This window comes from Tetrao urogallus (genome assembly GCF_951394365.1).
Source record: "Tetrao urogallus genome assembly, chromosome: 1".
NCBI lineage: Eukaryota > Metazoa > Chordata > Aves > Galliformes > Phasianidae > Tetrao > Tetrao urogallus.
Window position 1 is genome coordinate 190,092,237 of NC_136813.1, and position 72,089 is coordinate 190,164,325.

General features: G+C 41.1%; 1 protein-coding gene across 1 annotated transcript; it reads left to right on the plus strand.

Annotated features, from left to right (window-relative positions):
• Nucleotides 1–15,522: 15,522 nt before the first annotated feature.
• Nucleotides 15,523–44,032, plus strand: PRKCQ (protein kinase C theta; the record flags this gene model as incomplete). Its single annotated transcript, XM_079545456.1, has 17 exons — nt 15,523–15,640; nt 18,936–19,135; nt 20,713–20,773; nt 22,137–22,299; nt 22,793–22,824; nt 22,915–23,000; nt 23,985–24,114; nt 24,452–24,561; nt 25,886–26,009; nt 28,253–28,431; nt 30,446–30,619; nt 32,389–32,480; nt 34,436–34,498; nt 36,651–36,789; nt 41,270–41,458; nt 42,608–42,736; nt 43,877–44,032. 17 exons carry the CDS (start codon nt 15,523–15,525, stop codon nt 44,030–44,032), a joined length of 2,145 nt encoding a protein of 714 aa, XP_079401582.1.
• Between the last annotated feature and the right edge of the window lie 28,057 nt (nt 44,033–72,089).

The following is a 72,089-nucleotide window of genomic DNA, read 5'->3' on the forward strand; positions in this document are numbered from 1 at the left end:
GCATTTGTAAAACTAGTCAGTACCTCGATTCTGTGATCACAAGCACATACAGCTGAGAGTGGATGAACAGTTCCTTTGCAGAGCTATTCATGTGCCATCTCCAGTTCTCAGATGGAAATGAATCACATACATGATGACAACAGAAGGCAGTCATTGGGTCTGTATCTGTTCTGCCATGTTATTCTCCATAATTCAAGCCTATGCTTGAATCCAAACCAGAGGGACGCCTAGTAGTAGGCATGACTGAAAGGAAGACATTGGCAATTACATAGCGATTTTTGTATTATTGCTTGTTTGTATTCATTATGTTCATTGGATTTATCAGGCCTGGAGGAGGTTTTTAATTTGTTATCACCTACCAGATTATATCCAGCAATAGAGATAATTAATTAACTTTGATGATGTGTGGGGAATGAACCCAGGTTGCTTTTCAAATTAAGCACCGCTGTTTTAGCAGTGGATAATTTCTCCAGTTTGTAAAGTAACACCTTACAGCAACACCACTGCTTTGGAACAGCTTGCTGGGGTAGAATTGTGTCTTCCCATTTTGAGATATTTTTATTTCCAGCTATCTGTAAAACTGCTTTCCTCCGTCTACTCTTTTGGGGAAGAAATGCTAAATGGAAGAAGTATACAGTGATAAAGGATGTATTCAGGGCCAGATGAAAGGGAAATTGTGTAGATTTCACATAGCTGTGCCTGTCTCTCTCACCCCATCAGCGAGGTGCTGTGTGGTGAAGACGTAGGGTTCACTTATCTCCAAAATGAACGTGTTGATATTCATCTGAGCTGTAAAGAGCTCTGAGATTTGCAGGTGATAAACTCCATGTAACATTTTCACAGTTTTTGTGAATGGTCTTTTCCATATCACATTTGAACTATTTGGGGATGCTTTTCAACCACTGTATCTTTTGATTTGCATGGCTTTAATTAATAAGAAGTGTATTTCCATTTCCTTATCACTGTGAAGCACAAATGCCCTGCTTATCTTCAAAAGATACAACAATACAGTAAGAGCATATGCATAGGAAATAACTAAAAGACCTAAAAACATGCAAATACAAAAAAAAATACAATTGGTAAATGACTGAGAATGGGGGAAATTCTGCCCCATTCTGCCCAAGGCCCAGGGACTCTTCTATCAGGAGATGTCTCTACTTCTCCAGGAGCAGAGAACTTTTTTTGGAGAAATTGTGCATTTCCTTGCATAATTTTTGTGATTTATATTTCATTAGTACTGTCTGCTTGGATACCTGAGCTTAAAAAAAGCTCTGCATCTTATTTGCATTGATAATGAGCTAGAAAACAAGAAAACACAAATGTGTCAGATTTTTTTTTTTGTAGAAAATATATATTTTACAAAAATTATTGCTACACTGAAATCATCTCCCAGAGTAAATAAGGCAGTTACAATGGTGAAAAATTCAGATAGTTTTCATCCACGGTTGTGAGACAACAAACTGCTAAAGGAAAGAATTTGATACAGCATCAAAGAGAGGCACCTACAGAGATGATTGGAACATCCTACACTGGGTATTTAAAGGCATTCATTTGAATGCAATGAGGCAATAACAAGATTTCTGTACTTAGCAGATCGTAACTATCAACAAACATGACAGGAGAAAGGCTCTCTCCATAATTACTATTGCTCTGACCAGGAGCTGAGGATGCGATAGTGTACAGATGAATAAAAAAAAGTTATCCTGGTAAGTTTACAATGTGTATAGGAAAGAGTTATAGCAGAAGTAACAAAAACGTTACTGATTTGGAAGTAGAAATAGAGATAATTTGATGTAAGGAAAAAGGAAGTCTTCCAAGTTCGTATTTATGGATAGGCCAGGGTTCTTCATGGCATAGTGACAGCTCCCAAGTAAGATGTTAGCAGACTGGAGTCTAGATTGGAAGTTTCAGTGTTGCAATTTCAGTTATTTAGGGGTGACTGTGCTTTAGCTTTTGGGACCAGAGGGACGTGTGTGCCCATGCGCTGCTGGTTCCAACAGTATTAGCTTCATTTCATACACTCAAACTGTTCAGCTTGTATTTAGTAGGACCTTAATGACCTACAGTGGCCAGCCTTATAGTATATATGTCAGGGCAGAAAGAAGATAAACCCTTACTCTCAGGAGAGAATGTGGCCAGAAAGGGATAATGAAACTGATGCATTTACTCTTGTGTAGCAAGACTGGGACCTCAGCTAGGAAAGTGAGAGAAATGGATTTCACTGGTTACCAGCTCCTCACTGATCTTCTGGGCCAGACTTTGTAGGCTAACATTTTTGTTAAACTTTCTTAACAATAAATGACAGCGAGGAAATATGAAATATACTGGATAAAATCTAGAAACACTTCCCAAAATAGGGAGAAAAATCAGATTTTTCCAACACCAAAAGTGACTCCTCATAACACTGAACCACAAATTCACTCTGCATTTGACTCACTGAAGCACACTTATTCAAGATCACTTCAACATGAAAAGTCTGGAATGAGGCATCAGTCTCTGAAATTATATTATGTGGCTTTCATTCACCTTATGCCAAGGAAAGAAGTGAACTTAAGTTTCTCACCATCAATAAAAACTCCAAATTTGCAGTCTCTGTTTATTACAGCTCTTTTTATAGGCTTTTACCTATACTTCAGAAGAAGTATATGCCTTCCTGCTAGTAATTTGAGAATCTGTAGACAGACAAGTTAGGAAGAAAATCTTACAGAACAGTGTCTATATTGGCTGAGATAACTGACTGCAATGACAGGTGGAACTTCAGATTTATAGTCAGGTCCTAATGTTTTATTCCCACTTGACTGCCTCAGGGTAGCTGCTCATTGAACAGGCTACACGATAGGTTTCCTGTCCAGCACGCTGGCCAGTTTGAATCTCTTTCTGAACTGTTTGAGTACCATGTGCTATCTTTTTCCCCACTGAACATTTCTGGATGTCATATTCTTCCGAACGGTCGATGTGATACTGCTGTGCTGTAGTGACAGTGTCTAGCACAGGCTCTATCCCAGGAAGATTCGTCTTACCTATTGAGCACATGAAGTCAGAGAAAGTAGCTCCCTCTGAATAAGGAAATCATCACAAGGGTAGGCATTGACTCCCCTGGAAGAAGAATGAAAGGAAAATGGGGCAGGGGACATGATTCAATTCCTTACTGAATCCTCCACACTGTCAGGGGGAATTTTTTTACTGAGTGGTCAGGTGTTGGAACAAGTTGCCCAGAGATGTTGTGGATGTCCCATCCCTGGAGGTGTTTAAGGCCAGTTTGGAGGGGGCCCTAGGCATTCTGATCTAGTACTTGATCTAACCACTGGCAACCCTGCCTGTGGCAGGGTCACTGGAATTTGATGATCCTTGAGGTCCCTTCCAACCCAAGCCATTCTATGATTCTGTGAACACACAGACACAGCTCTATCTATAGAGATAGGGCCTTGCATGGAAATCTCAATTTCTTTCCTTGCATGAGGCATGTGAAAGAATCACAGAATTGTAGAGGCTGGAAGGGACCTCCAGAGATCATCAAGTCCAGCCCTCCTGCAAAGCAGGCCCCCTACAGCAGGCTGCACACGTAGGTATCTAGGCAGGTGTTGACTATCTCCAGAGAAGAAAAATCCAGAGCCTCCCTGGGCAGTCTGTTCCAATGCCTCACTGCTCTTTCTGAAAATTTTTCCTAATATCCAAGCTGAGATCGAATAGAAGACTGTAGCAAACATAACCGAAACTGTAGCTCTAAATCAAACACAAGCACTATTCTGCCATCACATCTAGATAATTCACTCCAGAGAAGATACCCACACAGGGCAGGAAGTGCAAGCAGGAGGTCCCCCTTATGTCACTGTACCAGATGTTTTCTGGAATAAAATAATAAACAGCCCATCCCAGTAAGCATAAGGAATGTTTCACTATTATAAAACACACTTGATCTGAGAAGATGTACTTAAGGCATTCGTTTCAGGAGCACAGGAATCAAGAGCAATATATTCTCAAAGCAAATTGTCTGTAGAACTTTTGTTACGTAGTTGTTTTGTGGAGTTATTCTGGTGTTCTGTGGGAGAAGAATCTCTTGAAGAAATGTACCCATAGCATTAAACTAGTAATAATGTTCTTCTTTAGTTTGGTAGATGTATGCATTGTCCGTGTTTATGTAGTAATTGAACACTTCAGTCCAAATTCTGTCCTCAGGAGCAACCAGGAAATAGCAGTAATCTCACTGTGATATTCATGTGTCTTTTGACAGTGAAATTTAGCTAGTAACCTAAATAAACTGATCAGGTATGTGACTTGAATTCTGTTACTTTAATGAAGAATAATATATATTTTATATATAATGAAGAAGAATATATGAGAAATGCTATTAGCAGGACTAGTTGCAAACACAAGTGTAAGTGACTTTATGAAGTTGGCAGACATTGCAGTTTTGCTCTGGCACAAGCATACTAATAATACATGCATAACTTCAATCTTGCTTCAAAAGTAAACTTATATTTGGATAATTTTTCACTTGGATTGAAGCCTTTAATTTTGAGGAGGCCTTTGATGTAACAATTTGAATTTTCTGTGGAGCTTCTTTGTGCTGGTGAGCTTGTAGTACACATCAGGACTGCGGTGAGGGAAGAATCCATCTGAGAGAAAAGAGCTGGCATTTTGAACTTGGTGCACTGAGAAAATAAGGAGCAGCTGAGGCTTAGAGAGATTTGTTCTAGCTTGTGAATGGGATTTAGGCAAGGTTGTACCCTGCTTATCCATGGAAACAAGAGAGAAAAATGCCAATGTGGGAGTCACGGTTATTTGTCTTGAATCGCTGTGCACATATTAAGAACTGAATTTAGCTAGATTTCCCCCTCCCACCATAGCTTTCTGCAACAGAGCTGTGACACTTGTTTTTTATGTTTTGATGTATAATACTGGTGAAATAGTAGAGAACATGCATCCTCTGGCTTCTGCTTTCAGCTCCCCCGTCTCCTCCTCCCCTTCATACAAGGGGAGTGTATTCGTTAGGGCAACTGTAGCCCATAAAACCCATAGGAAGTTAAATAAAGATATCAATGATTTTTTTTTTTTTTTCACAGCCATTTACAAAAACATCAAGTAGATCTGGCCCTAAAATGGATCCCAACTTCTGACTGCTTGTTAAGGGCAAAGAGAAGAGGGAAGGGTAGCTCTAGTGCATCAGAGTCAGTGGATGTACCCGTATTTATGTAGCCTATGTGACCATAAATTTCTACCTGAGGAATCACAGAACCATCGAATCATTAAGGTTGGAAAATGCCGTTAATATCATCCAGTGGTCTACCTACCACCAACACTGCGCACTAAAGCACATTGCTAGGTACCACATCTCCGTGTTTCTTGAACACCTCCAGGGACAGATTCCACCACCTCCCTGGGCAGCCTGCTCCTTTGTTTGACCATTCATTTAAAGAAAAAGTTTTTCCTAATATCCACCCTGAGACCAGGACCATGATACTGATGTGAGCCTAAGAGATTATTCCTCTTAGGAAATATCTACATTTCTTTTAAAAATTTCAGTGATACTGAAAATGCAGTTCCTGCCTGCACAACCTCTCTGAAAGATCTGGTTCTGCAGCTGTATGTATATTAAACAACAGCTATGCTTTCACCTCAGAAAAAGTGTTCATTTTACCTTTGGGACTGTGGGAAGGAAAGGGTGGTACCTGATTACTGCCTTTACCGCATCTTTTGTCATCTCTGGAGCAAAACATCTCCATGATTTTTCTGGAACTTTTCTGATCAGAGTAAAAGGGATCTCTTTTGAGTAAAGCAAACAATCACTGTTGTACCTTTGCAATTACTGCACTGGCTAATTTGCTGTACAGAGGTGACATCACTTCTGAGCTAAACTCTTCTGAATTTTGAGAATGTACCAGGACTACCTCTGATTCTGCCCTTGGATATCCAAGTGCATAACTGAAATTTTTTCTGTCTGGTGAGATGTTGATGGTTTGATGGTTTGATTGGATGATCTTAGTGGTCTTTTTCAACGTTAAAGATTCTATGATTCTGTGTGTACTATCTTCTTTGCACTCTGCATGGCTCAACTTGTTTAGGAAACCTCTGCTGAGGTATGAATACTTCATGGTTCCTACTGATCATAAGCTGCAGTGGTACCAAGATAAATAGTGTAGGATAGCTAATGTAAGACTGAATATTTGTTGGCTCTATGTGAGTTGCTGCACTACCTTCTGAGCTCACAAAACAATGTAATCCAATGTTAATTTGTGCTAACTACTAAGAAAAACATGAAGAGTCTGAAGGAGAAGGGAGGTGGTTTCTCTCTTCACATAGCATGAAGCCAAATCCATGAAATTTTGCTTTAGCAGCCAGGACATGTTTTATGGGAAAAGAAAGGAAGAAAGAGAAATAAAAAGAACACAAACCCTCTGATTTCAGCACTTTGGTCTAAAATGAATTTTGGCTGACCTTTGTATTGCATTCTTCCACCCACTGCATATTCCCAGTCAGAACACTGCATTCCCCCCGGTCAGGGAAATAAGTAAAGAAAGTTACACAGAAAGAAACTGATGGATCAGTGATAAACAATGTGGGAAGATACAGAGAGAGATGGAAGGTCTCTTAGAAACAACCATGAGGTTCTGATGATGACGAAAGGACATCAGATTGTACATGGGAAGAGAGCTTCCAGCCTAACTGGATTCAGAACTGCCTTGTAATATAGAAACAGTTTAAACTGGGCTCTGTTACTGTAAACTGGGCTCTGAAGAAGAGTGGATGTGACTCTGGGCAGCCTGGTCTATTGGTTGGCAGCCCTGCCCACAGCAGGAGGGTTGAAACTAGATGATCTTTAAGGTCCTTTCCAACACAGGACATTCTATGAATAATATGTCAAAGCTTCTATAAAAAGATATCTGGAGTCATTTAGAGTGGGAAAGGCACAGAGGTTGGTCCTGTGGTTGTCTTGACAAAAGAGGGCATAAATGTGACATCTACAGAAAAGAGTAATGAGATGGATGGAAACAAAGGACTCGGCATGATTTCAGTGAAACAATTGCTGCAGAGATTGATGGAGCAGAAAAGGAAGGCAGAAGCCGGGGAGCTGCCATGTAGGAGGTATTTCTGCTTTTAAGGTATTTAGCAGAGTAAACTTGAAAATGCAAGGATGTGGAGAAGGCTGAATGGTTTGAAATACCCCTTCTGGTGCTAATTGGGAAGTGTGAGCTGTGTCGAGTGCTCAGGGGGGTAATGCTCAGGTTGTTAGTGTGCCTGAATTTCCTAAATAAGTCTCCTAAATCCTTTGTGCCACACACTTGTAAGGTGTGGTTGTTTGACATAGATTCCATTTGCAGTCTGAGGTTCCTATGTGTCAAATTTGGCCATATTTTTGAGGAATATGTGGTAACACCAGGCACAGAGGTTGCTTCATTCCCACAGATGGCCAGAAAGATAAAAATGATGTAGATAAAGTCTGCCAGGAGGCAGAGGGATGAGCAAAACGCTCTTTTCCAGCCCAATATTTCCATGCGTCTAGGTCCAAATGCATTTATAAGGTTTCCAGATTAAATAAAAATATTAAATGCCTCAACTGCTGAACAGGGTTAAGCCTAGGCATGAAACCACGCCTGCAGAAGGAACAATATTAATATGTCCCATGATGGCCCTTCCCCTTCCTCTAAACTTTTTTAAGTTTTATTTTTATTTTAATGGAAAGAAAGAGAAAAAGAGCTGTAGGCTGACAGGAAGTTCATTTCAGAGCATTAGCGGCCGTGCTGGAGCAAGATGGTGAAGTATTTGAGGCAAACTCTAATTGTGTCATTTAAAAACACAAAGAGGTCTGTTAACTGGTGTCTCAAAACTGGTGTTTCTTACAGGAACTGCTGGGCAAACAAATGAGAGAGTGAAGAAAAGGAGATCTTGTGGCTACATCTCAGCTCAAGAAATCTTTATTTCCTTCGTTACACTAACTAGCTCTTTGAAAGTGCATGGTTTGAAAAATTAGGCACTGTTGTTTCAAGTTTGGCCTGTATGTCTTAGAAGATAGTCAAAGCCTGAAAGATAATATGAATTTAGAACTAATTAAATAAATACAATGGGAATAATTATTTTTTGAGTGTTTCTTTGGAGTCTGTGTGACTCAAACATTGCAGAAATTGAGTGATGCTGGAAATGTAATTAATCAGAAGCTCCCTAGGAAAATAAGAAAGCAACACCAACAGCTTGCTTTTAATAACCTGCACCCGAAAGAAAAAATAATTCACAAAAAAACGAAAATATGTACCAAAGAGTAAAATGAATAGGTGTGTCTCTTTCCTGTGGGACAGGTGAGGGGAAAAGTTTGCTATGTTTCAAGAGCATATATGATAAATATTCACGAAAGCTGGAGTTACTCGGTTATGACCTAGCTCCGAAGACAGGAGGATATTCCCAACAGGGATTTGGCTTTTTCTTTTTGGCAAGTCTGCTCTGCTTCTCTTTCCTGTTAACAGAAATAACAAGTGTTTTAGCTTTTAAAATCTTGCCTCTCCAGAAAGAAAAAATCACACTGTCTCCTGGAGAGCAAAAGGTGTTTCTGAAAGAGACTGTCCTTTTGATGGAAGAATTTGAGTTCTTTTTAAAAAATAAAAATTAAAAAAATTAAAAGGCGATGTGGAGTGTCCCTCTCAACCCTCTTTCCAGTTTTAGTGTCACTTTCAGAGCAGTGAAAGCCAAGCAGGAAGTGTGGGGTCCCCACCCTGCTATATTTCATTGCTCTTTCAAGCTATCGTAGCTGCTAGGCATGAATACACTGCTCCTAGATTAAGCCCTAAGGTCTGGGTTCTTTTCACTGGCACCTGAACATCAGCAGTAGGACTTCTCTACTTCTCTGATTCTGAGCTTCTTTGGGGTAGATGTAGTGATTCTTGCTAGTGCGGAAATAATGATACCAGGATAGAGTCAGCCTAACTTATTTTAGATGTCTTTTCAGGGATAGCACAAAGTATGTATAGTGCCTGATTTAGTAGTTAGCAACCCTGCCCATGGCAGAAGAGTTGGAACTAGATGATCTTTGAGGTCCCTTCCAACCCAAGACATTCTACCATTTTATGATGTCCCACAAGTACTTACACCTCTTTAATGGTGTGCTCTTTAAATGTGTGAAGCTGGAGTGATGAACACTGCAATTGTCTGCATATATTCATGTGGATGTAACAGAGAAGCCCAAGTTTCCCAGCCTATTTATCCCTACAAACATGCAATTGCTGCATGACTTCCCACTATGGCATTCCTACTTCATGCATTTCCCTGCATACTGCAGATCCACGGGATTAGTCAGGCCAGGAAACGGATCCAGCTGCAAACTCATTTATCAAGTACAGAAAAAGAGAAGGGCCACTTTTAGATTAACCTGGTCCCTGGTCCCATACCCTACACAGATAGCTGACACAGTGGTAGTGGAAGTTTGAGAGCCTGCACTCCGAGATGGGTTGGAAAGCTGTACACAGCCTGCATTTAGGTGCGTTTACAACAGTTGTTAAGTGGCAATGTGAGGATAACAAAGCACAAACTTCCTGTTTTTAAGGTCCATCTAGATAAGCTTGTTCTGCTTCAGGTATTGTAGATCCCATACTAGAATCTGTGGATGACTATTGGCATTACTAACATCCTCCTGTTTTGTGTGATTTCCCCAGAGGGATGAAAACCAACCTTTAAACAATTATAAATCTGTTCAGCCATATTAACTCCACCTTAGCTAAATCACTTCTAAATCTGAAAATAGACCCGAGGCTCCTGTCTTGACTTGTGCACAACAAATGCAACAGGAGGAAACCACATGAGCTCAGCAGTGTCCAAACAGCCATTTCTGAATGCTATATATAGAGTAGTCACTGATACACTCAGCTTGCTCTAAATACAGCATCACAAGATGGCCCACAGACATTTAAAGGGAAATCCCCTATTCCCATGCCTACCATGGGCCCCAGAAAAATCTAGAAGCCTCATTTCTATATGGCAAATGTTTAATGTGGCTTTGCTATGTCTGCAAACCATGGGGAAGGGTTATTCTGGAGAGTACCACCTCTATGCTGAAGTCAAGTAGTTCCTTGAAGTTTTGGGAGGCTTGTTTGTTGCCAGGAGTTTGCTAGTGTATCAACTCCATTGGAGACTGATTGCTTTGCCTTCCCTTACCTTCTCCCTCCACTACCTTTGTGACCCTGGCTGCAAATGGGGTGGCTGACTTTGAAAAGAGGGGAAATTCAACAGCTGCACAAATTCCCCTCCCTTTCCTCCTGCTCCCCTAGCCTCCCACCATTGTAAAACAAAAGCATGAGAAGCTCTGAATGCCGCCCAGAGAGTTTATTAACTTCTTTCTTTGCAAACAGGCTGCTTTTATCTTCATTGAAACAATGGGTGGTACAGGCACCCAAAAGAAAGGTCACTTGAAGGAGTTTGTTACCTTCTCAGGAGGAGTGATGGTGTACTGGCACAGGCTGCCCAGGGAGGTGGTGGAGTCACACCCTGGAGGTGTTGAAGAAAAGAGTAGATGTGGCACTAAGGGACATGGTTAGTGGGCATGGTGGGGATGGGTTGATGGTTGGACTAGATACTTTACTGCTCTTTTCCAACCCTAATGATTCTACGCTTCTATATGCCTGTTCTTAGTTGTACATATGGGCTGTAGGACATCAGGAGGCAGGGGAGAGAAGCAGAAACCCTATCCATCTTTGTTAGCATCCAGTATTGTATCACTAATAAGGACAGTTCCTGAAAGTTGCAAGAAGGCTGTGAGGTATGTTGAGTTATGCTCATGTTCAGGTCTCCACCATCCATACAAACAGATGTTTGCAGGGTAAGGATCTGTCTTTTTGGTTGGAAGATGCCTGTCAGGAGCTGGGGGAAAGTTCATACCCTTCTTCTGTCATTCCTGATTTCTTCCTGTCTTGGGGAAAATGATCCTCAAATAATGAATTGATTTTGTATGCACAGCAGTGCCTCAAAAAGAGACAAAGTTAGGAGACTGACTTCTCAAATCTGGAGATATTAACTTTTCACTTCCAGTTGGTCCTCATTCAGTAATTTGCCATCTTTTTTCTGCATCATGTTTGCATCCATTTTCATTCAGTGAAACGCAGAAGCATCAATTCAACAGGCAGTTGTCTTCAGTGCAGTTCTGCTGACTTCAAGCAGCAGCTCAGTTCTTCCTCTCTCCTTAACCACAACTGATTAAGGATACTAAGGACTTTATTACTTCCTAATATCATCCAGGAAAGATTTCCATATGTTGCGCTATTCACCAGGGTGCCAATGAAGGAGGGTATATGCTGAAAACTGAGTAAGCTGCATTCGTTTTTTTATAGGAGGAGAGGTTGCAGGTGGCCCTTTATTAAAGGATTCATTTCACCCTCAATACCTTACTGTAGTACCTTTTCCACTGGGAAGTTAAGCAGACGCTATCTATACCTATTGCAGCTGCTTCTTAGTGTTAAATTAAACTGTTGCTATTACAGTGAGCTGCTTCTGGAGCTGAGTGTGTTGTTCCTTAATTGTTTATGGCTGTGAATTTGAGCCAAGTAGCAGTTCCGTAGTGGCAAATGTTGGAGAGATGATCTGGAAAACAGATGTTTGGGCCAAAGCCAAGGTGGTTTCAGGAAAGACAGAGAGAAGCAGGAAGCTGATTATTTGTCTGATTTATTAGACAGAGTGAAGAAATTACTCCAGGGCAGAGCACTCACATAAGGCTGGTACAACACTAAATTTTGGATTTAGACAGGTTTTAGCCAGCTTTTGCAAGGCTTATACAAGCAGCTGTTGGTTTCCTACAGCTAGCACCGAGTGAGCCAAACCTACATGCTTTGCAGCTGGGAGGAAATGCTTGCCTGTTTCATGGTGGCTATCGAACATCTCATGTGGTAGCCTAGTTTGTGTGAAATCCTAACAAAAGTTTTGCAGATCTGATACAGTGCAGTGAAATTTCTGAAAGTTGTAACAGCTTGGGAAACATGATCAAAAATACATCTCTGCAATGGAAGTGTTACATGTGAACTGATTGTACACAGTCAGCCCCTTTGCTCTCAAAGATGAGAAGGAGATTCAGCATATACAACAGAGGGATGTAAAATGAGTCCAGTTCACCATGGGGTGCTGGTTTCTCTCTGTTCTTTTGTGAAGAGTCCAGATAACTGTTTGCATGGAGACACCGCTGCCATGGGCACCTAGGATTAAGTGAGATCTGTCCCACATATGGTTTCACAGAATTGCAGATTGTTTGAGACTGGAACAGAGCTCTGGAGGTCATCGTGTCCAACTGCAGTGCTCAGGCAGGGCCTCCTGGACACTGTAGCCCAGGACTATGTCCAAGCAATTTTTTAGTATCTCTAAGGTTGGAGGAGAAACCAGAATCTCTTCGGGAAACCTGCTCAAGAGGTGCTTAAGTGCAAAGCCAAAATGAAATATAGCACTAGGAAGCTGGGTTTCCAGCTTAGTTTTTCTTGGTTTTAAATATCACTATTTAGGGACCAGATCCACAGATTTGAACATGTACTATGTAGCACATCTAAACTTCAATTTTTGTAGCAATGCTATTAGTAGAACAGTGTGTCTTCACAATTTTAACTACATAATAATGATAATATTCCTGTTATCGAGATTTTTTTCCTACCTAATTTGATCAAATTTCTGTGCTTCTGTCAATAAATGCAGAAATGTGTAAGTGTAGAGTCTTGCTCCTGGGAAGGAATAACTGCAAGTATCAGTACAGGTTGGGACACAACCTGCAGGAGAGGAACTCTGCGGAGAAGGACCTGGGAGTCCTGGTGGACGACAGGTCGGCCATGAGCCAGCAGTGTGCCCTGGTGGCCAAGGCCAATGGGATCCTGGGGTGCATTAGCAGGACTGTGGCCAGCAGATCAATGGAGGTGATCCTCTCCCTCTGCTATGCCCTGGTCGGGCGCACCTGGAGTACTGCATCCAGTTCTGGGCTCCCCAGTACAAGAAGGACAGGGATCTCCTGAAGAGAGTCCAGTGCAGGGCCACAAAGATTATAAAGGGCCTGGAGCATCTCCCCTATGAGGAAAGGCTGTGTGACCTGGGTCTGTTCAGTCTTGAGAAAAAAAGACTGAGAGAGGATCTTATTGATGTTCATAAGATCTCAAGTGTGGGAGACTAAGGGACATGGACAACCTCTTTTCAGTGTGGACAGTGGGTAAGGGCAAGGGAAAACGGCCATAAAGTGGAGTATAGGAAGTTCTGGACCAATATGCGAAGGAAATTCGTCACAGTAAGGGTGATGGAGCACTGGAACTGGCTGCCCAGGGAGGTTATGGATTCTCCTCCTCTGGAGATATTCAAGACCCACCTGGAACCTACCTGTGCAGCCTCCTGTAGGGGCCTGCTTTGCAGGGGGATTGGACTTGATGATCATTGGAGGTCCCTTCCAGCCCCTACAGCTCTGTGATTCTGTGAAATTTCAGCCTTTATGCCATGGACTACTCATAGTGTCACTACTGTCACTACTGTGCAGTGTCACAATTGTCCCTCCTGTCAACAGTTTACGTTATGATGTGGAATACCTATAACCAAAAATCATAAAACCATGACATCTCCTTACAGAGCTACTTGTACTTGAATATCTAAATGCAAGTGTCTTCCAGAGAAAGTTCATGAGGCACTTGGATAAAATGTGTCTGCAAAACTCTTCAAAGAGATCACATGGGAAGGAGAGTCTTCATATGTGGTCAGTGCATGGATTGTCCTTATGTCAGGTAAAAAAAATTAGGGAACCACCAACAAAGCCTCCTCTTCTCAAATTGCTATCAGACAATGACTGCAGTTTGCTGCACAGGCACCTGTTTGAAAAAGTCTCAGAAAGTGTGGCAACCAGAATGCTCAACACTTGTGATTATTCAGGACAGGATGGTTGATGGTTCAGTCCCAGTGCTAACTATAGCTGTTTGTCTTCATTTCATAAAACAGGAAGAAGGAGAAAATCTCACCATATCCATGAGGCAAGTGGAACAAAAACCTTCTGAGACTTGGCCATGCACTAACACAAAGTTCATAGATTCATAGAATCATCTGAGTTGGAAGGAACCTTTCGTGGTCGTTCAGTCCAACACGCCTTCGATGAACAGGAACATCTATGGCTAGGAAGTTGTTCTGAATTTCACTGTTGCCCTGGACTTTTGCACTGGTACTGATGGAAACTCGTCACTCCATGTTGCTGGGTAAGAGAGAAGTCACTCAAGGAAAAGACTACATCTTGTTTTCTCTAGTTTTCCTCTATCGTTGATGGTCCTCTTTCCTGTCTCCCTGAACAGAGAGTCAAAGATTTAAAGTCAGCCAAACTAGAAGAACTCTTACCCTCATTCTTACATACAAGAAAATCCTTTCCATGTTGTCAACAACTGTGATGACCAGAGAAGCCTCTCTAGCCAAAGACTGAATTTGTGTATCAGGAAATACCATTTACAGGTAAGAAAATGTCATTCCCAGCAATGAATGTAGATTGTCTGATATATTATCATTGGGATGGAGCATTTCATATGTAAGAGGCTTGGGCTTGGGCTGCATCCCACCCCACATATTGTTCATTTTTTACTGTTGTAGTTGAACAAAGTATTTGGCAGGTAACAGCTGCTGGTAGTTTATTTAACTTCGGTGGTCCAAAGCTCAGACATCTACAGTGAAGTTCAAAATATCTCTTGCACTCCATTGTCTGGAAGAGAAGCCAAGAATAATGTGCTTAGAAGATTGCACAAAAGTTGGGTGGTAAATGCCAGTCCTTGGGTCCAGATGACACAAAGATGAGCACTGTCTACAGCAGTTAGTAATTGCTGCAGTCAATTTTCTCAGTTGAAGCTCTCAAAGAGCCTGCAGAGAAGACGAACCCAAAGGCGTTGTGTTTCCTGGCATCTTGTTTTTTTATGTTTCTGTTTTCGGCTGCCTAAATCCTGAAATCCTTTTTTTGGCTCCACCCTCTACACAGTATGGTTCATACAAGCTGAATCTTCTCTTTATAGTTTCACTGATGAGTATGGGTCAGCACCCAGTCAGTTGGAAGCCTAAGATTATTTCCATGCTGTATATAAATAGTAAGCAGTTATTTCACGGTTTCATGTTCAACTTCCAGGCTTCTAACAGCCTTATATTCCCAAAACCCCTTCTGTTCACATAGCTTACAGCTTCATGAGCACATGACTCAACATAAGTTACAACAAAGGTTGTCCCAGCCAAGAAAACCCTGATTTGGCTTCTGTGTATTGTTCTCATTTCTGACAGCTGATGTCGAGTCGCTAGTCCTCAGAGCTGCTATCGTGGGTCTTTCCAGGCTTGCGATGAGTTCAGCTCCGTAATTAAGCTGACAGCTACATTACATTACACTGCACACATTCAGCAGCACTCGGTCAGTCCATCATCTCGTGGGACAGTGGAGGAAGTCAGAGAGCTTCAGCTGTGTGGATAACTAACGGCTGGTCTACTCCTGACTGGTGAAGATAAGAGGCTGGTTTAAAACCAAGGCAATTTTTAGACTCTTCCCAAATATTGCCTTGTCTTTTGTTTGACACAGGACTTGTCATGTCTCCCTTTCTGCGTATTGGTTTATCCAACTATGACAGTGGCCCTTACCTGCCATCACAAGGGGAGGTGATTAACCCTTACTGTGCTGTGATGGTTAAAGAAGCCGTGGAGTCAGGTAAGTGGGGAGGAGTTAAATGTGCATGTGAGCTTTTGTAGGAAACGTGTGCCTTACTGTGCCAATACTGGTGTGTGAGAAGCACGTGGTCGATATTTATGAGGGTTTATAAAGAACTTTTTGTGCCTAAACATGAGGCAAGGTTGGACTCAGCACCGTGTGCAAGAAAATCTGATTTTAAGATGGTGCTTAACAAAGTCTCTGTCTTCAATGTGAGATTTTTATCAACTGAGTTGCAAGTCGCAGTATGTGACACAGCTGATGAGCTGTGCTGTACTCAGTTTCACTTTTATACAAGCAGCTGTTGTTGTTTTGTCAGTTGGGACTTCAGGCAGATAAAATCTGGGTGTCCTAGAAATATCCTGGAAAAGCTGTCTTTGTTTATCACATTTTCTGAGGAACTGACAGATCCAACAACTTCCAATGTTAAATAAAAGCTCTCAAACATCCCCAGGCTTTGCAGAGGGAGTTAATGTCTCTGTGTAATTGCTGTACTCTGTGAAGTTTTTGAAGCTGAAACCTTATCCTAAGCTATTTTTTTCTGTCTGGATACACAGATTGTTACACACTTTTCATAATTGAGCAGTGCTGGTATGTCCTTTTCGGGAAAAGACTTCTTATATGTCTTATGCATGTCTTAGTCTTATGCATAGCATTAGTGAGAGGATGAGAAGTTCCTCACTTCTGCTTTTCAACAGCCATGGAGATCAAGACTTCAGTGTTAGGGAATTTCTTATGCGGGCCGTTATTTACATTAAATCTTTGATACATTCCTAACTTGATTTCTGTGCTTCTTTTAAAAGTTAAATCAACTCAGAAATCCCTTTTTATTGTTTGAAAAACTCCGTATCTCAAACCTCAAGGGGGTGCTGAAATAGTTTAAAAAATAAACTTTAGACTTTTCAAACAATTCAGTATCTCACCGTTTTAAAAAAGTCAGCATTTATAACACTGAACACTGGCTTTGTTGAAATTACACTTGCAATGATTTTGGAAGATGTGTCTGGTAAATTCAGAAGGAAAGAAAATGCTGCATGATAGAATGTCGCTGAAGTCTCGCTTTTCACTGAAAATATGATCTATTTCAGCTCTGTGCTTGGTTTGGCTGTTTGCTTTAATGAAACCTTTGAAAGAGTCATAACTCAAACTGAAGCCTCTGCCAGTTCAAAAGTGAATAAGATCAATTTGGGCAGAAAAGACCTATATTTATTTGTCTTAGAGCTGAAAGTGCTTTCTGGCATGTAATGAAAAAAAATATGCAAACTAATGGATATAATTTCTGAGCTGTGGAGAACATTTAATAATAATAGTAGTAATGAAAATAATAATAATACCCTACCAGTGATAAATGAAAAAAAAAAAAAAAAAAAGTACTTGGAAGAACTTTTCGTTCGTGAGGATGAAATAAAGGAACAATGACGTCGTCCTATTAAAAGATTTCTGTTAGCTGAGGTGTAATTGCAATTTTCTGGCAGCTGCTCAAAGCACTCTGGTTCAGCCAGAGGTTTTGATTGCTAATCCTAATGGAATTGTTAAAGTTGGAAAAGACCACTAAGATCATCTAGTCCAAACGTTGACCCATCACCAGGATGCCCACTAAAGCATGTCATTCAGTGCCACTACTCATCACGTCAGTGATAGCAACAGGAACTTCCCAGGGTTAATTCATCTCAGTATCACCCGTAGGTGGTGGTGCTCTTATTTTGCTGCTGGTAGAAGGTGTCTGAATCATAAATCATAGTATGGCTTATGCCGGGAGGAGCCTAAAAGATCATCGAGTTCCAACCCCCTGCCACAGGCATGGTTGCCAGCTGCTAGATCAAATACTAGATCAGATTGCCCACAGCCTCCTCCAGTCATGTTGATGTCTAAACTCATCTTAAGGTGACTAAGCCACAGTGAGTCCATGGTGGGACATGTCTCTCCTACTTCCACCCTTCTACAAGGACATCAATTCCTGAACAAGTTGGCTACCCTTGCATTGTAGCCCAGGGGAGCAAACAGGGATTTTGGTGGTGGGATTCATCTCTTCTTAAGGAACACAGCTAGAATGGATCTGGTGAATCACACCTTGGAAACTCCCAGTGCTATCTGCTGACTTTGGGGACAATTCAGTTTGCTCAGAGGTACGTGTCTGATATACAGTGACATAAGCCCAGTGCTAAATGGCAGAAATTATCTCAACATGACCATATTGAGGAGTTGATCTGTTAGGCTCAAAGAAGCAAAAGACAACGAGGGTTGTCTCACAGGACAAATGAGAATAGAGCAGAGAATATCTGAAACAGCTGTCTCCCTGGTTTGTTGGGTTTTTTTTTGCTCACTGTTTACTCTCCAGTTCTCTGACTTCACAGCAAATCTGTGGCTCAACAGTGATGAAATTCAAAACATTTGTATTTTGATACTCTGATATGTAAATGCTTGGCAGAAGTGTCATACCCAGGGAACAGAAGTGTATCAGCTCCAAAGCTTGTACGGCGTACAAACAACCCTGATACTGAGCCACGTTCTCTTCTATGTGGACAGTGAAACTCCACACCAAATGACTGCCACATAACAGAAAGCGCAGGACATGCCTATGTGCAGAGCTGGATACATAGAAAGAGCTGAATACATAGAATAGAATCACAGAATCATTAATATTGAAAAAGACCTGTAAGAGCATTTATTGTTAACTGGTCTCAGGTAATTGAGGTGTAGCATTTGAGGGTCTGTGCATTACGTCTGAACCTAATCACAAAGCACATCCAGCTTTGGTAAACGTTTTTCATTTTGCATTGCCATGAGACGGATGATACACGTAGCTGATTGTTGGTGGTGGGATACATCTGATTAGATGTGGGTATTTTATTGTATCATGGGATTTGTCTGATTAGATGTGGACATCTGCATGTGGAGTCCACATTTGGTATCTACTCAGTGGAGTTAATGCACTCAAGAACAGAAACTGTTTTTCTCTAAGGCAGATGCTTGTATTTGGGCAAATGAATACACTCTAACTCCATTGATTTATAGTGACTAAATTCCTTTCACTGGCTCTGAAGGCAGCCAATATTCAGAAAAAACAGATATAAACATACACACTGTAAACACCTTAAGTGAGATGAAACCCTTCCCAGGTTTCACTTCACACAGTAATTTCCTAAGATGCTCCAACATAATCCATCACCCTTCCTGCCTGGAGAAAGACCTTGAAATGGGTGGATAAAACAAATGTGTCTTAGGGACTATAGAATGATGGCCTTAGTGCGAATGAAAGCAAGCCCACTCAATCCAAACCACTTCTTGTTGACAGAAAATGGCCAAGTGTATGTACAGAAGAAACCCACCATGTACCCACCTTGGAACAGCACTTTTGATGCCCACATCAACAACGGCAGGGTCATGCACATTGTCGTCAAGGATAAAAGTGCCGAAATGGTTTCAGAGACCACAGTGGAACTCAAGGTGCTGGCAGAGAGGTGCAAAAAGAGCAATGGGAAGACAGAAATATGGGTGAGCACTGTTATCTTCTCTTGCAGCGAGTGATGGGGAGCTGCTGTGGGGTGGGGGGAATGCCCTGTGTCTATATGTCAGACTGTCAACAACAGGGCAGAAGGAGACGGCTACCATCCAAGGAATGTTTTGAGCCTGCTTGCATTTGACTTGAAAGAAAAACTTCCGTGCATATCAGCGAAAAGAGCACAGCACATTTATATTGTCTGCTGCTGTTATATTGAAACATGTGCTCTCTCTTAGCAAGGATTCTGTTTCACGTGAGCTGTGCCCACATATTACTTTTCACTTAGCTAACTCACTCGGGAAAATTGGTAATTGAGTGGCTAAATGTGAATTATTCTATGTGCTCTGGGGAAACAGCTTTAAAAATTTAATCTAATATCGAGGAACTGATTCACAGCTGCCTGAGTTCAGAATTATGGCAGAGGAACTCCTTCAAAATCACTGGAGTTATAGTGGAGTAAATTGGAAGTAACAGTCTTCATAAGAATGCTAACTGTAAGGTTGTATGCCCTGACAGTCCAAGCAAGAAAGCTGTTGATAAAAGTCTTTAGTGTATTATCCTGTTGCCATGTCATGAATAACAATAAAGTAGGAAGACATTTGGAGGTAAACTGATTTCCTGGAATTGTTTTTTGCTTTGTTTCTCCTGCTGGTTCTCAAGCTAAGCTGCTTAGGTTAAACACACAGCAGAATAGTTAAAAATGCCTTGGCTACTTAAAAGACTTAAGGGCAAGATTTGATAGAGAATTGCACTTTTAACATGTATCTTGGAAAGAATTAAGATACTTAGGACTGAAACAGAAAACTGAAGTGTCCTGCTCAGGATCACTCCAACCCAAGGATTCAAAGATCTGAAAGGCTGTAGTTTGGTGAAGAAGAGCGGGGAGAAAATAACATCTTTCTTACTTTTCTGTGCAACGGCACTTCTTCATCTGTAACGAGGAGAAGTAACACAGTTAAGTCAGGAAGGCACTGTTGTGATTCTCAGGCTGAAGAAATCTTTGAAAGCTTTCCAGATGGGTGGATTCAGATTTAAAACAGGCAAATATGCATGAAGATTGGAATAGATGGGAATTTCTAGACTCAATAGGAAGACCCCAAAACACCTGAGAAAGTCTGTAGCATCACTCATACTGACTATAATGAATGTTGGAATTGGAGACCCAAGTTTCTAAAGATTTCAGCATTCTTTTAAGCACCTGTCTGATGATTCTGGGTTTTCAGAGCTTCTCTCACTTTCCCCTTGCATAATCCACAGGGAATAACAAAGTTGTCTCTGTGTATGTGCTCGTCCTGATCTACTGTCTTAAAACTTGCCTGTTATTTCTGTGTTTTAGTCACATTGGTATTATCATACAGTTTTGATAAGAACTGATCTAACCTTGTCCCTCTTCAATTGTTGCTACCTCTCCTTATTCTCCCATACCAGCATGAGCAATTAGAATTCATTCATTAATTGCCATGGGAATTAGAGGTAGCTTGAGTCATATTAAGTAATTAGTTGCTTCTTCGAATAGCTCTATAATGATCACACTTGTCTTTTTTTCTTGTTTTTCACTTATCACAACCAGCTAGAACTGAAACCTCAGGGACGAATGCTGATGAATGCAAGATACTTCCTGGAAATCAGTGGCAAGTGATTTTGTTTGTTAATTGATAGATGTGATTTCTGGTTATGCAGAGCATACATGCTGTACTCACTGTAAGCAATGATGGCTTTATTACTGATTTATTCATAGGAACTATCACTGTGTTTTGAAATGAACACCTGAGAAATGTAATTTCTGTTGTACATTGGGGAGGAATTTTATTCCTCTGTGATTTGCAAGGCAAATTTCCGGCTGTTTTACCACTGAAATTGTATGTTTTCTCATTACACAAAGCAGGAATAGATATATAAGGAGCTGGTTCCCTTTGAAATCATAGTACATGTACAGATGCATAAAGTGTGTACTGCGGTGTGCATTCTAATGCAGTCATAAAGGATAGGGTACAACTTACAGTTGACAACACCTAAATAGACATGTAAGTTGTATGCCTAAAATCATGAGCAATCAAGGCAAAACAAGAACCAAGAGAGTGATTCATCTGATCAGATGCACGTGCCTGCTGTACAGTGAGCTGAGTCATTCATTCACTAGGCTCCATTGTCTGCACCAGGTAGATCTCCACAGACATGTAGAAGTGGCTTAGTCATCCTGCACAGAATGACACACGTTTATTTAGATGTCTTCACTGAGGACTGAGTCCCACCTGCTGAGTTCAGTGTGCATGCAAAAAGTGTTTTGTTGAAGGAAATGGGTTGCAACCAAAATGATCAGTCATGTTCCCCTGTCTTTGATGCCAAAGTTCTTGCTGTCTTTCACAGATGTGAGATGAATCTGTGGGTTATAGACATATGGAAGGACCTTCCATTTCCATCCTACAACATCCTACAAAGCTTAGAAAACGCAAGTTGTGTTTGTAATTAAAAAGAGCAGGATAATCACCAGATTGGGCAGGGGGCCAGTTTCCACAGAATATCTAGGTAACTTATTGTACAATCCACAGTTAAATGGAGAAAGAAATTGAAATTGAGGTATTGTGTGTATATCTAGATTTGTAGATATGGGCATGTGCATAAGTGCACGTGTGTATACGCGTGTGCAAGAGTTATTTGAGATTATTTATCTCAATTATATCTCTATTATATTAGTTATTTGAGATATTATAAGAGTGCTTTGCTTTGAGAAGTTTAAACATGAACTGCAAATGAAACATGGAAACATGGGAAACAGTAAAGCAACTGTTGGTAAGGAAAAATAATTCAGAAAAGAGTATCCTAAGAACATACATATACATATATGTATATATATATATAAATGTTTCTTTAAAATATTAATTCCCATGAGTGAATCATCAGTTTCAGACATTTAGTATTTTTATCAGCTGCATTTTCTCAAAATGCCTGCTCTGGGCATTGTACCCTAACAAATCTTCTGTTTCCTTTCCTTAGATGCAAAGGACGTAGCCGACTGTGAGAATGAAGCCTTTTTCTCCTTGCATCAGCGCAGGGGAGCCATCAAACAGGCCAAAATCCATAATGTGAAGTGCCATGAATTCACAGCCACTTTCTTTCCACAACCTACATTCTGCTCTGTCTGTCATGAATTTGTGTGGTAAGTCAAAATAGATCCATGCATTTTCCTCTTTTAACATGAGGGAGCAGCTCTGCTCCTTTGTTGAATATCTGTGCTCTTATTGTCAGTAAGGGCAGCAGGACCTCAACCTTGGCATCATAAATGCAGGAATTATTGCATGATTTCCAGGATGTGGTTCAGAGTTGTAATTCCTACTGTGAAAATTCCCTTCATTTTTAGTGTATTTTTTATAAATATTTTTGGCTTTGACCTAGTGTGCAGGCATCTGTAGTCAGCTTACTTTGCTATTTAGATGTTGCAAAATTCAGTAGGTGAATGTGTACTGGAAAGGGTGTGAAAACCACGGTTGCCAGCACTTAGAGAGAATGAAGATACTTAGATTAGAGAAACTCTCTGAAGACTGATAAAAAACAAGACTGTTTTATTCCATTTCTTTCCTAAGTGTTACTCACCTTTCTAATGTGGAAGCTTTAGGAAAACTCAGAATTAACCATTTCTGTCTTTATTTCAGGGGTCTGAATAAACAAGGCTACCAATGCAGGCGTAAGAATTTTTTTTTGTTGTTATCATCATTTACTTGATCCTTCCTTAAGAGATTTTTGCATTAATGCCACAACACACTCGTTCTTTCAGAATGTAATGCTGCCATTCACAAGAAGTGCATTGATAAAGTAATAGCCAAGTGTACAGGATCAGCAGTAAATAGCAGAGAAACAATGGTATGTATTACTACCTGGTTGCTTTTAAAACAAGTGTCATTTAGATCTCTCCTACACATCTGTATAACTGCTTCAGCTGAAGTAAAGTATGTGAATGAACTACAAGTGATGTGATCTGATCTGCATCCTTTGGTTTTTGTATGCTCTGTGGTTCTATTAGCTCCTATTTGTGATTTACTCAAATGCAGCCACTGAATAAGCAGATGTTGAATCAGGCCTGACATTTTTCTTATGTATGAAGCATAACTCAGGGGGAGGTTATGGGCAAGAGGTGGAAAATTCCTTAGAGGAAATTCTTCACTATCCTGTGTTAGGCAGGATATCACAATGAATTTTTAGAGCAGTACTTTAATATCCCAGTATGTGTCACATGAGATTTTGAAACCATCTAGAGGAAGATCTAGCATCCCCATTATTAATTTATTTTTTCTTATATCAGTTTGTAATAAAGCTTCTTTTTCGTGGGCAAAGGCAGAACTTAAACTCTTGATAGGACCATTGCCTTCTTTCTCCTAACTGTGTTCTGCAGCTTTTTTTTTCCCAGTTCCTAATACTTGTTCTCTTTCTACAGTCTTTAGAGATGAGAATCATCTCACCTGTCTTCTCATGTCTCTAGTGTAGGTAATCACATCCAGCTTTGTCCTCTACTTTAACTCTTTATATACAAAAAGAAAAAAAAACAAAACAGGCTTTTCCAGAGAGTGATTAATAAAAACAAATGTAGACATCTTTTTCAGGATGAGATTAATCATTTTGGGAAGCACTCTTGTTTTTCCACTGAGCACTAGGGGCATCGGGGTGAGTAGCTGAGGTGCAAACAGCTATCTGATTGGATGAATCAAAACCAGGGATTAAACTACCCAGTCAAGAATAAAGTGGCAGTAAATTTTCCACATTCTGTGGTACAAATTTGAGGACTGTTGGCATTTCATGTAGAACTGAGGTGAACAGAAGTGATTCACCAACATGGCTTTTCTGTTGCAGTTCCACAAGGAGAGGTTCAAGATTGACATGCCTCACCGCTTCAAAGTCTACAACTACAAGAGCCCAACGTTTTGTGATCACTGTGGCACGCTGCTCTGGGGCCTTGCACGGCAAGGACTGAAGTGTGATGGTGAGTTCCTGAGTTGAACATGGAAACAGGCTGTTGTCTTCAATCTAAAGAGCCAAATCTCATTTCTCTCTGAAATATGTTTGAGATGATATCGGGGTGGTGAAGGAGCAGTCAAGAGGACCATCCTTGGAGGAGGATCTGTAGAAGGACATGTGGTCCACGAGGCTGAAGAGTCAGTTCTCAGAAGTACAAAAGAACAATTCAGTGACTACTTCTCTTCATGTGGTTGGTCTCTACACTTGGCCAACAGCACTGCGTGTTCTTACCCTGCCTGATGCTGAACCCTTTACAGCTCAGCAGCCCTCTGTTGTCCTGACACCTCTGTTCTTTCTTTCAGCATGCTGCATGAATGTCCATCATAAGTGCCAGACAAAAGTAGCAAACCTTTGTGGAGTTAACCAGAAACTAATGGCAGAAGCTCTGGCATTGATAGGCAGCACTCAGCAGGTAAGTAAGCTATTGAGATCATAGAATCAGATGACTTGGAGAAGGGAAGATCAATTGCTTAATATTTAGCACAGTGCAAGAATTAAAGGCATTAAAGGGAACACTGTAGGTAGCAAGTTTTCATGGGTTCATGTGGCCTACCTCCAATATTAATGGAAGAGAAAGCCACTCAGAATTCATAGAATAATTCATAGAATGGTTTAGGTTGGAAGGGACCATAAAGGCCATCTAGTTCTAACACCCCTGCCATGGGCAGGGACACCTTCCAATAGATAATACTGTCCAAAGCCCCATCCAGCCCAGCCTTAAACACTTCCAGAGATGGAGCATCCACTGTTTCTCTGGAAAACATGTTCCAGTTTCTCACCACCTTCACTGTAAAGAATTTCTTTCTAACATCTCATCTAAATTTACACTCTAGATCAGGATTCTTGGAGTGCCTCTTAGCACTTGAGTATCTTCAAACAGGAATAAAGTTTTTAGGTACCCCACCCATATTTTGGGTCCTCAGATATCCCAAGGCAACAACTTTATACACACAGCTGATGTTTTTCCATTTGTAACTTCCTGAGAGTGTACGTACCAGATTTAATTCTATATCCTCATCTTTGTGCAATAAATACAGTTGCCAAACTTCCAAGTAGGTTTTTTTTCCTGCTTTTTCTTCTCTATTTTCTATCTGCTGGCTCTCTGCAGCTCCTTGCCCTGTACCTTTGAGTCACCACTGAGAGGTGAAGAAGGCATACACTATGTACTTTCGCTAAAATACCCCTTATTTCCAGAAGTTTAGATCATGGGAACTTCTGGAGGCATAGGTGGAGTTTTAGTATTTAAATAAACTTCAGTGCTTTTCCATTTCCTGCTTCTGTTTCATCACTCCTGAATCCAGGCAAACTCTTATCCTCTACAGCACCAGAGGACAAGGAGTTTCTCAAAGTGACAGTCAGACAGTGTACAGGGATAAGCCTGCAGTACGTTCCAGCCTCCAGTGTTTTGCCAGGTTTCCCTTCATGAAGAATTACTAGGAAGGAATATGTTAAAATGGCCTTTGTGTGGTTAGTTAGGGTCACAGACCACTCTGCAGAATAAGGTATCTTTATATTAGCTTTACAAATACCTGTTAACACCCACACACAAGATGCTTTGATGAAGCTTGTGGTCATTAAACCCCTAAGCAATGGGTACAGAGATGCTCTTTTCATAAGCAAAGACCTCTTCTAGATCTTGGCTTCTATGACAGTCACACACACTCAAGAGGAAACTGTACAGGAACTCAGAACAGAACATTTGGCTCAAAAGTCATTTGCTGTTTTCTGTCATCCAGGCTCGCTGTCAGCGTGATACTGAACAGATATCCAGGGATGGACCTCTTGAAATTGGGTTCCCGGTTCTAGTGAGGGAGGTGACACCTCTTCAGGCAGTGCCAGCATCCACAACAGGAAAAAAAGGTAATTTACCCTAGTGGTACAGTACAGCAGCCTTTATTAATCTTTTTACATAGTTAAGTGGAGGTGGCAAGGATAGAAAACATATTAGCCAATGAATCTTTTATGTATCTTTCCCACTTAGAGCAAGATATCTATTTTCTCACCTCTGGGATCTGTAACTTCTCCCAGCCACATCACTCAGGCTAAGCAGAGACCCTAGACATCTAAGATTCCTTTCCTCCCTGTTAGCACTTTCCCCAAGTCTTCTCCAGCCTTTAGTGATATGCCAACCATTTCTCATCCATCTAGTCCCTAAACTCTCATTGTGACCCAGTACTTCGGCACACCTCATACCTCCACCAGCAATAATGTATTTATTCTTCTCCTGAAACTCATAAACCATAATATATGGGATATTTAAAGAGAAACCAACCTTGAAAGAGGAGGTTCAGAGTTCCTTTGATCGTTATGGCCAATTCTCTTTCTGATCTCAGATATTTAGGTAGGAGTTGATATCCAGTCCCTCTGTAAAACCACTGACAGATCTCCACTTTATTCACCCAAAAATGATTAAGTTTTTGCAGCCCTATGTGCTACAGGAGCAGAGATTTTTCCTAAAATTTTTTTCCTAAATTTTTTTCTAAATCTCTGTAAATGAGTAACTGGGGACAAGCATTGATAAGCAGACGTTGGACAAAGCTACTGAGGGCTCAGTGACCTGGTAGGAAAACTGAAGTCCTGGAAAGACTCCTTGTTTGTCTGCTTTATGCTCAGATCAGAGAACTCTGGATTTTAGGATCACAGATGTCACCGTCTTTTGTTAAACCTATGTGTCCCATACAGAAGTGAATTTCAGAAGTGCTCCACCTTCATGGTTTGTGGGGCACTCTTATGAAACTGTAACTTTTTTGCAGACTCCCACAAACTTTAAAATACACCTACCAGAAAGGGGAGGGAAAAAAAGAGAGGTACAATTGAATTAATACTTAAACCAAGTAAGGGCTGGAGCAGTAGATCCTTAGCTCTAAACCTAACTGGAGATGGCCCCACCATCAATCTCCTCAGAGCAAAAAAAACCCAAACATCTATGTGTGGAGCTAATATCCTCAAACTACTCAGAAACCAACCCTAGCAAAATTCCAGATGGCTCTTGTTGAAGCAGAGCCATATTACACACCAGTGCTCCGGGTTTTATACCATACAGCACAAGCCTATCAAGCCTCAGAAGCTGATTTTCGTAGGATCATAGAATCACCAAGGTTGGGAAAGCACTTCCAAGATCATCTAGTCCAGTCTTCCACCTACCACCAATATTTTCCCACTAAACCACATCCCTTAGTACAGCATTCAAATGTTTCTTGAACATTTTGTTCAAGATGATGGTCATCTGCAGGGACAGTGACACAGCCACCTCCCTGGACAACCCATTCCAGCACTAGACCATTCCTTCAGAGAAGGGATTTTTCCTAATATCCAACCTGAGATTTTGGTACTGTCTATTCCATTTGGCCCCTTAGAGAAAAATTAACGGTGCCCTCATCTATGTTCATTTTCTGTGGGCTACAAGTAGAACTGAATGAATCAGTGTGAACTAGTAAAGCCCAGATTATTCACATCTGGTTAACGTGTGAGTCTATCTGATGATTAGTGTTCTTGTTCAGCAACTTAGGACAGCACAGCAAGTACAGCAACTACAGCAAGTACATGCATTTGAGTGAGCGGGATAAATCCAGTAAGGGACAAGAATTTCACAAACATCCAAGGAAATGAAGTATTGAAGAAACTGTTAATAATTCCTCTCCAGGACAGCTGGAATATTTCATTAAGTCTCCATAACCAGAGCACAGACCCAATGTGAAGATGCTGACCCATTTGTTTCACACACTAGTTTTGCCAAGGATCTTGAACAGGTCTCAGAAGAAATGGGATCCTATCATAACAGCAACCAGCAAGAAGGAATGAAGAACAAGGGCTGCCAGAAATGAAAGATTTGGTCATGTTTTGCTACCATGAAGCAGGACAGATGAAGGATTTCATGAAGTGGGAATAATGCTACTGAAGAAGATGGAGTTATGCTGGAATAAAATTTCTTCTGGAGAGAAAGCTGTATGCAAGCAGAGACAATCTACTCCCTTGATCTGTCCACCACATTTCCATATATCTGAAAAGACCTTTCTAGAACTATTCAAAATAGTGCATAAGAGTTCTGGGGATTTTCTCCTTGCTTCCCAGGATTTATTTGAATGCTTTGATGTGTATTTCAGAGCCACAGGGCATCTCCTGGGAGACTCCAGTGGAGGGCACGACGAAGGGAGAGTCTCTAATAGAGACAGACCTGGGAGGAAAACAGCTCCTGGAGCAGCAAGAGGACCAAGTGCAATTAAAACTAACCATTGAAGATTTTGTCCTGCACAAGATGTTGGGAAAGGGCAGCTTTGGTAAGGTAAGCATTAAGAGGCTGAGATCTCTTTGCTGTTCCTCTTCATTCAGCAATGTCCATCAGATTGGCTTAGTCATCTTGGCAGGAGGCAGAATCTTTAGATGAAAAGGTGAGTGTGGATCACCTCCCTTCTCCAGAGCAGCAAGTCCAGCTGGGAATGCTAACTGCTTTTTCCCATCTCTGATCTGTGCTGCAGCATAAAGTAAATTTTACAACAGCCAATAATTTGTGCTTCTGAAACAAGGACCACCTGTTTTCAGTAGATTCATTAATCTTGATGAATGGTCAATTGTTCCTCCTTCATGCAGATGTCTCCTGGAAGTGGATTCATGTTATTCACTGCCAACACAGAACATGAAGTAATTTCAGAGGACCTCTCCATTGTGTTTTTGCAGTCAGTAGGGAGAATAATTGGGTATCACATTACTTAGATCTCAAACCTCTCCAAGGTGGAAACTGCCTGAAAGAAATCCTGCTTTTTGCTAAATGAGCTAGAGCAATTGCTGCAACCATATCTTAAACTGAGGAAATATCTGTTGTGTTGACTTTGCATATATGAAAGCACTTGGCATGTCTGCACTTTGTATGTGAAGCAGAGCTGAGACATGTGAGTCAAAACTAAGCCACAAAACTTCAAACTGCACAGCCCAGATGAGGGTTACTTAGGGGACTGTCAAGTTGAGAAGCCAAGAATCTGCATTACTCTGCCATGCATTATGTGGACATGGAGGGGAAGGACTAGTTTGTGCCTTTCTGCGGCAAACTTCTCCCACAAGTTTCCCATGCAGGTATCACTCCTGGTGCTGTCATTTATTTGGAGTGACATTCATTTGTCCACAGAGAGAACAAGATATGCAGATCTCCATGCTTGGAAGACTTCTCCACTTCTGCGTGGACCTAGGGAGACTGAGGGCCACAGGCACTACACAGCCCCTACCTGTGTCTTGGGAGTCACACTTATATTGTGCTTTTTGATTTCCTTGGAAAAGCAATGCCCTGCACAGAACTGAGAGTTAAAAGGGTCCCTGCAGCATCAACACTGTTAGCATTTCTGGTCATTCACTGTAGAGACAGAAGGAGGCTCTAGGCTCTGTATAGTGCTACAGAGTGAAATAGAACAGTAGCCAAAAGGGTAAATAAAACCTTTGTCAGGGTCAAAATACATCTGAGCTAATTCAGCAAATAGTGTCTGGTAGTGAACTTCAAAGGGTTCTTTGATGAGTCATAGGTATTTATTCATGGGAATAAAAAATAGTAAAACTACTATGGGGAACGGTGTTGATTGTCTGTCAACACAAAGATCACAACTGGCACTGCTTTCCAGCAGAGGTTGCTTTGCTTGATGGTCTCTAGAATTCAATTTTCTGCTGCTTTACGTCTGAGTTTCCCTACCCATAACAACAGAGGTCCTAAACTCCTTTGCAATGTGTTTTACTTTTCTCAGAGGAGTCCTGTAGAAGCACAGGGGACCTGGGCTGTCTGCTTACACGTCCTGCTGACAGGGAGGAAGGAAATGTCATCAGTTTAACTACTACTGGTGGACATCAGTTTATACCTATTGAGGATCTGGTGACATTTGCATTTCACATGCTGACAATGCAATATTCTGTGATTTGTTACTTTAAGTCAGAAAACAGGAAATGTGTTTCATGAGCATTTGCATAGTGTTGGTTTCTGTTGTCAGAAGTGCTCAGTTCTCTGACATGTCCTGTCCATATGAGCATGTAGCTCATGTTCTTGTAATTACCTGTTACTCATCTTTCCTCAGAGTTCAGCCTCGTAAAATTGTTCTGGATGTGGGGATCAAATTCAAAGTCTACACAGTCTTCATGACAGAATCAGAACTTAAACAGCAACTTCTTAAGGTCTACATTTATGAATTCCCCAGAGCCATTTTCCCATGCAAAACTTTCTGCTTGGTGCTGCGTTTCAGCCCCTCTTGCTCAGCTTCCATGGCTGTTGTTGCCAGCTCAGAGAGAAAAACGTTGGTTTTTCTGAGCAGCCATTTCCATTCTAGGTGTTCCTTGCTGAGCTGAAGAACACAGACCAGTATTTTGCTGTGAAAGCCCTGAAGAAGGATGTGGTCCTTATGGATGATGATGTTGAATGTACGATGGTGGAGAAGAGGGTCCTCTCTTTAGCTTGGGAGCACCCGTTCCTGACTCATGTCTTCTGTACATTTCAAACCAAGGTAAGTCAAGGATCTGTTCACATTTCCTCCATAGACTGAGGGTACTTTACAGAGATCATAGTCCAAACCAAAACTCAAGTCGCATTGAGTATATAAATCTGTCTGGCCCTAAATGGCAGTGAACCACAAACTGATGGCATTCATGTTTTCACCCTTCAGGGACTGATTTTGAGGAGGACAGCAGATCCTGGGAATTGATTCTTGCCTGAAGAGGGCAGGAATTAATCCCCTTTATTTTTCTAGATTTTACTGGCTTGGCTGCTGCTGACAGCCCTTACCTGCGTGGCCCATGAAACTGGGTGACACATTCCCCATCCACAGCGCAGGGCAGATGGAAATTTTATTCACAGCCGCTCTCTGCGCAGCTGAGTTTCCAGCCAGATTTCCATTTTAATGAGAGTACTGCAATTAAAAGGATCCCGCCAAAGAAATTGCACAAATTAGAGCAGAGATAAGTTATTTGAAAAGAAAAAGCACTGCGGTGCTGCTGTGTGTATTTTCTGTTTTTGTTGTTTCTTTTTAAATATCCGGCTCTTGGTTTTCTGCCAGAGATGCTTATGTTGGATTTTATAGATAAAAATCTTCATTCAAGTGTTAGAAGTATAAGTCAAAAGAACTACCTCCCCCAAAATAAAATTTGTGATGGATACTACACAACATAAGGAGGATATTCATAAACTTTTGCATAGCTTGGAGATAACTGACTACACATGTGTAATGAACAGAGAAAACATTACGTCCATTTTATTTTATTCATGCATTTATACACAGAAGCTGACATTACTAAAACAGAAGTTTAAATTGGGAGCATAACTCATTGCACAGATAGACTCTTTCCAGAAAACAGATACACTTAAGTGCAGAAGGGATGTTCCGTGATTTGCACTTGGGCTAAAGGCCATGGCCACCATTGATATGTGTGGTACATTCTGCTTCAAGCCAACTTGAGGAAATTGCCCTCCAGCTTTTTCATGGGTCTGGTGGTGAAGGCGGGGGGGGGGGGATCAGTATGGCATGCACCAAGAATCAGAAAGGAAACCTAAGTGCCATTTCTGCCATTTGTTCAATACGGAGATCTCCCCCATCCCTCTAAAGTACCAAGAGGAGAGTTTTCCACTGCCCTGCTAAAGAAGCAAAGACTTGGTATTTTTTTCACATTTCTGTAGCATGTATGTACTCAATGATCATCAACAAATATGAGTAGGCTAGCAAGTGAAGTCCTGTGTTATTTATTGCAGCAGCTCCCAGGCTTGAAATCAAGCATGTGCTTAGATTAGATAACTGGATTTGGCCAGTGTCTCTGGTAAGTCAAAAAGGCCGGAGCCATGTTCATCCATAAAAGATGTGTGGGCATGCAGGTAACAGCAACTTGAGATCACTCCACTGAGTGAATGATGCATTGGTCTGGGGACCAGAGGAGATCTGAGATTTGCTTCTTTCTCTTCCATCAGTCCCCCAGGAATCTTGTCTATGTGTCCTTCTATTATACAAGCGCTGCAAAGTTACTTATCCCTTTTTAGTGATCCTTGAGTTGTACTGGTAAAAGCAATGGCACCAGCTGGTTATTATGTGGCTTCACAATGTTTGTTAATGCTGTTCATAGAAATTAAAGTAATGAGGATAAATACAGGCTTAGAGAACAAGGAGCACAAATTAGGAACTTGAAAGATAAGCTGCTTTCTACTGAAAACCCTGACACTAATATTTTCCTTCCTCTTTTTTATTTTCATCTTCTCCACCCCTAATATTTGTCTTATCTCATTCTCTAGGAAAATCTCTTTTTTGTGATGGAATATCTCAACGGAGGAGACCTCATGTTCCATATCCAGAGCTGTCATAAATTCGACCTTCCCAGAGCAACGTAAGATGTTATGATTACCTTTTGGCATGTGGTAGAAACAAAGGAGGAAGATGGGGACATTAGGGCTCTTAGTTTTCCAGCACTACCACTGTCCTGTGATGGCAGCCCTGGGCACAACCTTTGACTTCTCTATGACTTACTTATTCTGCAAAGTTCTCTCAGCTGGCTTTTTAGCATGAAAGCAGAACCACTCTCAATTCCCACTCTCTCCAAAATTAACAAAACAGATATGCAGGTCATCACCTCATCTCAGTGACAGACTTGGAGCTAGTCACTTCCTCTCCTTGTCTTTCCCCTCCCACAAAAGGCTTTTTAGAGCACATCCACGCAGTTCATTGCAGTCAGATGTGAACTTGCTTTGCATTCTTGGTCAACTAAGGAAGCTATTTCTGTCTGAAAGCATTACAGATGGTGCTACACCCTCGTCAGCATTGCGTCTGCCTGCAGTCTCATCCTTCAGCTTACAGATGAGAGGCTTCCTCACATCCTGTGACCTGGCTGTCATGCTTGTGCTAACCTCAGGATAGTCCCTCTGACATTTAAATAGTCCCTCAAACATCAAATAGTCCCTCAGTCCCAGAGCCAGGAGTTGGATAGAAGCTGTGCCTTAGGCTGCTCTACTTTCTGAATTAGTCCACTTCACAGAGAGTAGCTCTTCGCCTGAGATATCACCTCTAAAGGTGTCTGCAAATAGCACTGAGCATGCCTGAAATCTTATTTAGATGAGGTTTGTTTTAAAGCAGCCTACAGGTGTCTGCTTTGAATTAAAAAAGCCCTGGGGTTGCTCTAGTATTGCATTGATTAAGTCCTTGAACAGTCCAAAATTGGAGGCCCTAGAAAAATGATTGTGCACCCAAACTCCACCCTGGCTTTGCCATCATCAGAGAAATCCCACAGAGACATTTTCAGCCATCTGTGGAACTAAACATCTTGTTCTTTACAACACGACTTCAGATGAGGTTCATGGTACAGTGATCAGAGGCGTTGTTATTGTTTGTTAGAAGTAATGGAATGCACTAGTTTTTCCTTCTAAGATTAGATTTAAAAAAATAATGATAGAAAAAACCTATTGAAAGTGCAAAAGGTAAATGTAGATTGAAAAAAAAAATGCACCAACTGATAATTAAAAATAAAGTAAGTAGGAGAATTAGATTAAATGAAAGGTGTTTTAATCCTTCTGTGAAGTAAATGATATTTCAAAAGTCAACACTGAAGCTGCTGTAGGAATTAAATTTTATTTAATAATTTTTAAAAATTGAAAAACTTCATTTAAATCTGTGTTCACTTTACTGGGCTCCTTATTTTTTACAAAACTATTTGAATGTTCATAATTAAGCCCTGAGGTCAATGCAGTAAAGATGTTTGAGCAAAGCCTTACAACAACACAAAGGAAATATGAGTTGGTGGTTACATTCCTTTCTGGGCAGAGCATTTTCATTCTGCAGTTTAGGCAGAAACTTGTTCAGAACTACGATCTAAAACTCAAAAAGTCTCCACAGAAAGACCACCAAGTTGCTAGCTAGTTCACATCTTGGGTAAAACTTTGGAAACACGTCATTAATCTGGGCAATGAAGGGATCTGCTTGACAAGCTGAGGAATCTCTGTGTTGTTCCCAAGCCCAGATGTTCTCCAACCTGGTGCGCTTAAGGACACATCCACATAAACAATTGCACATCAAAAATTTACAGCTAGCCATACAATGTGGTTACCAAAGCCCTGAACATGACTACACATCAAATCCTTGCCATTTCCCAAAGCAGTTTCAATGGAAGATGGACTGCTAGCTATGTAGAATGGTTTTGGGAATCTCATATTGTCCTTCCTGAAGACTCCAGGCCTTCATGGGCTTAGTGAAATTTTGGCTCCTGTGAAGGCAAACTTTCATCTTTTGGGGGTCTAGCTGAAAACAACTTTTGGGAAACATATATTCTGATTTGTTCTTTCTATCACACAGGTTTTATGCTGCTGAAATCATAAGTGGGCTGCAGTTTCTCCACTTAAAGGGCATAATATACAGGTAATTTTACTCCTTACTGTCTAATATGTTAAACTTCTGTGCTTTCCCTGGAAGTACTGACTGTAAGAGACTTTCTTGGAAATATTTACTGGCGTTACACTTCTATGCAGATTTCCTTCAAAAATGACTGGCTGTTTTCTTTTGAAGAGGTAGTTCAGAAAAGGCAGTGGAGCCCTTCTTTGGAATTCATTCCTTTTCCAATTAACATTAAAGCATGATAATTGATTTATTTACTCCAAGTCATTCATATAGCACTCAGCATAAGCACTCAGCTTAAGCTTTCCATGTATTGAGATGGATAAGTTCAACCAAACCATGAGAAATTTGCAGTATCTGCTGTGCTGCTTGCTCACTTCTTAAGAGCTTGGAAGTTATGTGTAAGTGTTTTGATCTGACACACAAGGGTTGTGCTTGGAACCTATAAGAAAAGATGGGGACAAGATGGAAGCAAGAGGAACTGCAAAAATTGGGAAATGGTTGAAAGGAGAAACTGAATTTCTGGGGAGCTCTCTAACTTGTCTTCTTGGAAAAGGTTGCTTATTACACTATAAGTACACTTTATAAAAGCAGGAAGTAAATAGCTTGTCACAAGCAAATGAGAAAGATCACTGAATCAGTGATGTTTCCTGAAGCCAAAATGAGCTTATTTAAATGTTTGTTACATAGTGTGAACATTAGAAAGATGTAAAAGTGAGTGGCTTATTTACAATTCACTCTCTCATTAAAATCAAACTTTCATTCATATAAAATCTCGTTATTCATTATTAGTACTCATTGTGAGATCTGTTTATTGATCCATGATGGCAGTTGCATAAACATGAGATCTGTTTCAATAGCAGTAAGCCAGGATGATTTCTAGAGTCTCAGTGGTTCCCAAACCACTGAGCTGTATCCATTGATTTTGCCCACACTTCTTACAAAAGTTGATCAAAAGTATTTACAGGATGTTTTGGGTTCATGACAGGACTGATAACATTGACTTTTTGCATATCACTCGTTTTTATTTGAAACCGCTACTCCAGTGGTCTGCCAGGTTCTGGGACCTGTCTTCCTGTGAAAGAAGAAAGATTGTGAGAGCCTGGAGCCATATGCCGTGTTGGAAAGTGAGGGCAAAATGTTGGTTAGACATTAGGAAACACGTTGATATGAATAAGTAGCTCAGGAATCAGTGTGGCTTTGCTTTGGGTATCAGGCTTTGATAGAAAAGATTTGACTAGTCCTGCTTCGTTTGCCTTTTTTCACTGGAGAAAATAAGGTCTGCTGGGAACTTACATCAATCAGTATCTCAGTCAGAGCTAACTAAGCACTTAGGAAAACGGATAGAAATCATTTCTGAAACTACACAACTTGTGATGTAGTAAGAATAATGAAGCCAGCTGTTCTGTGTCCTGCACCCATGTCTGCAAATGTTGGCTTAAATTTTAATGAATGAGCAGAGGCAGTTTTGGCAGAAACTCCAATCTCTGAAGCCAATGAGTTTGAGACTCATCAAAATTGCAAAAGCAAACTGTAGGTGATGGACTTTTTGTTTTACTTCAAACTGCCAGATGAATAAAAGCAGTGCTGACAGGCAGAGATTGATCTCCATGATGTAACTAAAATAAGTCACTCCAGCTGGAAATTGTGACAACATGAATGTCTGCCACTGAAAGCAAATGTCTTGATTGTCTCTATATTTCTATTTGATTGATGACTCCTACTATTTCTTTGTCTGTTTTCTAGCAACAGCAAATAATTGCCCCATGACAACAGTTTGTTGTGTAGGCACTGCAAAGGAGTTTTGTAGAAGGAGGATGAAGAGCTATCTTTCCTGCATCTGTAGATAACCATCTCAGTAATACAGTGCATTAGAAGTGACCTTCTTTGAGAGAATCAAATAGTCAGTGTCATTCCTGATAAAAATAAAAATAAATTGAAAAACAGTGTGAAGTTTAAGTCTTCACTGGCAAATAGGTCTGTGTTTGGACAGGGGAAACGAGGAAGAAGGATATTGAAGTTCAATGGACAGCAGCTCCTCCTTCAACCCTCAGTCTCCCTTTGTAATTGCAGTACATAGTACAGAGGAAGATAACAAATTGAAGGGTGTACACTGCTAAAACTGCATGGCTCTGTAACAGTTTAAAAATATGTGTTCCCTTCTTCTCCTCCATAGGGACTTGAAGCTAGACAACGTTCTCTTGGACAGTGAAGGGCACATCAAAATTGCCGACTTTGGGATGTGTAAGGAGAACATGTTTGGAGATGCAAAGACAAGTACTTTCTGTGGGACTCCTGACTATATTGCTCCTGAGGTAGGTGTGGGGCTGAGAGATGTTGAAAATCCACCATGGGACAGAGAACTCACCTTGAGACATGACTGTTGGTCAGTGGTGATACAGGCTGCAAAATGCAATAGCCTACATTTGAACAGTCCCAGGCTAAAACTTTATTTCAGTTTAACTCTGCAAGCTGCACCCAGGTGAAGGAGACCCTAAAATTAGCAGTGATGTGGATGTGTCCAGTCGTGAACATGCTTGAGTTAACAACAGCAGGGTAGAGCTCATAGGTTTTGTTAAGGCTGATCTCTACCCCCTTGACTTGGATATTTGTGCTGTGAGGTACCGTTCTATGAGCCTGAAGCTTGCTTGGAGACTGTCTCCAGGTTTCATGCAGCATAGATGTACTAGAAAATGCTCTTTTCCTTCCCCATTTGATATCTGCTGATACATAGGTCACTCTGAAAGTAATGCCTACTATTTATTTCTATGCAAACTATGCAAACAGATTCAAAGAGCACAATAACACTATTTGATAGAACAAATTCTCAGCTACAAAACACTATTTTTTAACATAGTCACCACCATTAGCAGTGTATTTTAACCAGCAATGTACAAGGGCCTGCATGCTGCACTCTTAAAAATCTGCACCAGCAGAGATGACTCACTGTTTCACAGCTGCTGCGATGGCATCATGACTGAAAGGCATCACTAAGCACCTCACTGTGCTAACATCCACTATTAAGTCTTTTCTCGTGTTCAGCAAGCATCAGTGAATATTAATAGGTGCAGTTTTTTCTTCACAGAGGAGTTCAGTTGCACGACTTTGCTTCATATGCACTTCCACGTCAGATGCCGTTTGGTCAGACTGCCTCTCTGCTGCCATCTGTCGCACAGCAACAAATCGTATCTAAATATTGGTGGGAAGATTCAACCTCTGCATGCACCTCTGACGTTATGAGTCAACATAATAAAATAGGAGATAGTGCTTTCAGAGCAGCTCTCGTACATGATGTAGAAAAACTGAATTTGGCCTTCATCTGCCTATGTAGTAAATTCAGGTGGTCACAGACACTAGACTTCAGTTTGGACTAGATCCATCCAGAAAATAGGCTGCTCCCTTAAAGCAGTGAGTTCAAACAATGACAGATGTCACTGTGAAGAGATTTTGACTAATTAGGTGGCAAAATGAGGCCAAAGAAGACATTTTTCATCTCAGAGAAGAATCTAAGACTCATCCATGTGTCATGTCTGACATCACTCTGAAATCCATTTATTTCCCTTTCAGAATCCCATTTCATTATTTTAGTGTTTTCATGATGGATATCAGTGCTTTCCAAATTGCTCTTAAAGCTTTTGGTTATTCTTTTTTTTTTTTTTTTTTTCCTTTCTGCTATAATTCATTGATCATTTACTCTCTACCAAGACCTCAGTTTTGATCTAAATTACTCCACTGCTGACTCAAGGACAAGCTTCTTCAATAACTGGATTTCTATTGCCTGAGAACAGGTGTAAATGTGCTCTGCCATCAAAATGAAATTGTCATTTATTTCATTTCAATATGCTTTCATTTTAAAAAGAAAATACTTTTTTTTTGATCCTAAAGGAGAGCTAAATGATAATCCATTACCTATGATTTTACTGCATGAAAGAGAGTGTCAGAAATACCTCATAAGTTTATTTCTATGCTATCATTTATTTTAGGGATCCAACAAGTACATATAAAACATTTTACCCCCAAACTGAAAGCACTGCTAGAGTTTATGGATCGATTCTCCTGCCAGAGGTTCATAGAATCATGGAATCTTTAGAGTCGAAAGGGACTCTTGAAGGTTGTCTAGTCCAACTCCCCTGGGAGTTGAAACAGGGACACAGACAGCTGAATTTGGTTGTCCAGGACCTGATCCAGCCTTGTCTTGAAAGTCTCCACATCTCTGGACAACCTGTTCCAGTGCCTCACCAACCTCCCTGTAAAAGACTTTTTCCTTATATCCAACCTAAATCTACCCTTCTGAAGCTTGAAGCCATTTCCCCTTGTCCTGTTACAACAGATCCTCCTAAAGAGTCTGTCCCATTCTTTCCAGCAACTCCCCTTTAGATACTAACAGGCCACTATCAGGTCACCTCGCAGCCTTCTCTTCTCCAGGCTGAACAGCCCCAGCTCTTTCAGCCTGTCTTCATAGGAGAGGTATTTCATCCCTTGGATCATTTTGGTGTCCCTCCTCTGGACACGTTCCAACAGATAGATGTCTCTCCTGTGCTGAGGACTCCACATCTGGATGCAGTACCAATTGGACCTATGGACTTCTTGTCAGTATCTCAGTGTGACTGCTAGCACTGTAATTTGTTACAGATCTAGCACTTTTCTGTAGCTGTGCAAATAAGAGGGCTTTGGGTCAATAGACAAGCAGTCGTTTATCTTAAAAAATACTTGACCAAAAAGAAAGAAAAAGAATTAACCTGAAATTAAATTTCTGGACTTTACATTTTCAGAGAAAACAAAACTAATAAATCTTTCTCTTAACCAACTGAAATCAGTTAATTTAGTTTTCCAGACCCTTTATAATTTGAAAAGGCCTTATAAAAGAAATGTGTCTTTTCAGAGGGAAAGGTTTGGATGATTTTGTTTATAAACAGACCAAGGAAATGTGTTAGGGATACTTACTCCTTTCTTTTTTTTTTTTTCCACTCTGAGTGAAACATGTTGCTTATATTGTCTCATATTCAAATAGACACCTTTTTTTGTGATCATTTTTTGTGTTTCTTCTTTCGGAATTATGGAGACAGGTATGTTAGTCATGAGCACTCTACATCAGCTTGGGTTTAGACATAAGATATTAAGGTCCTACTTTGCTAGATGCTACATGTACCTCAGAGGGGGATATTCTCAACTAACATGAGAAAATCCATCAAAACATGAAGAATCAGGTGGCACCTTATAGCACTGTTGGAAAACAAGCATCTCAAGAAGCCAGTTCATCCCTTCTTACCACAGATGTGTAAGTTAGATAAATCAACGTTTTTCCTCCAGTGACTCTAGAAAGACTCTGGAAAACTAGCTTAATAAAATACATAATCTTTAGGAAATCAAATGAATCCAGGTCCAAGTGGCAAACACCTCTCTAAAGCACTTACAAGACATTCAGACAGGGTAATACAGTAGACTCAGACGTGTCTACTGTACCTCAGAGCTAGAAGTAAAGATTCTCTCTCTAAACTTTCCAGTTATCAGCAAATTTATATGTGCTGGTCTAGGTGATTGTTTTAACTGCTATTAAGCCATTTCCATGGTTTGCCATTGATACCTGCACTGCAGCTGTTCTATAGGAGATGGCAATGCAACCAGGTTGTGAGCATAAGATCATGGCTTAAAATGAACTATTACCCTCCCCAGCTCCAAAATCCTGATAACAATTCCAGACATCATAGACTTCTTTAGAATATTTTTAGACTTTTCATTAGACATCTGTAATGTAATTACCTATATATCATAGAATCATAGAATGGTTAGGGTTTGAAGCAGCCTTTAAGATCATCTACTTCCAACCCCTTTCTATAGGCAAGGACACCTCCCACCAGACTAGGCTGCTCAAAGCCCCATCTGGCTTTGAATATGAGCATGTTGTCTAGACTCCTTGATAACCAAAAGACAAAAACCAGGGTTGCATTTTACAGCAGGTGGATATTCAGTGTGATGCCTAAAATTTGCATAATTTTCTTATCTGCATAACCAATATCTCAAGGCTGGTGAGATTAATTCTCTGTCAGGGAAGTCTGAGAGGTTGGTGGTACCTGGGCAAGTTTGTAGGGGAAAACCGTGCCAAACTGATTAATAGGGGAGATCACTTCCCCAGCCAATCTGTCCTAGTCAATTTCTGATGAAACCAAAACCTCTTCAAAGAAGGATTTGGGATACCAAGGAAAACTCTGAGTTATGATTTCAGGATCCTCAGATGTTTTGTTCTGTGTGAAGCTAAAACGCATTTGAACTGACTAAAAGGGGTTGAACTAACATAGCCTGTGGTTTGTATTGCAGCAGCATTGCATTTTTATGAAGGTTTTTGAGGCCACTGAGCATGTTAAACAGGCAGTTTGACCATGTTGAGTTCTTGACACGTTGAAACACTACATTCTTTTGAAAACAAATATAAATATTTGAACAATATGGATTTTATATGGTTGCACAATGCAGATCTTGTTTGCACAGGGACTGAAGGAGTTATTTGGGTCACTTATATACTTAAGAGTTAACTAGAAAACAAACTGTTACTCAGAGTGTCCATAGTGTGAAGTACTGTTCTGGCACACAGGTGTTGCTGTGATTAGGAGCTTCTTGAACTACAGCACCTGTCCCACTGACAGGTGCTCTGGCTCATGCTTCAGGTAGGAAAAGTACCTCTGCTGTCACATTCAGAGTAAAGCAGCTGTTGAAGGATGAGAGCCTGGCCACATCTCTGAAGCTGAAATACTGACAACAGACATTTTATGTCTGTCTTTGTCTCCTGTCTTTGGGCAGATATTGCTGGGGCAGAAATACAACACCTCCGTTGACTGGTGGTCATTTGGTGTCCTCCTGTATGAGATGCTTATTGGCCAGTCTCCTTTCCATGGCCAAGATGAAGAGGAGCTTTTCCAGTCTATCCGTATGGATAATCCATTTTACCCTCGCTGGCTTGACAAGGATGCAAAGGACATTTTGGTAAAGGTAAGAATTATCAGAGATCAGATGAAAGTCTTTTTGCCCCATGTTATCTGGACTTTTTGCCCGTTTCTCCTACACAGTAATGTGTAGTGTCCGTTGTGAGTGAAGCACTCTTCTGCTTCCTTCTAATGGCCATCCTTCTAGCCTGTTTGGTTCCCCACCACCAGTGCACTTCATGTTTCACTGCCTCATTCTCAGTACTATGCCAGGTAGCATTGTAGCCTTTCTGGCTTGGGATGGAAATTCGTCTTGAGTTAAGATAGATAAAAACTTAGTTTTTATTAGTAGTGACGTCATAATTAACCTAACAAATTACTTTCCCTCAGTCAGATTTTGGGCTGACTATGAACATTATTTAAGCTAAGGCCTCTTACCTCATGAATGAGCATGGTAAGAAAGCATGTACAAAGGGCTATATGATTCAGCTAATGTGAGTAAACTTGTTCATCACTAACTTTTGGTCACGTTTGACCCACAGTCCATACCTTTAATTTTGTACTTACAAAGTGACAGGGCAGTATACAGCATTCCACTGCAAAATATAAGAATTTGTTTTAGCTTCTGTTCTGTGAGTAGTGGGACTCAGTATAAAGTAATACTAATGAAAGCATTCAAAAAGCACTTGCTTCAGGAATTCATAGATATTCTGCACCTAAATTGAATCTTTTTTCTTCATTAGAAATAAGAGGTCAAATAAAGACTCAAATGATCCAAAGCTATGTGAGGTGAAAGCAATCCCATGTAGCTCAGATAATATTTACACAGATTATGTTTATATTTAAGCTGTAAGTATTTGCCTGATATAAAGAAATCATCTAGACAAAAGCTTTCAAGTGTGATATAGAGATTTCACCTATGTAGTTGTGTGCTTGTACTTTCAGACACATATGTTCTCATTACTGTAGCAAATCTGTCTTCTCTCTCTTACAAAGATAAAATATGACCTGGTCTTGGCCATCAGTTTTCGGCGTGTTAAACTAAGAATCCAGACTGGTTATCCAATCAGAAATTTAGCAAGATAGAAGAGTCTTCATGCTCTCATCAGTGTTGCTTGAGTTTGAAGTGTGAGATCTTATCTGATAGGATCCCAGTGAACACACTGTTATTAATAAATACTAAATAGTAAGGCATTTATTTTTCTTCAAATTTTAGCTTTTTGTGAGAGAACCTGAGAGAAGACTAGGAGCAAGAGGGAATATCCGCCAGCATGCCTTTTTCAGGGAAATAAACTGGGAAGCTTTAGAAGAAAGAAGGATGGAGCCTCCTTTCAAACCAAGAGTGGTAAGGCTACATCTTCTTTCATTTCCCCAATTTCATGCCATTCTCTCCTAAATCATTCTTTCCCCAAATTTTTATACCCTCAAGAACATGCAAGCAATAAACCAAAGCCAGAACCAACAGTTCTGTTTTGATCTACTTCACTTAAGGATCAAAAGTTTTCAGACATGGGTCTGATCAAATAATCTAAATCAGATAATCTAAACAAGACAGCTCAAATCTTGTTTAGATTCATGGAGTCAGCATTGTAAAGGTGAATATGTTTTGACTTCATATTTCAACTAGCAGTGAAGGCACCAAGGCTTTGAAAATGCCCTCAGATTTTCATGGTCATCTTCTAGAGTTCTATACATCCTACTTCTAGATATAAAAGTTGAAGGAGGACCTTGATCTTGGACAGTTGGAATGGAAAATGTTGACTCTTGCTCAAGCGTCCAAACGCTGATTAAATTATGCAAAGGCTGTCTGTTGTGTACATCGGATATATATGGAGGGTAGATGGCTGAAACCATCTACAATTTTGATCTGCCATAGCCTCACTCATTGTACAGGAACTAGAGAATTATGAGCTATACCTACTTATTGGCTAGGATGCCTGCCTTTGTCATTGGTACTACTCCTTTCTGATGGCTAAAAGGAGTCCAGGCCTGACATGTGCACAGTGGTCAGTTCAGTTAGAATAGAATCAGCCCTATTAATAACAGTAAAATAATTTACTTTGATCTGTGCATCAGACTTCTATTTTTCAGTCTTTCACAAGCATTTTTTAATCAGTGGATCCAGTTTGCTGTCTTACGGTGTTGTAACATCTCTGCATGGCAGAATACATTGATCACAGGCTCAGTGCTTCTTATGTGAAATGTATTCCCATTACTACTGCAATAGGACAGTAATAAGAAAGTGATTAGCACTGATTGCTGGATATTAAAAGTTCAGGCAGTACTTCAATGCAGCCTGACAAGTTACTGTGCATTGTTTGGGCTCTAGTAGCTAACTATAGTGGAAGAAGGCAGAGACAAACACACTGTAGGTTCCTTGGTGAAACTTGAGTCTACAGGAATCAGCCTGATAGGGCCAGTAGCATTATAATGAACGTAAGACTATTAGTGATTTGACAGTGTTTTATTTTATCTCTTCTTGAAGAAATCTCCAAGTGACTGTAGCAACTTCGACAAGGAATTTCTAAGCGAAAAGCCCAGACTGTCTTGTGCTGACAGGGCACTGATTAACAGCATGGACCAAAATATGTTCCGCAACTTTTCTTTTGTGAACCCTAAAATGGAGAATATATTTTCCTGAGATCTGCCTTTCTGATGGAATTCTCCATGCGATTTGAGTAGCATCTTGTCAATTGAAGACTGTGCATGGTTGTTTTTATCAAGAACCCACCAGAAAAACACATCAGTGAAACTTTGTACCGTGCCTGAAGGCTTTCAGCTTGTTCCAGCCTGGATCAGATGCCAGCCTCACTTCACTCAGGATGAAGTCTCATTGTGGTATCTTTTGGCCTCTCTCCTCTATTTTCCCAGTTTTCTTGATGTTTCAAACATCTGAAGAGGAGGAGATGCCAAAACGTTTTCCTCTGTACTTGTACTCACAATCAATGGGTTTCTCCACAAGAAGCAGCAAGTACTGATGATGTTTTCAGTGCCTATTTCTGCAATTCTTATCTGTACACAGCTCCTCATGAAAAATGAGAGTTGAGCTTAGGTCCTGAAGGCATCTGGGAAAGAGTTCAGGTTGGGTGCTTTTGCAACTTCCATTTGAACATGTGCAGAAATGAGCCTAAGTGCACAGGAATGATGAAGAAGCCAAATATCTCCCCTCAAGCCTAAGAAATAATCTTCACAGGTATTAGGATTCCTTTTTATGCCACAAGGGATTAAGAAATTTTGTAGGTGCACTTTCCAGCATTTCTATTTCTCAACCAATGGCTCAAACATAAAGGAAGAGCATTGTAATCACAAGTATCAAGATCAGTATAGAAACCCAGTGGTTTTACTCTCAGTACTTGAGCAGAAAAGATGGGAGGTAACAGTCCAGAAGAAAACATTGATAATCCCTGTTCTAAAGCTTTAACTGTCCTCGGACATACCAGAATAATTGCAAAATATGGACTTGATTATCTGGAGTTTTTTCTGAAACTGAATCAGACATATGGAAGAGTTTTCCTCAAACCTTCCTTTAAGCATCATAAAATCAACTGCCAACGATTGCTGTATTTCGCTGGCATGTTAGTAATCAGTCCTTATAAAGTCTGATATACTTCCTGTCGCTGTAAATGGTGCCCCGACACTTCGACATGCATTGCAGACACAAACATCGCAGTGTGGGATGGCACACCAGTTGAGAGTGATTCTCTCCTTCAGTTCATAATATTTTACTGCATATTCTATCCTCTAGCAGGCTGTGAAATGTAGCTGGTCAATAACAATCTCATCCCGTACCCATTCGTAACAGGATCTTTTAAAATAAAGTTGTGCTGTTTTCAGAAGTTGGAGAAAAGCAGAATCTGCCAACTACTGATTTTTACACCATTAAGTACTGTGTCAAAATTAAGTCAAAGTCCAAACAGAAGATTCTTTAATAATTTAGACTTAAGTCACCCCAGCTTGCATTTGGCTCTAACTGGAATGGGCACATTTGGTGTTTTGTTGCATAAACAACTTCAACCCTTTTAGAAGATAAGTTCTAGAGGATGAATCATCTCAAAATCAGATTCTTTTTGGAGATGCCTTCCTGGCTTCACTAGAACAGACTGTTAACCTGGAGCTCCCAACAGGATGAATTCAGCCTTGCAGACTGTGCAGCCACTGCTGGGATATTGCTGGCAGCAACTGCAGGCACTGAATCCTGCAAGGCTGATAGTAAAAGGTGCCTAACACTGACAAAAAAGAAAAGCAAAACAGATTTCAGCCCTGTGACTTTTTGTGAAATTCTTGTTTGCGCTGCGTAATGTACAGGGGGATCTGTGCTTACAGTTTGTGCAGTTGGTTTTCACGTTTAATTTGAATGGTTAAAGTGGATTTCTGAAATGCCAGTGCTGTTTGTACAGTTTAATAAAATGTTGTATACTGATGGAAAATGGATGTGAAAGTGATTCAATGTGGAAAAAAACAGAGGTGCTATGAAAAGCTGTAAAAAAGTCTATGTGCTTTCTGTGGGATGTTCAGACTGTAAATACACAAGGTCATCAGGCATTTGGGCAACTGTAACTCTTCCATGACTGCACGAGCAATTCAAAAGCCAAATGCACCCTGTATTTTCTGCTGACGCCACAAAATATACAGCATGGTCAATTTGTCCCTGTATGTGAATGTGTTTATTTATACTGAAGAGCTCATAGCAATCATCAGTAACAGGTGAGCACCTAAACCAGGATTCCGTGCTGTGCAGAGGAATCCAAGAAGTAAAATGTCCCTTTTGCTGTCAGGAGGTGAGACAGCTGTAACCAGGATCTATAGACTTGCGGAGCCAGATGTGAGGAGATGGTCAGTGTTCAAGAGCAATGCTGGCCATCTTTAGGTTGGGTATTAGGAAAACATTATTCTCAGGAAGAGTGGTGAGACATTGACACAGGCTGCCCAGGGAGGTGGTGGGGTCATCGTTCCTGGAAGTGTTCAAGAAGGGCTGGATGTGGCACTGAGGAACATGGTTTAAGGGGCATGGTGAGGATGAGTTGATGATCTTAGAGGTCTTTTTCCAACCTTCTGTTTTATGATTCCATGGTCTTCAACATCTCACCAGGGACTGATCAGCCGACTAGTTGGAGTGACTGACAGTCCACATGCTATGGAAAGAGTTTAGATAGCCTGACTCAGCCCAGATTCTGAATTTCTGTATTTAAAGATAGTTGAGCAACACACTATTTTAAATGTCCCAGAGATTATGTTTTCTTGCAAGGGCACAGTGGTTTACACTTGGCAGCAATGCAGGGAGAGCCCAAGTACACAGCCTGAGGAAGGAAGGTGCTGAATCACCTCTTGTGGTTGAGTAACTGAAGAGCAGAAGGGTTTAACACCTCTCTGACCAGAGACAGGGTTTTCCACGCTCCAGCTGTAGTTCTTGTATAGCAAAAGCAGCCAAACATAAGAGTGACTTCTGAGGAAGTGCATGTTTTGTTAACTGCTGGAGCAGATGCAGCGGTAAGCTTACTGCAGGGCTTTTGATGCAAACCACAAGAAAGAAGTGGCTGCTTCTCTCTGCAGAGCATCTTTTTTTTAAAAAACAAGCCCACTAAGGTAGGGGGAGGGAGGCAGGAGGGATGGGTATGTGCCACCACACGTGCTGCATTTCTCACCAGGACCACAGCCTGACAACCTGCCCAACTGTGTCTGTGGTATGCAAGGAGAGATGTGGCAAGCAGTAAGTGTGTTCTTGTGGTGAGAGTGATCAAGAGATAGGAGCTGACATGGGCTTAAAGCCAAACACCCACACGGAAATGAACAGGAGCCCTAGCAGTCACAGAAATGTTCTTTTGCTTTGGCTTAATATGACACCTCCATAACTGTCCCTCTCCTCTCCCCTCTTCCCTTTCCACTTCCCTTTCCACTTCCCTTTCCCCTATCCATTTCCTCTGCCCTCTCCTCTCCTCTCCTCTCCTCTCCTCTCCTCTCCTCTCCTCTCCTCTCCTCTCCTCTCCTCTCCTCTCCTCTCCTCTCCTCTCCTCTCCTCTCCTCTCCTCTCCTCTCCTCTCCTCTCCTCTCCTCTCCTCTCCTCTCCTCTCCTCTCTTCTCTTTTCTCTTTTTTCTCCTTTCTTCTTCTCCAAATAATAGAATTGGCATAGTAGAGCATGCCAGGTCTTGCCGAGTTTGATTATTCATTTGCTAGAAGTCCAGTACTGTGCCAAAACCCTGTGACCCTGTGGGGTCACAGCACTGATGTAGGAGCACGGTGCCTGCAAACATCAGATTCCAACTTCCAGAACCACCTGTTTCAACTGGAGCTTCAGGAGCTGCTTCACTGGACAGATACACAAATTCCTGCAGCTGGCTTTCATCAAACTACACCTCAGGCTAATAAATAGAACAGGAATGGAAGTCAAACCAATTGAGTCACCAGGCTGGTTCGCAGCTCCTATTTTGGGCTACCTGTCCCATTGGGAAGACTGAGCTCCATTCTGCATCCTATCAAACCTTTTGATGCTCATGCTGAGGTGAAAGGCAGCTTTGCCCAGTGGTTCTAAAAGTGCCTGTGTCAGTACAGCTCCAAAAAGTGTGTACTTCAAGTAGGCATACTCTTCCCTTTACAACTGTATTTTCATCTTACAAACTTAAAAACCGAGAGGTCACAGCTGCGATCTAAATTGCTCTCTCCCTCCAAGAGGTGCCAGATCAGCTAGTAAGATCATGATACATACCCAAATTGTGCCTTGCGGTGTTGTGAAGCTACTGTAGGTCTCAGCGAAGACCACAGGAAGTTTTTCTACCTTTCCTGCTTACAAAAATGTTTTAACTTTTTTGTATCACAGCAACCAAGACAGGGTATGCAAAGCTGGTGAAACAAGGAACTAATGTACTTCTGGCTCTTCTGTAACTGGAACTGGTTGCAAGGCAGTGGTTTTATACAGCTCAGCCACTGTACCTGAGTATGCAGGTACCTTGCCTACTGTTGTAACAGGCATGGTGGAATCCTTTATCATCTATGTCAACTAAATATTTATATATACAAGGATATAAAACAACAGGGAAATGAAAAGGAAATGGGAAAAAAGAGCAACAGCTTTGTGTTGTGAAGAAAGAAACAAGCACAGAAAAAGAAAACAGAGGAGAAGAGAGGGATACAGGATGGTATAATTTGGATGGTATAATTTCTTGCCCCTTTTATTTCCCTTCATTTGGTGTTTTCACCCACAACTGTACTGTTTTTCCTTCTACTTTTCAAAGCCATTAGTATCTTCCCAGAACTGTTTTTGTAGATGAAGCACAGGATTTCTGGAGCTTTCAGAGTGTAGGAGAGTATGAGAATAGAACAGATGAACAGCTCTAATCTGTCCTCCTGGATGACACAGCTATATCTGCTCTTACATTTCCTTCAGAAATGAAAGTATTTCTGACACAAGCCTGGATTCAGATCTCAATTTAAACACGTGAATTCAGCTCTCTACAGCACAGAAATGCAGTTCATCTTTAGTCGTGATTCTTCACCAAGACCCTCAGGTACTCTGCAGGACTTCCCTGCATCCCTCTAGTGAGCAAGGGTCTCTTTTGTTATCTGTGATGTATCTCCAAACCCTGTTACCCCAAAGCATCCTTGAGAGCAGTTGGACACCTCTATGTAAGCATGAGCACTGTGGAAGGTGGACTGGATCTGCACCCATTCAGTGGCTGCTCATGGGATGTTTGACAGCAGCAAAGTACTGAAACAGACTGACCTAAAGACTGGAAATGTCATCATGCTTTGTCCCTGTCAAGGAAGAACTTGCATCAAAAATGAGTCATAAGTGCACTGCAGTTGTTAGAGAAACTTCAGAAAGGAAATTCTCAATCATCATGGTTCTCGTTCATCCTCATTAAGGGGAACCAGAGGACACAATATCCCTGTTCCCATTGAGAAGCCTCTTTCCTTCTCCTACACTAAAGCGCTGGTAACCACAAAGGAGGCACAAAGCTCAGCATTTATGGTCTTTTGAAACTGTCTTTAGTTTCAAACTCCAGAGCATTCAAGAACATTCCGTTTCGTTTTGAATCTGAATATACAAAAAGTTAAAAATTCAAAGAAAAGTGCTGCTATAAATCTTAATCCACTTCCAAGAAGTTCTTGTAGAAACTCCTTACAAACTCTTAACACCTCTTGAGATTTTCTCAAGAGGCCAACGAGGCCTACCTGATCACTGACTGGGTTTAAGTTGGAGCAAAAATGTGAAATAACAACATTCAACACAGCTTTGCACTTAAATGTGACTGAGGACAAAGACAGTCTTGTGGTTAAGGTGCTATTGAGTCTCTGTAGACCTAGATTTGTTTCACGGTACTGCTATATATATATACTGCCTGGAACCTGATGTAATTTGTCTTTCAAAGCTTTAACTTTTCTTCCTCTGAATGGAAGTTTATGCTCTATTGCTCTGAATTGTTCAGTTGACTTGGAATGGGGTTCAGGCTTAACTAAGCAAAATTACCTAAGAGGCTGTTATCTTTTAAAATTTATTAAAATTTATTTAGATGCATCCAAGTTAAGCTTCCTCTATTGTTAAAGAGTCTAAGAGTGTAATTCATCCCATTCTAAGGCAGACACCCTGAGTAGTCCACTGAACTTTCTCTTCTAGAAAAGGGAGTGAGTCCTACTCTCTTTGTATTTGTGTATCACCTTCTGCATCACCTTGTGATTCAGTAGAGCCTCAATCTCTGACAAATACAGTATTGCCATTGTATAAAACTGCCCCAAATGGGTGTGAATGGTACTTACTTCTCCCAAGACTGGTGCTGAATGAATGTGCTGTGAGTAACATGGTACTGAAGTCTTTCTAGTGATGCTCTTGCTTGATAACTACATCTAGGAAGAACCAAGGAGCTGGTCCATCTCACTATCCACTTTCCTAGACTACACTTCATCTGTTTGTCCATAAGGCTATATTGTGGACTGTGTTGAAAGCTTCGAATTCAAGGCACCGAGTGCTCTCCTCTTAAAGATCATCTGACTGCAACCACTCTACCCTGTCAATGGCAGGGATGTTGGAACTAGGTGATCATTAAGGTCCCTTACAACTTAAGCCATTCTGTGATTCTGTGATTCACTGAGCTAACCGTTTCTTCATAGAAGGCTTTCAGGCAGGTTGCTCAAGTACGATTACTGCTTTATAAATCCACACTGACTCTTCCTAATCAGCTTCTTGTCCTTAGAAAGTTTGGAAATCACTTCCCAGAGGATTTTCTCCATCACCTTCTCAGAGACAGCAGTGATTTAGTCTTCCTTGGACTTGTGAAGATGGGAGTGATTTTTTTTCTCTAGTCTGTACTCCATGTGAAAAGTAGGTGCGTGAGATAAAGCTTAAACACTTCAAAAGCAAGTAGTCCTTGCATGTTTGTCTATGTGTCTGGATATAGCTCAGTTATGTAGCCTGCCTGCAACTTAAGTAAGAAAACTTTAGATACTAATCCACAGAAGTTCTCCGTAGTCCATGCTATAGAGAAGCTAAGTGGCTGTGAGTATTGAGTGATGCACTGTTCTTTTAAATAATCCAGGACCGCTCTCCAGTAGCACTCTTGTGTATGGTCAGTAAGCGTGAGATTTTTCATTAAAGCAATGATGTTACCTCCAAACCTCAAGTGGATTGAAATCCTGGATGAATAACAGATGGACCACTCAATGGATAAGGAAGTGGCTGGATGAAAAGGTTGTGGTCGATGGCTTGATGGCCAACTGGAGACTGGTGATGAGTAGTGTTCCACAGGGATCAGTATTGGGACTGGCACTAATTAACATCTCTGATGGTGACATGGACCAAGTGCACCCTCAGCAAGTCTGCCAGCAACACCAAGACTGGTGGTGTGGCCAACATGCTGGAGAAAAGGGATGCCATCCAGCAAGACCTTGACAGGTTTGAGAGTTAGGCCTGTGCAAACCTTATTAAGTTTAACAAGTCCAAGTGCAAGGCCCTGTACACGGTCAGGGAAATTCCAAGCACAAATGAAGTCTGGATAGAGACTGGATTGAGAGCAACCCTGAGGAGGAGGACTTGGGGGTGTTGATTGATGAGATTGTCTATGAAGCAGCAATGTGTGCTTGCAGCTCAGTGAGTTATTTGTACCCTATACTATACCCTGTACTATATCAAAAGCAGTGTAATCAGCAGGGTGAGGGAAGTAATTCTCCCCTTCTGCCCTCATGAGACCCCACCTGCAATGCTGCATTTAACTCTAAGCCCCCAATACAAGAAGGGCATGAATCTGTTAGAGTAGATTCAGAAAAGGCCATGAGGATGACCAGAGGGCTGGAGCACCTCTCCTGCTGAGAATGCTTGAGAAAGCTGGAGTTGTTCAGTCTGGAGAAAAGTAAGCTCTAGGAAGATCTCATTGCATCCTTCTAGTTCCTAAAAGGACCTACAGGAAAGCTGTACTTTTGATCAGGGAGTGTAGCTCTACACTCTCTAATGGATAATGGCCTTAAAATTAAATGATGGCAGATTTAGATTAGGATTTAGATTCTTTTAGAAGAAAAATTCATTACTGTGAGGGTGATGAGGCACTGGAACAGATTGCCCAGAGAGGCTGTGGAACCTCCATCCCTAAAGGAGCTCAAGGCCAGGTTGGATGGGATATTCCCACCCAACTGGTAAATATTCCTGCCTACGGTGGAGGGATGAGAGGGGGGCTGGTGGTGTGGAATCCCTAAGGTCCTTTCCAATTCAAGCCATTCTGTGATTCTATGATTCTATGAAAGTCCTGCCAATAAATGGCAGTTGATGTACTGATTATAACATGATTATAGCACGATTATAACAGTCACGTAGAAGAAAACATGTTGTTCGAGTGGAGAGAAAATAAAAATTAAGCATTGCATCCAATTTATGATGTGGGTCTTTATTTTAAAGGAAGCTAAACATAAAATATTCAGACATCAAAGAAAGAATCTCAGCTTTCACTTCAATATTCTTTTTTTATTATAGCTGTTAGCCTCCCAGTAGCAAAGGAAATGAGTTCTCTGGTAATCATTTCCATTTAATTTTCAGCTCCTTTCTGTTGATAGCATTGTGTATAACCTTTTTTTTTTAACAGCTACTTTAAATCGTGTACTTTGATATTCCATTCAGCTAGTAAGAAAAGAAAAATAAGTTCTAAAAAAACATTTTATCTCTGCTGTACATGAACTCAGCAGGGTAATGTGATATCTCAGAGAGTATATTTATTTTAAATCATTGCTATTTTCCACCAGGGTGAAATTCTCAAGATTGCCTCCTTCCCTCATCCCCAAAATGTCATGGGGCCAAAGTAGTGGAGAAATAGGGACAAAATAGCAATGTTCTTTCAAAAGAAACAACAACACATCCAGCAAATCAAGTCAATTCTGGTCATAGTAGGCATAATAAGAAGAGTAAAAAAAATAACAGAATAGAAAAGCGAAACACACTGTTATCATAAGGATAATAAATCCCATACCTCAGTGGCATTCGTGAGATAGTGAGGTAGGAGTCAGCAGTGGCACAAAGTGACTTTTCTTGAAAAAGATGATGTTGAAACTTAAAGGAGCATATTAGTTCTCCTGGAGGTCCAGTGACACTGGAATTCAGGTGGGAAAGTAAGCATTAGCTGTTCATTTGGGCTGATCTGCGGCCACATCAAATCATACACTGGCTTGTCTTTCTTTTGGAAAGGAAAGGAAGAAATAGAAATTGTCCACGAAAGGTGAGAGCAGATCTGACTGAAAGTCAGCCACATGTGGTCCAAAAACAGGGCTGGGACCTGCTACTACAAGCTGTCCCTTAAAATTTCAATTAAATGTCTTGATGGCAATCACCAACCATTTCAAACACTCGTGTGGACTAACTGCTTGAGGGAAACAGATGTGCCAACACCAGCCACTATTTTTAGCAGTAGCAACTGTCCTGAAACACCTCTCATCTCCAAATGAAAGGGTTTTGATTGACCGCTTGGGTGCTGTGAAGTGGCTCCTCAGCAACACAGGAGCATTTGGGAAAATAAAATCTCCTGTGTCTGAAGTAAGCCAAAATTTAGGACCCAAACATAGCTGCGAAGGTGACTAGGAAAGTTCATGATATATGCTGGGACTGCAAAGGGCCACTGCAAGAGAAGAGATGGTGTCACTCTGTAACACAACATTTCTTCCTTGCCGTCACTGACCATTAAGGTTGGAAAGACCACTAAGATGGTCTAGTCCAACCATCAACCCATCCCCACTAACCACATCCCTCAGTGCCACATCTCCACATTTCTTGAAACCTCCAGGGATGGTGACTCCACCACCTCCCTGGTCAGCCTCTGCCAATGCCTCACCACTCCTGAGTAGAAATTTTTCCTAATATCCAACCCAAACCTCCCCTGGTACAACTTCAAGCCATTATTTCTTGTCCTATCAACTCATCCTGATGCTCATTCCCCTCTTACCTTTCACTGTACAGAAGGATCATTTCACTAGCAAAAATGGTTTCAGAATTTACCCTGTGCTAGAAAAAATTTTTCAGGGCAAAGTAAAAAAAAAAAACAACCCAGGTGTCTCAGTAAATTAATTTTAAAGAAAATCATTGACAAAGTTTTCATGTTTATCAAAATATTATTTTTGTCAGGGATAGCAATCATATTAATTTACTCCTAGGTACAGCATCTTCCTTCAGTGCTCTTAGAGGTGTCCTCAGCAAGTTCACATTCTGGGTTCAGAACTCTTAATGCCTGTCCAACTTTGAACATGGAGTTTTCATTCATGCCAATATCTTTCAGCTTCTTTTTCTCTCATTCACTCATTGAGTTTAAATTATTCTTTCCTTTTTACTTAGCAGAGAAGTGAAATTTGCTGATGTCAGGATCTCTGAACAGATGGGAAAGCAGTATTGATTATGCAGTCGAGAGTAGGACATAAATAGCTTGTTAAAAGTAAATAAAAATGGCTTAAATGCTGTGTACAAACCTTTATAAAACCCACTGAAGCAAATCAAATAATCCTTCCAGAAATCTATCTGAGTTTTTAACAAGGTGATGAAATTCAAGAGTCTTTTTCACTTACTGATGTTAGTGCTGATATAAGAGCTGATTGAATTAACAGTCTGGAACTGTCTGGATGAGCACATCTCCACCAAATGAGAAGTTTGCAGCTGATGTGTGAAAGGGAAAAGGGAATTAATGAGGGAAAGAGCTGTGGGAGGACAGGGGCTGCAGAGCACAAGCCCATTCTGTTCAGAGCAGAGGGGGAAATCTATTTTTTGTTAGAAATTCAGAGTCTGAGTCTGAGCACACTATGCTGTGCATGACACTCAGATTGGTGTCTAACGCCAATTAGTGTCAAAGGTCATTACACAGTAGGGTAAAACCACGTACAAAATGTGTCCTTATTGATTTGGGCTCAGCTTTATTATGTGTGCAGTCCTTCAGAACTGAGAGCATCGTGTAGTCCGTTCTCAAAATCCATCCATCCCTCCACCCACTAAACTCACAGCACCTGCCTGCTCCTAATGGCTGTGCTAAGCAGAAATAATTCAGTATTTTAAACTACATTTTAGAATAATTAATATTTTACGGTTAGGCAATAAAGAGATTTGGAGAAATAAAATGATTTTGAGCTTGAGGTGCAATTGCTCCATCCCAACAACGAGATGATCCAGCAACACATCCACATTTGCAGACACTCAAACAGGCACAAGGGGACACAGAACCATGCGGAGTGCTTCCATCCTATTGGCAGCTTTGGTCCTTTCCCCTAGATGCTGATCCTCTGAAGTTGCCTCCTCCTAAAGGACACTGCCTCCCTCAAGTGTTCATCGCTGCAGCTGCAGAAACATGCTGTCATCATACTGCCTTGAGACAGATACCCGAGCAGGGATTCAGACCATACAGATATCCCCTAATTGCAAAAGGACCTCAGCCCTCTGTCCTTTCTTCTTTCTCCTTTGTCCCGAGCCCTGATTTTGATCCACAGTGCTATGGTTGGTCACTGTGATGTACCTCCATGCTTTCTGATGCAAGGAGCTGAGAGAAAACCCTCTCCTTTGCTCCCTCAACATTTTGAATGTTTTCAGTTTTTGCTTTCAGAGAAATTGAAATAAATGTGAAGAGAATTTGTTTTCAGAGTGGAGTATTCTGCTGATAATTCTTACAGAATCAAAGTGCTTTGGAAAAGTTCCCACTTAAAGAAAGAGTAAAAGAGATTCCCATTAGACTCTTCAAATAAGTTTATCCTTTCAATGAAGGGAAGAATTCCTGACTCTTCAGGACTTTCAGCAGTTGTCACAATTAGAAATATGGATCCATTCAGTAAAAGCAAAAGTGCCACATTCTGACAAGGGAAGGGAGGGGAAGGGAAGGGAAGGGAAGGGAAGGGAAGGGAAGGGAAGGGAAGGGAAGGGAAGGGAAGGGAAGGGAAGGGAAGGGAAGGGAAGGGAAGGGAAGGGAAGGGAAGGGAAGGGAAGGGAAGGGAAGGGAAGGGAAGGGAAGGGAAGGGAAGGGAAGGGAAGGGAAGGGAAGGGAAGGGAAGGGGGAGATAAGAAAGGGGAAATTGAAAAATCTATAAAAAATTGGAATAATTTCACTTTTGACTGAACTTGCTGTGAAATGATAGTAACATGAAATGTTTCAGTCATTTTTGTTGAAACATTTGTGTAATAGGAAAGAAAGCCACAAGGATAGTCATAGCTATGTATGTCATCTATTGTCATTTTGGTGCACAAACATCTCCCCAAAACCACGGGTGCCTGTGAAAGGTAAAAGTCTGAGAACACAGTGATATTTCCTACTTTTCTGCACTTTCATCTCCAAAGCATGAAGTAAAAAAGGATGGTCAACAGAAAAGAAAAAAAAAAAAGAAGTAGTTGTCATAATATAAAAACAATTGATCTTAACAAAGGTCAAATACTACCCCAGCACTACATTTCTTTTCCTATAAAGTAGAGATGAGAAGTCTTCTTTACAAAGATGCGGTAAGAATGGAGTTCTGACACTTTGTAGATGCTCAGCTAAGATGGTGATGAAAAGCACAGACCTCTAGATGAAAAGGAAAAATTGTTTAGGTCAAGGTACTCCCGTTTCACATCAAAAAAAAAGGAAGTTCCCACAATAAAGAATTTCCCTTTCTAGCAGAAGGCAGCAGTGGTCTCATTACTCTTTCCTGGCTATTCGTTCCACATTTGTTGAATATTAAATCACACAGCAGCGGTGATAGCTGCGCTACTACTACAGCATCTGCCCTCTTTAAATGGAGAAGAAAAAAAAAAACAAACTTTTTTCTCTTTCTCTGTTGGCAAATTATCTGCAAAAAGCTCCGCATTGCTAGAATAATAAAAAGCTTTTACAGATGGCCACAAAAGCATTTGCAGCAAAAGCACTCTCATGAATATTTATCCTCACCGATTCTCCTGACAGCTTAACTTTCTGCAGACATTCCTATGAAGAGACACTCCGCCTGGAGGAAAAGCAAATAGAAAGGTTTTTGCACATAAACAGAAGAACACTTGCAGATTATTTATTTTGCATCACTGCCTAGAGATCTCACCCAGAAGAAAAGCCCTCTGGTGTTCAACTGTTTAGATGCACATAAGGAAATCTTACCTCCGAGGAACTCAGTGTAAGTGCAGAAAGCAAATTACATGACACTATCCTCATTTTTCAGACAAGAAACTGATGTTCACCACAATGGAGAGATTCCAAGTAGATAGCAGGCAGCAGAATCACAGAATTAACCTCATCTATGAATTCCCATATTTTACATGGTCTGATAGTGACAGGATAAGCAGGAACGGCTTTAAACTAAAATAGGGGAAATCTAGGTTAGACGTTGGCAAAAAATTATTTACTTGGGGGATGGTGAGGCACTGGCACAGGCTGACCAGAGAAGATGTGGGTGCCCCAGCCCTGGAGGTGCACAAGGCCAGGTTGGATGGGACCCTGGGCAGCTTGAGCTGATGTGGAGCAACCAGTCCTAAGAGGGGGTTAGAATTGGATGGGTTTTAAGGCCCATTCCATCTCGAGCCATTCTAAGATACTATGAGTCTATGATTTTGTATTTACACACTGTTTAGATGCGGATACTTTATGTCGGTGAGTTCGGGACATTTTAGTGCATGAATTTTTGGTCTTACCCTCTTCCACAGTAGTGTAACATTATGAATGGGACTAGTACTCTCATATCACAGTAAAGGCAAGAGCTGAATGAGAATGGACTATTTTGCTTCACCCTGCTCCACATATATTACATTTTTGAAACAAACAAGATCTATTTATTGATTTCCATATTAAATAGCATCTGAATGGCAGAGCACATCAGTGCAAGGCATAGAGGCTGGAGGTGCAGAGGCTGACGCATTCAGTTGGGACACTTCTTCACATGGTCCTTTTACACTCTTTGAATCATTGCAGATTATGTCTGGTTGAAAAGAAACAGTATATTCTGTGGTGTTTAAAGATGTCATACTCATTACAGAGCTTTCGGAAACCAGTGAGTCAGCAGGAGGAGCACAATGCCAGTTCCAGCTATTAGGCAGTTGTTTAAAACAAAACAAAAAGAAACAAAGCAACAACAATAAAAAAAGCCTCTTGTGAATTCAACAGATGCAGTGAATTCCCTGCTTCGAAAGGGCTAACATTTACACTGAGGCAAGGGGCATTTTTATCAACATAAAAGTCACTCCAGTTCAACTATCCTCTCAAATGAATTATTCAGTATTTTCTTTTAATCTCATTAAATGTAGATGTGTGTAAGCAAATTCTGTCAAGCGAAAATCAAAGACAACCAAAAAGTATGTGCAGTGACGGAAAAGCAGCAGGACAGACACCCTGTGGATGCACCCGAGTTGACAGCCAGATTTTAACTCAGCCACGGAGATGTACATGAAGGCTCAAAGTATCACTTCTCTTGAACCACATCCCCTTTCATAACTCTCTTGCCTTTTTTTTTTTCATGGTTTGCTCACTGCAGTGTGTTTCCAGCAAAGCTTAGTAAGTGAGTGAGCCTCTGACCCACAAAACCTATCACTGAATTCTCCATACACTCAGAGCCTCAGTTAAAAGCAGGATCAAAATCACACAATCCAGGAGGTGTCCAATACAAAGGCAGATGTGGCACTGAGGGACATGGTTATTCGGCATGGTGGGGATGGGTTGATGGTTGGACTGGATGTTCTTAGTGGTCTTTTCCAGTCTTAATGATTCTATGATTCTATGCCCAGCATCTGATCAGTTGAGACAGCTAATTAATCAAAATGCTGGGAAAGGAAAAAACAAACAAACAACAACAACAAAAAAAAAAAAAAAAAAAAAAAGAGATCAGTATTTTCCATTTATGAATTGTCTGTGCCCAGACTCTTAACAGACAAAAACTCATTTGACAGACAAAGTTACTCAAGGAATGCACTGTGCAGCCATTGCAGCCTTTTGATTTGGAACAGCTGTCTTCATTTTCACTTTATTAGCCTTGTTGCATGATGGTCTTGCTGTAAATCCTCCTTTCATCCGCTGGCTCTGCAACTCTAATATCTTCTAGGCAGCTCTGTTTGGTCAAAGACTTGGCCAAAGACAAAAACTGATAGAAAGGAGCACTCAGGCACTCAGCATTCCCCTCACTACAGGAAAGACGTTGAGGCCCTGGAACGTGTCCAGAGAAGGGCAACAAAACTGGTGAGGGGTCTGGAGCACAAATTTTATGAGGAGCGGCTGAGGGAGCTGGGATTGTTTAGCCTGGAGAAGAGGAGGCTCAGGGCAGACCTCATTGCACTTTACAACTTCCTGAAGGGAGGCTGTGAAGAGGAGGAGTTTGGCCTCTTCTCCCAGGCAATGAGCAGGACAAGGGGTAATGGCTGCAAGTTGTACCAGAGGAGGTTTAGGTTGGACATAAGGAAGAACTTTTTCTCTCAGTGAGTGGTCAGGCACTGCAATGGCTGCCCAGGGAGGTGGTGGAGTCGCTGTCCCTGGCAGTGTTCAGGAGGCGTCTGGATGACGTGCTGCGTGATATGGTTTAGTGCTGGTGGTGGCAATGGTGATGAGGAGACGGTTGGACTAGATGATCTTATAGGTCATTTCCAACCTTGTGATTCTATGATTCTATGACTCCATTTACAGGAAAAATTATGTGTTGTATCTTCATGTACTGAATCCCCAGTATTCAGCTATTAAAACCTCATTGTTTTGCTTTCAGCCCTACCTGAGCACAGATACAATCCTGATCCTCAGCCCCATGTCCACTGTAAGTTACCCGTAGTGTCCTGGTGGGTGGTGGATTGCAGCTTGGTACAAGCATACTTTTACCTATGGATATTCTCTCCTGAAGTTGTTCTCCTCAGACTTCAAGTTGAATAAAATAAAAAGCATATTAAACAAGCTAGAGTTGCAGATTTTCTCACTGGCAGTCTAAGCTTAATACTGTTGGAAGTTTCAAGCAGCTCTGAAGTCTGATCATGCTGTTAACTTTTTATGAACTTTTAGAGATTTTGTGTGCCAAGAAATGTCCTCTTTTTCTCAGAACTCCTATTCCTTGCAACTACATCAGTTACTCATATGGCAATGAAACAGAAAACACAAAACACATTGCAAGTAGATCACCCTTGTGCATAGCTGAGTCAGATTCAAGAAGAAGAAAAAAACAGACGTTTAGAACAAAACAATTGCATGAAAGAAAACTCTCCAAGAAGCAGTTGGCTCATAAGCAGCCCCTTTCCAGTGCAATTTCAGAGAAAGCCTTCAGGGAGACTAATCTCAACCATATTTAGGGCTACTGTACTGGCTCTACAAGTTCCCTCCTTTTTACTTAGTCAAAGACAAATCCAGCAACGCTGTCTGTTGTCATATTATCCTCCTCAGACTCTGTTAGGTCATGACAAAGGAAAGAATGGGCCAACAGACAGGGGCCAGGACTGCAGTGGTGGCTGATCTTTGCCCAGAATGCCAAATTAGATTTCTTCTAGGATAGCATCATCATGATTCATCTTTTCCAAAGCCCTGTGAGTTCAACAAACCCATCTATTTTTAGGAAAAATGAGCTCCTTGCTCAGTGTGGTTACAACTATGTTAGTTGGGATGTCCAAGTGGAGTAATTCAATGAGAAGGTAATAAAAGTAATTAAAACGATGAGAGGAGGTGGCCAAGCCCAGCAGATCCCAGTGGCTGGGGAAATGCACCCACAAAAAGAAAAAAAATTGTCTCAATTTGTCCCTTTCATCCTGCACTCCTATCACACCTTCCCAAGGAAACAAATTACATCTGCTTCCTCAAGACTGCTGCTGTCTTGCTCACAAGGGCATGGAATATTTATTTTTCTTCTATTTAAAGAACTATTTTTCTTCTCTATTAGGAGGAATCTATGTGATGAAACTTTGGCAATCTGCTTTCAGCCCTTCCTAGCACAAATGTACAGCTAACATACAAGGCAGAGAAAAATAGGAAAATCATGGTTAGACATGTGACTTAAACCCATGCTGCCTTACAGGGACTCTAACTCCTGTTCAGGACAGAGCACTGATCCCAAACCTGACTTTAGTACCTTGGATAATTACATAGCTAAAGTCAAACATTGTGATGTAACTCTATGAGCATGATTATTGTACTCTCAGTGTGAAAGCACCGATAAGTGGGTAAGGCAACCTAAAATTCAGTTCTGACAGACTATCATCTTGTACAGTCAAGGTTAAAAGGAAAAAATAGCTGAAGTTCAGGTGTCTGAGCTGAATTTTGGAAGCAGTCCCTGCTAAAACATTCCTCAGATTCAATGGGATGGTTTTGCAGAAATGTTCAACAGACTCTGCGAATTGCAGCACACCCATTGGCTTACCACTCACATGCCATGCTAAAATCAATCTGAGCAAAGAAGGGACTTCAGTCTTTGTTTTTTTCCTCCTTTTCTGGCTAAATGAGACATACAGTCCAATTCCCTGATTGCTTCTCTTTTCATGTCTTTTGTCCTGTTCCATTCACCTTCTTGGCCTACTACAACCAAAATGAATAGACAGAATGGATGCAACATATTGTGTCTACTCATGGCACACTTTTGGTAAGGTTGCACACAAAGGTGGTGAAATCACCATCCTTGGAGGTGTTCAAGAAATGTGGAGATGTGGCACTGAAAGATATGGGCTACTGAGCATGGTGGGCATGGGTTGATGGTTGGACTAGACAATCTTAGAGGTCTTTTCCAACCTTAAAGATTCCATGATTGTATGACAAAGGCAGTAAGAGCTCAGCTATTATGAGTGTTGCTTAGCAGCAACCATCTGACCAGTTAGCATATACGAGCTGGCAGGTCAACAAACTTATTTACATTTATCTCTACTTTTGGATAATGTGAACCTTAAAGGTTCACAGAATACTGAAGAAGAGAGTTTTTTCGAAAGAACTTAATCCTTACCAAATTGCTGTAATGTAGAGAACAGTAGATACACAGAGAACACGTGACAAATAATCTGCATGGCTTTTCCCCTGTTTTGTTGTATTCTCGGCATCAGCAGATGGGGATTTTTCTTCAAATCCAAATCCAAGCTGATGGTCAGTTATCGTTTAATTCTCTTGAATTCTCTTGTAGTTCTTCCAGAAGCAACACTTTCAGTCACAAATTCAGGTTGATGGTAAATGTATGTCCTTGTGAGAATCACAGAATTATAGAACTGTTTGAATCGGAAGGAACCCTTAAGGGTCATCTGCTCCAACTCCCCGGCAATTAACAGGGACTCCTCCAGCTCCATCAGGTGCTCAGAGCCCTGTACAGCCTGACTTCAAATGTCTCCAGGGACAGGGCTTCCACCACATCTCTGTGCAATCTGTTTCAGTGCCTCACCACTCTTATTGTAAAAATCTTTTTCCTTATATCCCGTCTAAATCCATAAGACTGTGAGCCCACCTGAGGTAGGTCCCAATATTTTTTCTTCTTCCCTGATTGTTACACTTAGAACACACTTCCAGCATGCATCATTTTACGCTTGCAAATTTGAAATCTCTTTTATAATGAATTACTCTCATTAGCCACTTGAGTGGTGCTTTCACCCAGCAAACTTTGCTAAAATGCACACAGAAGATAAATGGATATCGATTGTGATTGTGCCTCAAAATCAGAGGGAATATCTGTGGTACTTATTTGACTGTAATTGCTATGATGCAGTAAATCTATGAGGGTTTTATGCCTTGAATCATGATTCTTGTGTGCTGAAGGTGTCTGAGGTTAGTGTATGTATACACTTCACTTTCTATGGAAACTGAATCCAGTTAAAGTTGGGTTGAGCATGACAGAAAGTCATTTCTGTTTGAAATGCAGTTACTGATTTAAATAACATAATCTGGCAAACTTAGCTAATTTCCTGCTACTGAGAAGCCATACCAATAACTGCCAACCCTAACATCATTCCCTGCAGAAAAGCCTGAACCTGGATGACTAAGGGTGACTGTTCCTCAGCTCAGCATTCTCCCAGGTCACCTCTGAGCTCAGGGGTAGCAGGATCTATTATATGTTGATGCTCTCCAATACAGAAAGAGCCACAATTGACTTTTTTATTCCCCCTGGGCCTTCTCTGTGCTGTCTATGAAAGAGCTCTGAGGCTGGGGAATACTATGATTTATTTCTATTACAACCCTATTGAATAGCACCACATGCTCCCAGGCCATCAAACATTGCCTCCTCCTACTTCTCTCCAGCTGTTAATACCACAGGTGAGCATTACTCCAGGTGTCACAGTATGGGAAAAGGCTGAAGCCTCTCTCCTGCAAATTTAAAATGAAGCAGCTGGCCAGTGGTAAGACTTGTGATAAATGAGTGACACTGGGTAAGCTGAAAGCCAAAACTTTGGGTTACGTTACATTGCTCTAAGAGGGTCCCAGCTCCTATCAGCATTCAGTGGTCAGATGAGTTCTTGTCTTTTAGCCCGTTCTATTCATCCTCCCCAATTCAGTTTGACCATTGCCATAGCCTTAACTCAATGTCATTTCTACCCCCTTTATGTCTCTCCTTTAGTCCCCATGATATCAAACACCTTCATGAACAGAAATTGTTTCCTTCCTGATAGATTGTCTTGATGGATATATTAGTTCAGACCAAGGCTTCAACCCTGAACTCTCTTACTGCAACGAAATACCTCCAATGACAACTTTACTTGTCCATGTTGTTCATTCTCTTACTTAAGAACTGGAATTAGACTTGACAATCCTTACAGGTCCCTTCCAACTGGTGGTATTCTACAATTGTATGAATTAGTTGGTAGCAAAACTGCTTGGAAAAATATCAGCTGAAGAAGACAAATATTTTAATTTTTTTAAAGATGTATAATCACAACCATCCAAACTAATAATCTAAATGAACAAGATCATGCTCCCACATCGTGTGATTACAGTGCATGTCATGGCTTTACCCTCTGAGCCTTCAAGCAAGTACTGAATCAGTCTAATCCTTGTTTCAAACCTTGGGCTTTAATCTCAAAATTTTCACAAACAGCACTTACCACACATGTATTTTGTGACCAGGAGCAATGGGAAATCTGTCATTAATTCGAATCTAGTCAAGTATAATCTCCTGATTTTGCTTGTTTCTTTGTTTGTGGTTTTTTGTTTGCTGGTAGGTTGGTTGCTTTGGTTTGGTTGCAAATATCTAGTGTAGGTCTAGGTCAAAACCCAGGCACCTAGATAAGCACATGGTAGAAATTATGTAGAACAACATGTATCAAAACTGTTAGGAGAACTTTTTTCATATATATGGCTTCATTGGGAAATATTTAATCTGACAGTGCTCTAGTTAAATGGCCAGTTGGTACCAGCTTGCTATTTCATGGGGATACTTTCCCAGTGCAGAAGATCCTGGTATGTGACAATACTGAGCTGTGTTGTGGTCCTATCACACCACAACTGTAATGCTTTGGATTAACATAACCAAAAGAGCTTTGCACACCGAGACACCCAAAATATTACATGTTCCTTCCTTGAGATAAAGGTGAATCTGTCTGTCCTACCATTATCATTCCTATGATGTCCTTTGTTCTATCAGCCTGGTGATAAAAACATTTCAATTACATTGAGAACTTCTTTGGGCAAACTGGTCAAATATTACACCCCAAGTAGATACTCACTCTCTTTGCTCCCTCCTGCTATGCTCCTGCTTATCTACACACTTCTAGCATCTCAGTCATTCTTTTTATCTGGCAACTTTCTCTCACATAGATGTGCCTGCACCATGATTGGATGCATCAAAACTGAATCATGTTGGTGCTGCTCTGTGAATGAAAGAGATCTGATCCTTCCTATGAGGAATAAGGAGGCAGAAGAGGCAGAGTTCACCAATGTGTGGAAGACGCTTAGAGCATCTATTCAAACACACAAATTTGAAATAATTGAAATTATTAATGAATGAATCTCATTTTATTGCATCAATGACCTTTAGTAAAAGGGTTTGTTTGTTTGTTTGTTTTACAAAGTCTCTTTTAAAGCAGGCTGAAACTTCTGTAATTGTTCCAGGAGTTTTTTTCTGGGAGTGAATTACTAGTTAGATTCAGTAGCATGTGATAATCAGATCCAGATGTCATAGAATCATAGAATAGTTTAAATATGAAGGGACCCTTAAAGATCTAAAGTCTAACCCCCCTACAGTGAACTTGATTCCAATAACACTAGATAATGCAAAGTTCCTGTACACTGATATCTACCTGGTGGGAAAAGCTCTCAGAAATCTTACTTTAAAGAGTAGATCTAACAGCTTGCTAGACCCTATATGGTAGGACTGACCACAAAGCTGGCTTAGCGTTTGCTAATACTTATTTCTCTCAGGAGAGCTGCCAAAGAGGTTGAAAATCCCTGTCTGTTCAGAGATGAAAATGGTCTCTATGTTCTCTCCAAAAGTGAACACAAGATGGTGCTGCCATCCACCAATAGATAGCTTAGAGTGTAGCTGTTTCTATTTCTCGGTGTGCTTAAAATAAGCCCATTTGGAATCCTTTGCTGATGAAGCTCGCCAAAAACTCTCTACAGGACAAGCCATAAGATCCCTTTGGCTCACGACAAGCAAAGTTAAATTCATGTTGCTTGAGACCTGCAAGCAGAAATGCAGTGATGAATTTACCAAGGGATGAATTTACAAATCTCTCTCAGGAGAGGGAATGGGAGATTCTCCAGAGGACAGTAATCACCACAGGTATTTCCTATGATGAGACCCCAGGATTCTGCACAGAAACTATACATCTATCTGCCCATTGCTCTTGCACAGGATTTCTTTGTGACCAGTAAATTTTGTCTTTTCCATGTTAGGGACTCATACAAGACCTCAGAGACTCTTCACACAGCATGCAAAATCCATGGGAATGTAAATGCCTGGGAGATGTGTCCCTCTCTGCTGTCTGCGATTCACACCAGCTAACAGATCCAGGAGGATCTGTTCCATGATCTTCCCTGGCACAGAAGTGAGACTGACAGGTCAGCCGTTCCCAGGGTCATCTTTTTTACTCTTCTTAAAAATGGATATGATGTTTCCTTTTTTCCAGTTACCAGGGACTTCACCTGATTGCCACAACTTTTCACATATCATAGAGAGTGGTGTGGCAACCACATCAGCCAGTTCCCTCAGGATTCTGGGATGCATTTCATTGGGAACCATAGACCTGTGGATGTTCAGACACCTCGGGTGGTCATCTTCAGGTCACCCTGATGGCAGTACAGCTAGGTGTCAATGACACAGGAAATACAGGCAGGCACTTCTTGATATCACAAAACGGCTTTGGTTGGAAAGAATCTTAAAGATCATCCAGTTCTGACCCCCTACTGTGGGCTGGTTGACACCCACCAGATCAGGTTGTCCAGAGTCACATCCAACCTGACCTTGAATGCCTCCAAGGATGGGGCATCCACAGCTTCTCTGGGAAGCATGTGTCGGTGCCTCACCACCTTCTGAGAAAAGATTCTCCTCCTAACATCTAATCAAAATTTCCCCTCTTTTAGTTTAAAGCCATTTTCATAGCAGTTCACAAGACTTTGGAGGTTAAAACACAGTAGGAAAGGGAAAGGACAAGAAATCAGAAAATTTACTTGCGAAACTTCGTTTACCATTACTAGTTGTGAATTTATTTACTCAATTTTAGCTATTTGCTTTGTCATGCAAAACCACCTGGAGATTTAAAAAAATATTTTAAAAATACTCTCTAAGAAGAGATTATGCTATTTGTCACCCAGCTATGGCTTTTAGTTGCCTTATGACACAAGCAGGACAGCAAATTCAGACACAAAACCCCTTCACATCATCTATTTTCACTTCAACAAGAAACCAAACAGTCCTTTGAAGTGTTTCTCATATGCAAATACAGAAATGAACCAGAACATCTTCATTGTAATTGAACCTGAACCAAACCAGTCTCCTCTCAGCCCCCACAAACTGCTTCGATGCCATTCCTAGAAGTCTTTGCTCCAGGTTTCATCCTACAAAGCAGAGACATGCATTAATAAATGTTATTTCTCCCCTGGAAATGCATATAATTTTAGGCTAAGCTTTGAGGATTTCTTTCAACTTGACAGCATATCAAGTTAATAGCTGAGTGGTTGGAGCTAAGTAAACCAAATGGTGGAAAATTGCAGTGTGGCTCAGATGCACTCTAATTCAGTGGGTGGACCTTGAATATGTTGGTCTAATCCTCACTTATCTTTAGATCACTGCTTGGCTATTCCTTCCCTGCAATTGTCTTGACTTCCAGCAATAGCCAACCCAATTTATTGCGTGGGTTTTTCTCCGTGTTGCTTGTTGGAGAGACCTGCTCCTTTTCAAGAGGCTGCACACAATTACCTGCTGTTTTTCCACTTTCACACAGCATCCTCCCTTCATTCCACATTTCTGTGGCATCTTATAATTTTAAAATAAATATAGCTTGGGTGAGGGTGGGGTAGGAAGAGCTTCTTACAGGCAGACCACACAGCTGACTAGTTGTAAGCCCTGGTTAAACAGGTGAGCAGATTTTAGAAAAGAGAAAGTAGAGCAAAGTAAGCTACTGGGCTACAAATCACACCAACCTGTGTACAAGTCACACTAAGTCTGAGTGGATGAGAGAACATCTGTTTTCCAGGGCTACCTAATGGCATCATTTTAACTTGTCAGGGACAGAACAGAGGGAATAAAAGATGCTTTGAAAAACTCATTTCACTGCATTTGGGGTAAGGTCCAGGCACTGCAGGAAAACTGACACTGAAGGGTGAGATGTTCATGCAATACAGCGGTGCAAATAAGGCACTGTGTGTTTGAAACCCCATTCATGTGGCAAGTACGTGCCCAGACACCTATGTCCCCATACACAAACTAATATTTGTTCTTGAAAAAAAATAGAATAATAGAGTGATACAATCGCTTGAGTTGGAAGGTACCTCAAAGGCCATCCAGTTCTAACCCCCCTGCCATGGCAGGGTTGCTAGCCATTAAATCAGGCACCAGATCACGTTTCCCAAAGTCCCATCCAACCTGGCCTTGATCACCTCCAGGGATGAGAGGTGAAAATAGAAAAAATAGAAAAATAAAAACCCTTCCTTGTGAAGCAAGTGCAATACAAGACTGATAAGGTCAAGGCGAAGAGGGACAGGGCAGGAGTGGGATCCCAAAGAAGTGCCTGAATTTAAGATGAATTTAACGAGGTTGAAAGACAAAAACTGAGAAGAAATATGTGAGAAACTCTGAATACGTTGTCCTCGTCTCACTGATTGTGAGGCAAACGGGTTGAAGCATATTTCCTTAAAGGTCAGCACCTCTGTTCTCCATTCCAAAAGGTCTCACATATTTGAGAATACTACCAGCAGCAAAATGATCCATCTTGTAAGTTCTCTTGATCCATACAACTCCCGGAAAGGAGGTTGTAGCAGTTCCCAGGTAACAGTAATAGGACAAAAGGGAATGGACTTAAGTTACATTCAGGTTGGATGTTAGGGAAAATTTCTTCTCCCAAAGAGTGGTAATACATTGGCACAGGCTGCCCAGGGAGGTGGTGAAGTCACCATCTATAGGGGTGTTCAAGAAATGTGGAGATATGGCACTGGGGACCTAGTTTAGTGGGCATGGGGGTGAGAGGTTTAAGGCTGAATTAGATGATCTTAATCTTCTTTTCCAACTTTTATGATTCTATGAAGGAAGGCACAGGAAACTGACTTGGTGATGATAGGGATATTTTCTGGCCAGGACTGTGCTGAGAACTGCCAAACTCATTCATCAGCTATACAGATGGTAATAGCATTCGCCCGCCTGCAGCTTGGCAGGGGTTTGGAGCAGTGACCTAAAAGTTAAAGGCTCTTTGTTTATTACTAATCCCTGGAGCTATGCATTCCCAAAGCCCTTCCTTTTCTGTGCAACACAAGACCAGCTTTCATAGCTGTACCCTGAGCCCAGTGATGTCAATAGAAAGACTGGCATTGTCTCTAGTAGCCAATGCACTGTCCCTGGATTCTGCAAAATTAGGCTGGCTTCTGCTTTTGTTACAATCAATACAAGTGTTAACCATTGACCCTAGCTGAATGTAACTGGGACCCTAGCATGTGTCCCTTAGGAGTCCCACTGATGCTGAAATCTGCAGACAGTATTTTCTGCATATTTCAAAACATTCTAGATATAACCCTAGACCTCCAGCAGGTATTTAGTGTTTACTAAGTGCTTTTTATTTCCAGAAGAATTGAATTCTTCCAACCACTTCTGGATCGTATACTCATTCAAGTTGGACAGCAGGAAAAATTTCATCTCAGAACGAGTGGTGATGCATTGGCACAGGCTGCCCAGGGAGGTGGTGGAGTCACTGTCCCTGGAGATGTTCAAGAAAAGGGCAGATGTGGCACTGAGGGACATCATTAGTGGGCATGGTGTGCATGGCTTGGACTAGCTGATCTTAGACGTCTTTTCCAGTCTTAATGATTATGATTCATTTACTTGTCTCTGCATAACCCTTTTTCAAAACTTGCCTTGTTTTTCCTAGGAGCTGTTTCTTGTGTGACGTGAAACCACAGTTGAGGTATAGGAACACTGACTGACAAAAGGAGCTGAAAAATGAGAAACTAGGCAAACAAGCATCAGCGTGTTGTTTTAAACCAGACAAGAACCTGTGTTAAAAGCAAAAGTCAATTTCTTGTTTTACATCCTTGAGCAAGATTTTTCTCCCCGACAGTTGAAAACTCCTGTATGCATCATTAATACCATCACCGGTATTAATTAGTCCTTGATAATGACTAGAATGGTAGCTGGCTTTCCTGGCCTGATGGATATTTTCACAACCCATGTCCATCATGCTTTGCCCATTGCAAATTGTGCACGACCTACTACCTACTGCCTATGGTTTTTGCCCTTTTCCATACCCACGTACATCTTTTTTTCCATCTCTGGATGTCTCCTGATCCTTCATTCAGAAACTATGTCTCTTCAGAGAGAGGGACAGTCATGAAAGTCTGAGTCAAACATCCCAGAAAGGAGGACAAATTGCTTTCTGGAGTTGTCTTCCTCTCCACACTGGCTACTAGCAAAGCCAAATCAATTATTTTACATTGTCCTTTGCTTTCCAATGGCAAAAGAAAGAGGAAAATTAACCCACTGAAAACTAACTCATCCCAATGATCAAGACCAAGTAATGTCTCTTAATTTTCTTCTGCAAAGTTAAGCCACAGTGTTTTGGGCCAGATTTTCAAAGACTCTCTTCAGTATTGGTTAATTGTAGCAAGTAAAGTTGTTCTTTGTTGAGCTGGATATCTGGACATCATCTTCCCTCAGAACCCCATTAGCATCATATACACTGGGGTCAGTTTCTGTGTGGCCTGTAATGCAGTGAAAGTTTTATGCAGCACGTTGTGAAAAATCTGCTCTCTATTTTAGGCTTTTACTCTTTCCTTATCAGATGCTACTTAACTGAGAAGTTTGAATGAACAAAAATGCTGAAAAAAAAGAATGTTTGCATACCATCAAAGTCCAGAAATGATTATTTTCACCTTAATTGTATATATTCACTCATTTTAAGCAACTGAGTTTTTTCTATGCTGAGATCGATGCATCAGCAAATGGTCCTAGAGCAGATGCTGATGGAGGACTGACATTTCCCTCTGAGGCAGTAGATGGAGCTGTATCATCAGTTATATTTCTATCCACCCCAGAGAGTCCAGAAGTTTGATGGTTCCACTGAGATTCAAGAACAGTGGTGGCCAACAGTCTTCTCCAGCAGTCGTTCACTGGGACAGCCAAGGCTCTTCATTAAATTCCAAGGATGCCTTGTATAATTGTCATTTATGCTGCTTTACTATCCTGCATCTTCAGTGCCAAATCTGCTCTCCTTTCTGCTGGTCCCTGAACTGTTCTAGCACTTCTCATTTCCCAGCTGATGAAATCCTGCAGATCTTTTTAGTTTATGAGCTAAATCCTCCTCCAAAATCTGATCTTCTTTCATTTTAAGAACTCTGCAAATTGCTTCTGCCAATACTTCCAGACTTTCTACCTGCTAAGCTTTATGCATCCTCTCTCCAAAAGCAAAAAGGATTTCATCTCTCTACGTTAGTAGAAGCCATAATTTTTAACATTACTTCCTTGAAGCGGCTCAAAATCAAAGCACTGTGCAAGCATAGCACCTTATTATTATTTGTTGGCGGGCAAATCATAACCCATTTTAATTATACCAAGTTTATCACCACAAATGCACTAACAACGTTACCACAAGACTGAGCAGCTGCAACCCAGGATCAGTGGGTTACTGTGAAAGGCATCTGTGGAGCTGTGACCATCTCCACCTGTAGCTGGGTGGCTACTTCTAAATCCAATTTATTCTAATCAGGGCTAAACGAGCTGTTCCTGGATGACAGAACCTGCCTAGGTTTGTTGGTTTGAAACTTATGGCTGGACTTGCAGCATCTGTGAACTCCAGTGGGGCTTTTTCTCTACCTTAGGTTTTCATTTAGATTCTTTAGTGGGAACATTACTGTGTTGTCAGTCTCTGACCTATTTTCACTGGACTGCTCAGAATTAACTCTTCCACAGTCTTTACCTTCCTGTCGAGTTCAGTTTAAACTTGCTGCAACATCCCATATTTGTTGGGGTGGAAAAACTCACACACAGGTCTGAAGGACTAGGCAAGACTGCATGGTGGGAATTCCCTGCAGAATCAAGGTAAGCTGCTTGCTGTATATTAAGCAGCTGGGGACAGTGACAGCAGAATGCTCAGCAGCCAGAAAATGAGAGGGTCTGGAAAAAAGTAAGATGTTGATATATTTCAGAAATGAGGCTGTTCCCATGAACGTATTGGTGTCACCAGCTACTCAAAGTCCAGTAGAAAGTTAGATTTATGACAGCATTAGATGCCTTATCTCTGGTTTTATGCACATACACGCATAGATCTTGCCTGAGATGCCCCTAATTCATGAGTAGAGAGATGCTGGCAAAATGGATGGCCTTTTTTGAGTGCATTTCTCATTCTTTCCTTATCCTTGCCAAGAATGCAGAGGCAAAATTGTTGCTCCCTGGCAGTCTGCAAAGGAATCAAACATTTCCAGCTAAGAGACCTCCTGCTCAGAGTGGAGGTTTAGGATCCTCAAGAAGAGAGGAGCCAGGTTAGAAAGGGAAAGCATGTAATTTTTAAATCACTCTACCCATCACCAATGGTTTTTCCCACCAAGAAAAATATGTCCCGTCTTTGTTCTCACACTCAGATAAGATCAAGGAGTTCAGGCAGAAGGGAGGCACTGACTAAAGCTATTGTAACTTATTCTGAAGCTCTCCAGTCTCAGGTAGGAGCTGTGTGAGAGCATCACAGGGGAAT